The 70,461-nt window shown below is 36.8% G+C and overlaps 2 protein-coding genes across 2 annotated transcripts in view; both read left to right on the top strand.

The window, feature by feature from the left end:
* Window positions 1-10,184: 10,184 nt before the first annotated feature.
* On the top strand, window positions 10,185-65,171 carry LOC107581381 (unconventional myosin-X-like). Its single transcript, XM_016266940.1, has 40 exons — window positions 10,185-10,515; window positions 33,031-33,129; window positions 42,496-42,654; window positions 46,253-46,440; window positions 47,321-47,455; window positions 47,537-47,661; window positions 48,393-48,406; window positions 48,626-48,710; window positions 48,827-48,933; window positions 49,046-49,175; window positions 50,093-50,211; window positions 50,312-50,458; window positions 50,542-50,642; window positions 50,833-50,899; window positions 51,065-51,157; window positions 51,243-51,311; window positions 51,400-51,482; window positions 51,594-51,702; window positions 51,899-51,979; window positions 52,070-52,194; window positions 52,281-52,410; window positions 52,572-52,678; window positions 53,414-53,687; window positions 54,747-55,451; window positions 55,842-55,965; window positions 56,687-56,930; window positions 57,051-57,146; window positions 57,243-57,336; window positions 57,419-57,474; window positions 58,271-58,413; window positions 58,599-58,793; window positions 59,392-59,549; window positions 59,676-59,799; window positions 59,975-60,272; window positions 60,395-60,602; window positions 60,742-60,878; window positions 61,047-61,170; window positions 61,434-61,913; window positions 62,161-62,352; window positions 63,669-65,171. Exons 1-40 carry the CDS (start codon window positions 10,495-10,497, stop codon window positions 63,771-63,773), a joined length of 6,051 nt encoding a protein of 2,016 aa, XP_016122426.1. The 5' UTR covers window positions 10,185-10,494; the 3' UTR covers window positions 63,774-65,171.
* A 4,488-nt stretch (window positions 65,172-69,659) lies between these two features.
* Window positions 69,660-70,461, top strand: part of LOC107581447 (pituitary tumor-transforming gene 1 protein-interacting protein-like) — a 5,004-nt gene continuing 4,202 nt past the window's right edge. The window contains exon 1 of the mRNA XM_016267007.1: window positions 69,660-70,028. Coding sequence (XP_016122493.1) covers window positions 69,857-70,028 — 172 coding nt within the window. The 5' untranslated portion in view covers window positions 69,660-69,856. The remainder of the gene's footprint in view (window positions 70,029-70,461) is intronic.

The following is a 70,461-nucleotide window of genomic DNA, read 5'->3' as shown; positions in this document are numbered from 1 at the left end:
CCCCCCCCCCCCCCCCCCAGTGTGAATGGGACAGATAAGGCAGTCCTAATTCAACAACCGCTCAGTACACTCTGAATGAAAGAAACATTGAATGGTCACTGGGCAACAGTTCGCACTACCTGTCTATACAATGGCTCCCCCTTGTGACTTGTTGTTGCATCAACAATGAATTGACTGTTGCAACCAAGTCTGCTTAAGTTTCATAATATGATTTTGGAGAGAAACGGTAGACCTTAGATCATAGTACTGTCACGCTTGTTTGCAAATTAACTGCAGAATAAGCGCATGGTGAAATAATTGTTTAAATCTCAAATATGTTCAAATGAAGTGCAGCACAAAAGAAAACGTCTCGGGTTACTTATGTAACCATGGTTCCCTGAGGGGAACGAGACACTGCGTCCTCTAGGGGTCACTATGGGGAACGCCTCGTCGTGACCCGTGTCTGAAGCCTACATTGAAAAAACACCAACTTGTTTGGCAAGTGATGATGTGCGCTACCGGCGCCTATTTTGTACTAGTCGCGACGGTAGTGACGTCATGGCTGTCGCCGGCCAAACAAGTTGGTGTTTTTTCAATGTAGGCTTCAGACACGGGTCACGACGAGGCGTTCCCCATAGCGACCCCTAGAGGACGCAGTTCGAAGTTCCACGAAAGGGAACAGCGAGTGTGAATAAAGCCAAATTTACACTGCAAAGGTGGCACAGAAGCACTTCTGAAGTAGCATTTAGGTGTCTTTACACAGACTGTTTAATGCTGCTCAGAGGTTGCATAAATACATTTCCACAGCGATTACAACTGTACCTGTATGCTTTGATAGGAGCTCAGGTGGATCTGGACAGGCATATATTAATCTGGCTTTTATGTGGAATTGCACCTTTACACTGAAGTTTGAGTAGGCACAGAACAGCCTTAACTCGGCTGCAAGACACCTTAATTTAGTCAGGACAGGCTATGGTATTTTTTAAAGATGGAGTAACAAGAAGGAGTGTGTCGGCTGGCTATGTATATTTTATGATGTATTCAAAAGGACAATATTATTCCACTTCAGTACAGCATAAGTATACACCATGCACACCATAGCCCATATCTTTCTCTTTCAGGTTAATTTGTTTACATATTTAATGTAATTAAATGTCTGCCATATGACAATATAACTCGGAATGGAGAGGGATATACAGGCACACAACAAGCAGTGATGAAAAGGTGTCAATGAGGCTACCACTATTGCCACACAATCCAACACAGCCCAATCTTTTATACACATAGATGTGATTACTGTTTTCTCAAAATATTATGATGAGGACAACATCACTGCAACCCGTAGATCTGTTGATTGTTTTATAGGAAGGCTGGTTTTGATCAGTCGTTCAACTAAATCCAGCCTTCATAATCATTATTTGGAGCAGGCTAACTTAATCTGGAGGATGCAAGAAGGTTGATCTTTTCAAAGATACTACTTGAAAGATAAAGATACACCCTAAGGAAATATACTTAAAAAAAATAAAACTATGCAAAAATTTGTTTAGATTAAAAAAATCATGTAAATATCACTCAAAAATAATTTCCTTACTCTCAAATTGTTCCAAACATGTATGAGATATTTTGAGGAATATGTGACCTTTTTATTTTTGTTTTGTTTTGTTAGCCAATCAAAAGACGCTTTCTCCCTGCCAATAATTTTGCACGTTCATATACTGAAAGTCGTAATTTCAGAACGTGTCAACGTGACGGTGTGAAAATGTTCAGGATTTCTCATCTGTCATCAATGACTTACACAGCCAAACTTTCTAAAAAGGACAGGAAGACAGAGAAAAAAAGACCAAAAGACGACTGGAGCAAAAAAGAAGCAAGACGAAAGCTTTTTATCGCTGAAGGGAGCTTGAGAGCTTGTAAACTCTTAAAAACAGGTACACTCTCTGAGCTTGCTTTACTTCTGCTTGGCAGGTAAAAATGCCATATTATGCCAGCCAAAGACATCGTTGTCGTGAGAAAGTGGGCCTCCTTTAACCATAGTTAAATTAAGTACACACACAAACAAACAAACAAATAAATAAAATGAAATACTAATAATAAACTGTATGAATAGGGAGTGCGTCTAAGCCTGGTCCTTAACAGCTAACATAGTTTACAACAACTTTAATCAAATATAACCATCTTGTCCATGAGTGTACCATTTCCAATTTATTCAAATCACTTTTATAGCAACTCAGGGATTCTCATTGTAGCTACATGTGGTTTTATTAAATGACATATTAATTTACCTCAAATTCAACCTTAATTTGTTATTGCATGAAGAAAATTGGATCAAGAAAATTGCAGTACCTTTAGACAAGTGCTGTAGTTGTGTTTGCAGCAGCACCAGCATTTAACACACTGGATGAGAAACAGGATTTATGATTGTGGTTGCATTTCTGCATGATTGTCCCATGTTGACCTTTGGTCCATGCATTAGTGATATTGAGGACTGATTCAGATGAAATTCTGTCGTTCTGGGATTGACAGGAGGAAGGAAGGAAACGGGGGTAAGTGGAGACCCCTCTTGTTCAGAGATGAAGTCATTCCTCTGGGGACCCTTAATTAAATTGAACTCATGCTGGCTGCTGGGTGAGAACCATATGCATCTATACACACATACTCTTTCCTTCTGCATCTATCACAACCACTAGAAGTATTGTGCAGTTTTTCAGTGTTAAGAACAAACTAGAATGTAGATAGATATTTATTCATTTAAATATACCAATGCATTATTTAATAACTTTCAGCCATAATATATCTTTGTGTTTTATGTGGCATTATCATATTTCTATTACCAATGACATTGGATATTTTTATAAGTAACTTGTTAGCTTAGCTGGTTAATTAGCATCAAAGCAGAAAGAAAGAAAAATTTAATTATTTTATCATTGTTTCTTTAATTAGACATCTTATTTTCATGGGTAGAGTTAAATATTTTGTGAATTGATATTATATGATTTCTGATCAGGCAATAAATAGAATAACTAAACAGAGTTCAGAAGGTGCATAAACAATCAAAGCACACCAAAAATAAGTTAAAGTGTCATAGAAGTTCCATCACAACAAATATGATTTCAATATGCAAATGTATATTTATGAATATGGTGCCTATGCATGGCTAACAGAAATAATGTGTTAATAAGAAAAACAATGCCATTTCTTATTCTATATTCAGGAAAATCAATTTAAAAGCAAAAAATGTTTGCGAAGCAATATATTCAAGAATGTCCAACTAAAATGTAATGTATTTACAATACCAAAACAAGTTTTAGTAAAAAAAAATACAAAAAAAGCAATTCATGTTTTCATCTTCATCAGGATAAAATTAATAGATCAGCTAAAATGTTACTTTTTAACCTTATTAATTTAGATATTTATCCTCTTTCTTTCTCTCTCTTAGACTTCTGTGTTACTTCAATATTCACACATTATTTAAATACTATGTGCACTCAATATATATATATATATATGTTACTAAAAATGTACCTGTACCCACTGATTGTTTGGCTGTTGTTAGTCTTAACAGATATTAGAAGTTAAAAAGTAATTACAACACTTAAAAGAAGTAAACTCTACCTATGAATATGGACTAGTGAAACTGAAGAAAAAAAACACATTAATAGCAAATTAAAAATACATTTTAGTAACATGAAAATAGTTACAGTACAGTTAATCTGATGTAGACTCTGGCCCTTCTCTCTGGTGCAGGTCGTGAAGAGGCTGAAACACCACATGTACCATTTCCTGTTGTCTGTGGAGAACAGTGTGGATGTTTGTGAGGGAGAGATATGCTTTATATGTCACAGGGCTTTACTGTGTTATGCTTCAGGCATTTTCATATTAAGGATTGAAGAGGATTAAGGTGCATACATGAATTTATAGGACAAACATTCATTTCGGTATTGAGGGATAACAGAAGAGAGCGTATGCTGGCGGGCAGATTCCTCTTTTTGTAATAAATTTGAAAGATTGGATAATCTTGGATTTGGCATGGGAATGAAGTGAAGATGTACTGAAGTGTGTGTTTTTGTCTTTCAGGGTGGTTTATTACAGTTTGACTCTGCAAAGAAGCAACATCTTTAATGGCAGATCCTTGGTAATGCATTCTAACAGTCCAGTAAATACACAGATAGATTTTTTTTTTGCACCTGAATCACACACTCTCTGTCTTGGTCATAGTGCTTCATAACTTAATTAAATCATAAATCCACTCACTTTCTGTTCACAATCATCTTAAGTCCTGTGATGATCCAAGGACTCTCAACTTGATTCCTTCCTCATAGCTCTCTGTAAACACAATAAACATATTCATTTTCCCAAGGATGTTCTTCCTGTGGACCAGTTTTAGTTTTAGATCACACACATACTGTACACTTTAGCGCAAGCTAGAATTGAGAATAGAGTTTTTTTTCTTTTATGCATGTGCAAGAAATATTTTGTATTGATGTTTTAGTGTATTTATTAAGTATATGAAGTAAATGAAAGGCATGGAAATGCATAACCATTGCACTTTATTTATTTACAAAAAGGTAAGTTTTAAGGTAAAATGAAACAAATCTAAAAGCATTGCAGGTTTTTTTACAAACTCACTATGTGGCGATCAATAAAAATGATTTCTGACATCATAAAATACACCCTCTCTGTCTATTGCAGAACCAGACACAACACCCAGCACTTAACTGTAGCATTTACAGTCTCGTGGCTGTCTAGCTCAATAATGGCTATTGATTTATCCGAGATCAATGGTGAAGAAGTGCACTGGCTATTTCTCTAAAATGTCTACATTTCCATCAAAATATCAGAACTTTGCTTGTCAGTGGTGCTTGGCAAAGCAGTTGTCACTATTATTACTGCTTATACTTTGGGATATGGATCTGAACAAACCCCTGACCCCTTTTAAACATTTTTTTTTCAAGTGACCAGATCTGCCTTGCTGAAGATGAAATGTGTGTATAGACTTGCATTGGAAAGACCCAAACCAATATCTAGCCTATTAATCTTTTTTTTCTTTTTTTTTGATATTGTGTGAACATTCTCTATTGAATGTTTATTTTTAAAATATTTCTCAAATCACCTTTTTTAAACACAAATAATGTGCTTTTGCTTTCCTAGATATCTATTCCACTATGAGAAGTGGGAATTGTCAGACTTGACTTTTTGATGCTTAAATGATAACCGCCTACTCTCGTGTACTCTCATGTGGAATGAATGTACATGAGAGTGCTCTGTCTAAACCTATACCTGAATGTGTCTTTTTTGACCATTGTCACAGGGAGATAAACAGATCTGCAGGCAACTGATCTTAGGTAATTCAACAAAAACAAACCTGCAGAATTGTGTGCATTGCTATTTCAATTTTTGAACAGAACTAGGAGAGTGAGAGCGATATTATATTACATGGGGTGCAGTAAGATTATAATCTGTTCCTATTCTGCCGTAGACAAATCAAGGAAAATCCCATTACACGAAGGCCTCTCTTTATTCACTGAATCAGAGGGATTTATGGTGATGGCTATTGGCTAGTGTCTTTGATTGACACTAATCTGTTTGTTTCTCACCAAATGATAACAACAGTATCGACAAGTTTTTCTTTACTACTTTCTGATTCAGCACTAAAACGTCGGGCTGCCGAAAGGAGAGGGCATTTTCAAGTGAGAAGGTTCAAACCTGAATGGATTTTAAGAGAGCAGAAAAGATTGTGGCTGTTTAACTGATTCTCAACTCATTGCTTGCACCAATTGCTGAGTTGGGTTATTCAGATGCCACCATTCTTTGGAATGGTGTTGGTACCTAACCCATTGGTCTGAACTCAATGGGGCTGCAAAACTGAAACAAATTCTATAATCCATCCCTGCAGTGACTCGGATGGAACCTTGGACAGTCGAACGGTAGAACAGAAAATAAATCCTCCCTTCATCAACAACATTTCATACCTGAAAACTGCCACTTCAAGTCAACATCACAGCCCCATTACAAAAAAACAAAACAAAATACTTATTTTATTGGCATAGCAACGTGGTTGTTATGGTTACATAACTTGTCAGTGGTGCCCAAGATGCTATGACGATTGTCTTTGTCTCTTTGTCTTTTGCTTCACAAACATGTCAAGCCTCAAATCTGTTTTTCCACTATTTTTAGGCAAAATTCAGAATGACTCCTTTTCCAATTAACAAGTTGGAATTGGAATTTAATTGGCCACACCTACAAGATGTTGAATTGGAATTTGAATCAGAAAAGAGGAATGTACTGTAATTTAAATAATTTAAATTCAAATCAATTCAATCATTAAACAGGGATTTATGCAACATGTTTTCTATTAAATTATATATACATGTAAAGGGTCTTACTTATGTAATGTTTACATAAAGTAAAAACTCATTTCTACTGTATAGGTGTCATTTTGAAACACTGATTATTAAAATTATGTTATGTGTATATGTTTTATGTTTACTCCATTTTCATTTTAGAAATTTAAATTACATTTCATTTTTAAAAGTAAACGTAGGTTTTCTATTAAATAAAAAATGTAAATGTTCTTGCTTAATACAAATTTCTATAGGTGGAATTTAAAGCATTGATTATAAAAATCATCTAATGTAAATTGAAATTGTTTCATGCTGTTTGCGCTTTTAATTCTAGACATTTAAATTAGAATTCTGTATTCTATGTTTACTTTAATTTTAAATTATTTTCTCAATTAAAATAATTGTTAACAATTTAAATTCTAATTATTCAATCTAAATTCTGCTTTCAATTTTCTACATTCAATTTGAAAGTATGTGGAATTTAAAAGAATTGTTAATTAAATTCTAAATGATGCACAACCCTACAATCCCTGCAAATGTAATCTGGTCCTATTACACATCTGTGATGGTCCAACCGCAGGGCTTGTCATTTAGTGTATCAAATTTTTCTCATCTGTCTATCCACTTACAGTGACATCACCCTGAGAGTCCGATTGATGTCACATTAAAATGACATTTGATTCCAAAGTACACTTTTGGTATACGGCTCTCAGTTTTCTACTTTTCTCTGTCTCTTGCTCATCTGAGTTGAGCCTGGAGCACTATCAACTGGATCTTGCTCCCCAGTTTGTAGTTTTATTGTTTTACTGTTTTAGTGGACTTTATGAGCATCATGCAACACATGCTTGTTGAAAGCAAAGCATCAGGAGAATGATTAAGAAGTGAAGCCTTTTCATGTTGAATTGAGTTGTCACAGTGGGAGAGTGATGATAGTAGGGGGAACCATGTGGAACTGCCTCCAACACTTAAAAATAAAGCAGCCCCATTCAGCAGGATGGAACAAAAGAGACAAGCTTCCTCTGAACGTGAGGCTCTGTTACAGTGGTGTGACCCCAGCCCGTGTCCCACAACGGGAGGCGAGGAATAAAGGGCTGGAGGAGACAAAGAGGCGACTGCAAGAGTGTGCTGCAGTCTACACCGCTTACAAGGAGGTCCCTAAAACATCCAGGGCCTCCAGTGACAGGCATGAGGATACAATAGAGAGGCCTGGGAAGGGGAGGCTCAGACTTGGGTAGACTAAGCTGCATCTGGGCTCTATAGTCTGACCGTCTGGAGCACAGACATGCTTCTTGCCATCACATGAGTGGATAGTTTTGGCAAGCATAAATGGATGCTCATAAATGTATTTATTTTTGTCAGAAAACTCAGTGTCAATACTAATGCTATCAGTATGGAAGCCCCGTTTTCAGTATGGAATAAATATATTTTTTATTGCTTTTTATCTTACAATTCTGACTTTTTCTTGCAACTGTGAGTTTATATTTCCTAATTCTAATGATAAAATGATGATATAGAAATGCGAGATGTAAACTCACAATTCAGAGAAGAATGTAAATGACAAAACGTAAATACACAATTGCAGCTGATATCTTGCAATTCTTTTTTTTCTCAAATAAGAATTTCTTCTCAGAATTGCAAATTATAAACCTACAATTGAGAGTTAACATCTCATAATTCTAATGTCTGTCTCACAATTCTGTGTATAAAAATGTATAAAAAGTATGAACTGTGAGATATAAAATTTGAAATGTGAGATTAAAAAGTTGCAATTACCTTATTTATTTTTTATCTCATGACAGAAAGAAGGTTCCACATATCTGAGCACCTGAAATAAAGTCGCAAAAAATTATGTGAACCTCATCCTCTTTTCTCCCAAATGACCAAAAGCCATAAGTGGTGACCATAAGTGAGTGGTGCCACTCACTTTTTTTGGGGGGGGGGGGGCTTTAGGGTGTAAAATGAGCATGGCTTTCATTGATGGTGATGTATGTGACCACAGGGATTTCACATTGTTGTCTTCACAGCTTCTGTTTGTCAGATGATACAGACATCAATCTTTAGTGTACATCTGACTCGAGCACACATACTACTATGTATAAATCATACTTAATACTTTTTTGTACTGTTGATGAGGCATACTTGCGTGTCATGAATATCATCTGAGACTTTTCTCATCTGACACCTTCTGAATCTGAAACTGTTGATTTTTTTAGCCTGTCGAACAGTTACAAGTTACATTTAGCTGGAGGCACAGAATTTTAGTAGTCTACACTCTAAAAAATGCTGGGTTGTTTCAACCCAACTTTGGGTCAAATATGGACTAACCCAACTTTTGGGTTAAAAATGTAATGTAAAAATTTAGCCCAATGGTTGGGTTAGTCCATATTTGACCCAAAGTTGGGTTGAAACAACCCAGCATTTTTTAGAGTGCTAAAGACACATATTCAAATAGGGTACGGAAAAATAATTAAAGTATTCAAAGATGTTCATTTTGACCAAAAGAAAAAAGATTGTCTGTGTATATATGTAGAACCCCATAATTTAAGAAGAATAAGCTGTTGAAAACCCCTGGCAGAAACAGTACATGAACAGTTAAAGTCTGGCATAAATGTCATAAGTTCATTTCCTGGAAGTGGTAACCCAGTGCTCATCATAACACTCAATAAATGTAGTATTTTACATCTGGGAATGACATGCAGTGCCACATTGCTCCAGGGAAGCTGTTCCTGCAGTTAGTGTGCTATTAGGTGTTGAATGAAAAGTGTCAGTCAAATGGCTCGTAACTCAACAGGAAAACCTGCTCTTTGTGTCCCTTAACTGAACATTTTGTTGTGCTTGTACCTAAACATTCATTAAAAAAAACACACTAAACACATTATACCAAGATACTAGAACACATTTTGTCTATTATAAACATGTTTTAAAAAAGCACTGTGTTCACTATGTGTTCAAGTCTCTTAAAATCATATAGCCATTTAATGATAGAGTTAGTTATATGATGCTTTTTATATTGTAAAATATTTCAAAAGCTTTTTTTATTATTAAACTAATGATTACATGCACTTACATGTACATCTACAAAACTTTTTAATATGCATGTGCATTTTAAAATAGTTGAAATCTTGGACATCCTTATTTGTCACTGACACTAAACAATTTGACTGTTCTTCTTAGCTCACCAGTGTCTGTTCTGTGTTGGTTACAGAATCCGGATTACAATTTTTGTTTCTCAAGCTGTGAGAGATAAGAGTTTAATGATTTAATACATCCACCATCTGCTTTATTTAACTTTCATGCAGAGTAACCAAACTGCCACTTTATGCAGTTTCAAGATGCTGCAGATATGAACTTGTTTTTCGGAGTAATAAGCCTGCAGACACTGCGACACCTTCTATAAATGTGTATTGATGAGTGAATCTGCTCTACTCCACCCACTGCATGAGTCTCACTTCAGATGTGCATGGCGCATGCAGAAATATGTGTCCGTAGTGCTACCATGGAAACCCATCAGAGGGGCATCAGTACCACATCCAGCACATGGGATTTCTGATCAGATCATTCAGATAATGAATCTTGCTCAATAGTGCACTGTATTTAAGATCCATACCGCATTCGTGTTTCATCTTGTGTGTCACGCTTGACGCATCCCAACGCACTGATTATCAGATACCATTTGCTTTATTGTAGATTCAGAATGTAGCTGAAATATATGTCATGTTTATTTCCGCGATGCACATTTCTGTCATCTTACTACCGGTATGCATGGTAAAAAAAAAAAAAAAAGGTGAACTTGGGGGGGCTGTCTTTGCGCGCGGTGCGCCGCCCAACCGGAGATGCGCGAGCGCACACTGGCTCATTCGCTCTGGTGCAGACACCGGAGTCAGCGAGGCATGTGTTTGGACACCGGCGTTTCGATTAAATAAAAAAGACACTTACAGAAACCAAACACCTGAGCGTTTTCTTTTCCCACCGGCTGTTATTTGCCAACGGCCGCTTGTCGCGCCATCAGTTGTTTGAATTGCCACCTCACGCAGGATTGCGGCGCCCTGCTCCTCGTAAACATTCGTGAATGGAAAGCAGTTGCAGAGCAGACATACATCTTGTCAAACGTTTCTCGAATCCTTTACAGTTTTGTGATTGATTAGCTGGATCCTCTTGCAGCCTTTGAGGGAAGATGGAGACCTTCTTCGCAGAGGTGGGCTCATTTTCTAACGAGGGAACGTGGCATTTCATCTGTTGTGCTTTATGTGCAATGCAAAAATAATAGATTGTGCGCTGTATGTGTGAAATAATTCCCCAATAGTCTTATGGTGTAAAAACCGGTGGATAATTCTCATTGGCTGTTCCCCAGGATGTTGCTTGTAATGCTGTGTCTTCCTATAACGGTGTCATTCTGTTGACATACAGTCGGTTTACTGTTTATCATTTTCAAGTGTTTTATTAAAAGGAGCCAGTGCGTTATTTGACACGTTGACAGTAGTTTATGGTGATGTCGCGGGCATCGGTGTCTCGCGCTCGCCTGGGCTGTGGCGCGCGTGAGGGGGAAGGGGCTCGCCCGTTGAAGCAGAGGCAGGGTCTCTGATATGATGTTTCTGCAAGGGTGCTATGCAAGGTTTTACAAATGGTTTCATGCATCTACACTGTCTGTTATGAATGAGATTAAATGTCTCTGATTCCAAAAAGCAGTGCCTGGCTGTGTTGTCAAGGCTGTCCGGGCATAACTGAGATGATTTCCATATTCAGAGCATTCACCTTCAGTCTGATAGGAACATATATGCAGCGGCTCATAATAAACCTTTCACCCTGAATGCATTGGTGGTTTTGTTTACCTGATCTGTATTCTGCAGGACAGGCCTCACAGCAGATTTTTCATCCATTTGTTTCATTTTTATGTCTGCTTCTTTCGCTTATCTCTTTCATTTTATAGTACAATTAGGTGCCCAAATCCTACTTGATTGGATGATTAGGTCATTGCTCATCTCTCTGTGTTAAAAACACACACTCTTTGCACATAAAACACCTGCATTTGATCTAATACTGAATTATGGCATCCTCGTTAAGACATTTATCCTCTTGAGCACATGCTATGTCTCTCAAATGGTTTTACGCAGTCAGCATTTAATCTGTGTCAGAGTGGACAGCACCAACACAAGGCTTAGTGAGTAAATTACATTAATTGATGATGCAGACACTATGGATATTGTATTTATTAGATAGAAGAGCAAGAAATTGCGAAAGTAGGCTATGTGATGGCCCAACAGAACAGGAGAACCTGATCTTTGGATCCTTCACGGCCTGCTATCTGGAAGGGCCATTCATTTAATTTATGGGGCATTTACAGTGAAATCTGTCTCTGTATGTGGGTTCTAATTGCTGGTCTTTCCAAGTGGTTCAGATAATTTGTGATGCATCAGCTAGAATCAGTGTGACTAGATAGCTGGTTCTTGTCCATAAAAACTGGCTGCTGAGATGGGAGTTGTAGGTGGTAGGCAGGTGGTTCCAATGCAGTTTCTTAGGTGTTTTGAGTGGTTTTTAGTGAATTGCTTGCCTTAGTCAGTGTTAATGTAGGGGCCAGAGGTCAAACTATCCCCCAAAAGAGTTGTGTAATGCTTACCCTTTTAAATGGGGTAATAATATGTGTAAGATGCAGTGGAGCATATAAGTCCCCATAAAAAAAATCAAGACTTGACCCTTCTACTAATATCCTTATCTCTGCCCAGCATCCTAATGTGTCATTGCCCAGCAGTGTCTCAGGAGCCCAGGGGTGTTTCTTGAGATCCTGAAAGCTCAGTGACCCTTTAAAGCACAACACGCATGCACAAACTGCTCTTTTAGCACCCATTTCTCTGCTGTCTGCTCTGTGGTGACAGTTCAGGTTTTGGTGACTCAACAGTCCACACCTCCAGTCCCCACAGCAACATTGTAATAGAGGCACGTTACTGGGTCACCCCATGGTCCTAGTGCTGGGTATTACATTTTAGAATCTCAAGCATGTGGTTCGGAATGAACTAGATTTTAAAAAAAAAAGGACTGATATTTTATAGAAAAACCAAAATGTTTATTAAGACGTGTTATGAGATGTGTCATTGTTGTAAAAATATTACAAAATCTTAGGCTAATTATGTTGTGGACCCACTTACTTTCTAGACAATTTTCTAATGTAGGCCAGAGATTATATATAAGTATTAGTGCTGACCATATAATAGCTCTCTTCAGATGAGAATTGGACGTGAAGGCCTACATCTTTACAGAAGTTTCTATTTTTATGCACCACTTTTTAAAATCTCAGTTCAAAAAACATATCCTCAAACTCTATCTGAGGGCATACAGAAAATTGTAAGTACTAATAAAGCATATCTAATTGGAGCACTGTTTTATTCAAAAACACCTTTTTTTAAATGGTTTGGGATGTAACAGCTAAATTAACAGCCACAGATTTTCCCCCAATCTGGCATCCTGTGGTCACAATCAGCCAATTTTGCAAACCCAACCTTGACCTTGATGGCACTCCTTCTTGACCGTGATGAAATTTAAACTATGTGAGAATAGCTGCAAATCCTAAAATGATAAATGTTAGAGAGGATATGCACACAGCACTCAATACTGAAAAGTGTGTCTGATTGTGTGTGTGTGTTGGTTTATTTTATATAAAATGTAATGTTTGGATGGGTTTTTAATAGGGCTGTGCGATATTGAAGAAAAATGCAATATGCAATAACTCATTAAATAATGCGATATTCGATATGCGATACGATAATGCTTAAAGTGCCACATGCTCAAATGAAACAGTTTTACAGTTGCTGAGTCAGTTCTGTGAACTTCTATAACTATCTTGTGTCATATATATATATGGTTATTTGTGTGTATGTACCAAGAGTTCCTGTAAAACCACAACAAATTCCTTGTGTTTGCGCACACTTAAGTGGTGAATAAAGCTCATTCCGATTCTGATTCTAATAAGAACGCACCCCTACAACAACTTTTGAAAGTGAATGGTAGTTTTACTCGAGCATTACATAAAAATGTCATTTTAACATTAGTGCAATAATTTTAACATGAGTTTAGGAACTGAATAATAAAAAGGAAAAATAAAACACGGCTTAGTGTTTCCTCTCAGTGTTAATGTAGGGGCCAGAGGTCAAACTATCCCCCAAAAGAGTTGTGTAATGCTTACCCTTTTAAATGGGGTAATAATATGTGTAAGATGCAGTGGAGCATATAAGTCCCCATAAAAAAAATCAAGACTTGACCCTTCTACTAATATCCTTATCTCTGCCCAGCATCCTAATGTGTCATTGCCCAGCAGTGTCTCAGGAGCCCAGGGGTGTTTCTTGAGATCCTGAAAGCTCAGTGACCCTTTAAAGCACAACACGCATGCACAAACTGCTCTTTTAGCACCCATTTCTCTGCTGTCTGCTCTGTGGTGACAGTTCAGGTTTTGGTGACTCAACAGTCCACACCTCCAGTCCCCACAGCAACATTGTAATAGAGGCACGTTACTGGGTCACCCCATGGTCCTAGTGCTGGGTATTACATTTTAGAATCTCAAGCATGTGGTTCGGAATGAACTAGATTTAAAAAAAAAAAGGACTGATATTTTATAGAAAAACCAAAATGTTTATTAAGACGTGTTATGAGATGTGTCATTGTTGTAAAAATATTACAAAATCTTAGGCTAATTATGTTGTGGACCCACTTACTTTCTAGACAATTTTCTAATGTAGGCCAGAGATTATATATAAGTATTAGTGCTGACCATATAATAGCTCTCTTCAGATGAGAATTGGACGTGAAGGCCTACATCTTTACAGAAGTTTCTATTTTTATGCACCACTTTTTAAAATCTCAGTTCAAAAAACATATCCTCAAACTCTATCTGAGGGCATACAGAAAATTGTAAGTACTAATAAAGCATATCTAATTGGAGCACTGTTTTATTCAAAAACACCTTTTTTTAAATGGTTTGGGATGTAACAGCTAAATTAACAGCCACAGATTTTCCCCCAATCTGGCATCCTGTGGTCACAATCAGCCAATTTTGCAAACCCAACCTTGACCTTGATGGCACTCCTTCTTGACCGTGATGAAATTTAAACTATGTGAGAATAGCTGCAAATGATAAAATGATAAATGTTAGAGAGGATATGCACACAGCACTCAATACTGAAAAGTGTGTCTGATTGTGTGTGTGTGTTTTATATAATTATATAAAATGTAATGTTTGGATGGGTTTTTAATAGGGCTGTGCGATATTGAAGAAAAATGCAATATGCAATAACTCATTAAATAATGCGATATTCGATATGCGATACGATAATGCTTAAAGTGCCACATGCTCAAATGAAACAGTTTTTGTATGTATGTATGTACCAAGAGTTCCTGTAAAACCACAACAAATTCCTTGTGTTTGCGCACACTTAAGTGGTGAATAAAGCTCATTCCGATTCTGATTCTAATAAGAACGCACCCCTACAACAACTTTTGAAAGTGAATGGTAGTTTTACTCGAGCATTACATAAAAATGTCATTTTAACATTAGTGCAATAATTTTAACATGAGTTTAGGAACTGAATAATAAAAAGGAAAAATAAAACACGGCTTAGTGTTTCCTCTTTGAATTCAATATGCACTGATTCTTATTTAAGCTACAAAAGTTATTTAGGTAAGAGCAGTGAGTGATTTTCTCTTTGTCTTTTGTTCATGGCCCCAAATATTGCAAGCTGTAGCGATATGCATATTGCGATATGTACATTTGCGATATTTCGATATATTGCACAGCCCTAGTTTTTAATAACTGAAGCAAAAAACATATTATGAATAGTTTTAATGTAGTTTTACAATTGACATTTTCATTCAATTTTAATTTTGTTGTATTTTTAATATAACTCATTTTATGTTGATTTACACACACACACACACACACACACACACACACCATTTCTGAGCCAGAGCTGTGGAAACTGTAATCTAGACGTTTGAAGAGAAAACAAAAAGAGAGTGATTTGTCGATTTTTCAGGTCAGATTCTGGCTTTAATATAATTCCTTTATAGTATTTTTGTGTCTTTGTGCACTTAATATAATTGAACTAATAATACTACTTGCAAAAATGCTTGCAGATGTAATTGTGCCACTATGGCATGTCCACAATCTGAAGCAATGACAACTGGAGAGTGCCAACCCAAAATGTCTCTCACCAAACACATAGACCTGTTTATAAAGATATGCTGGGGGGGGGGAAGTAGAAAAAGGACAGGATGTCAGAGAAAAGAGTGCTGAAAGATTGAAGAAAATAACTAATAAAAGAAGAAATTAACATAACAAACATCGACTATCTGGAAATGACTATCGAATGGAAAGGATGTTGGCATACACAATTTAAATTTTTATGGCTATTGGCTTTTAGCTAACTGTAGAATTCTAGTATAGGAAATCTAATATATAGGAACTCAAGATATATTGGTACCATAATTACCAGAATTTTATTTTTATCTCTATTGGCCAGTAATGCATTTTTATTGCATGCTCATTTTTGAATTTAGATTATCTTTGACATCCACCAACACCTAATAATCTAGTTTTGTTTAACACTGTTGGTGGATTAATAATAATTTGTATTCTTGTGATGTTCTTGTGAAGTTTTTGATGAATAAAGATGTGAGAAATGTTGTGTCAGTTGGGAAATCTGTATCATCCTTTATTACATGCATCCCAGGTCAGAGCAGAATTCGTGTTAGCATCCTTTCCTCCTCATGGTGACATGAATTGTGTATCCTCTCACGCTCTCTGTGGTTCTGTGTCGCTGCATGGTTCTGAGAAAATTAGCCACTGGAGATGTGTGACCTATATTTGCTCAGCAGCTTCATTTGAAGCGAGTGCCTTGATTCGTTCCAGTGTGAATCTCTCTCTTTTCCCTTTCTCTGTATATCAGTCTCTCTTCAACATTGCTGTCTCACTGCTGTCTCTTCTCTCTTTTGATTCATCCGTTTCCGCAATGCACTAATTTCTCAGGTTGTTTGAAGTACTGGGCTTTAACATTGACTTTCTACTTTAAATTATCTTTTTTATCACATGCTGTAGGCCTTTGGAAAAGATTGGTACCATCAATTCCTATTCTTCTTTTCTTCATCATTCTTGCTTTAAGTTTATGTCATCTTTACCCTTTTTTGGTTTAATTGTGTTCCGTGTTTTCATAGTACTAAAGGAAGCTCTTAGAGATATTCTCTTTTTTAATTTTTTTCCCTTGCACTTTGGTTGCTGTTGAATAGCCTAAATGAGGTGTGATTGTTGTACTGTGTGTATCACAGTTACATTGCGTGTGTATATGTGTGTTTACTGCCTCTTAACCTGGAGAGTTTTTCTTTCCTTCAAGGGGATCAGTGTCGATCACTAAGTATCAGATTTTCATTATCAGGTTAGAAATTGCATGTCTTATGGATTCTTGTGAGGTTTTAATTGAACGTTGACCTCTTAGACTTTAATAGCATCTAACATTAAGGATAATGGTAGATTGTTGAAGTAGCATTGTTCTACAAAGTGAGTTTGAGTGCATTTTTATATTGGTCTAATCGAAATACATTGTTTCTGGTTGTGTTCAGTTTGGCTAAAAGCGAAACTCGCTATACACAAAATTAAAAGAAATTAGTATTTTAATGTGCAGAACACTGGTTAGCTTTACTGACTGCAGAAATTATTGTGAATTTTTTGGTGTTTGATGAATAATCCTTTTTATTCATAGTTTTATTCATAAATTAAATTAAACATTAACTAAATATTTTCAGTTTTATCTTAAGTCAACATTCTACTTAATAGATCATTTAACTTTTGCTTGATAAAATTAAGTTGTTAAAAGAAAAAAAATTATATTGACCTACATTATTGATTACTTTTTGATTACTTTTCTAAATTTCTAACGTTTTCAACTGTTTATCATTTTCAAACATGTAAACCAGGCAAGGTAAACCTTAAAGTAGTACTCACCACTGATTACTGTCACACTTACGAAATCTTTCATCACTTGTATTAAGATTATATTTCAGTTTTAAAGTAGACATTGGATGCAAAATTCACTTTTACATGGTGTTTGCATATAAATGTATCATAGCAGTGTGTGGACATAACCACCCTACAATGATAAAAATCCATTCACTCCTTTTTTTAATCCCCCAAAATCTTAAACAGTCTCAAATGTCAAGCCGTTTAGATTTTCTGAGCAGTATGATGTCATATTGTTCAGGCCCCACCCACAACCGCTGATATACTGACCAATATTAGCATATTTTCACCCTCAGTCAGTTGTACAAAGCCCATAATTTTCTCCACGCTCCAGCAGTTGTAGCGACAATGTCTTCAATGTAGGTGTTTTGTAGTTTTGTGATGTAGAAGAACATAAGAATCTTAATTTTCTCCCGACATCAGAACCACTGAGGACGCAGTGCATTAGTTTTGTTTTTAATGGTAATGCGCCACTGAATACACCTAAATTCGTTTATGTCTGCGCAAATAATTTTACTCCAAAAATGCTAACTTTAGCCTGATAGCACTGAAAGCGAACGTCCCACCCTCCCTGCAATCGCTGTCTAATGCCACGCCCCCTGAATGCACATACGCCCACAGACCAGAATACCAGAGACAACATTACTACAATAGGCTACAGCAGTTCCCAATTCCATTCCCCCCCCCCTGCACATTTCATATGTATCTCTTATCACGTGCAACGTTTATTCTATTCGACCGTAAGCGCCCTGTAAAGTGGACATCACCGGATATTCCGCCATGATTCCAGTTCAAAGCGAGCATATATGTTCCATACAAAGGGCATTAAAGTGTGTAAGACGTAAAATTAAATGCTTAGGAATTTTAACCAAAGTATGTTGCAGACCGTTCATGAAGACCCTAAAGAATCATACCAACTTGTGGACAGTAAATGACTGTAAACACTGGAATCTAACAATGCCTTGGAAAAAAAGAGACGCCCTGTAAAGTGGACATCACCGGATATTCCGCCATGATTCCAGTTCAAAGCGAGCATATATGTTCCATACAAAGGGCATTAAAGTGTGTAAGACGTAAAATTAAATGGTATTTATTTACAGAGGTATATTATGTCACACTTCTCTAGTAAGTTCCGTCTGTGTGTGCAGCGCAAATCCGTGAGGGAATGTTCCGAAGTGAAGTAAACAAATGGATTTCCCCTGCTCAGGGAGTAGGGAGCAAAGAACACTGTGTAGGGAGCATGTCAATCGGAACACAGTTCATGCACGTAGCTCACTTCTAACGAGCTGAATCGGGTGTGTTAACTAAGCCAGACATGCAAAATATGCAGAGCGGGGAGGCGCGTATGGCTATATCATGTGTCATTCACCGGTGAGAAAACTTTATAGTACAGTTAGTAAAAGTATTACAATACCAGGAAGGTTGTTGATGTTTGCCTGCCATTCTCGCTCTGTCTGCACAGCGTACGTGAATGCGCTGATGACGTATCCTGTCTACGCGAACAGGGTGCGCAGAGGTGTGCAAATACATACAGTACGTTGAACTTGACAGGCAGGTAGGAAAGCCAATTAAAACACTCGGTCCGAGTGTTTTGATTGGACGAACATTTCTTGGTCCTACGCCATCCACAGAATGTATAAATATAGATAAATACATTTAGACCACTTAACTTAATGATTGCTATCGGGATGTGAAGAGACTTTCAACCAGCATAACAAAAAATGTTTCTGAAGACAATCACCTATTGCACCTTTAAAGGGGTCATATAATGCTACATGCACTTTTACAAGTTGTTTGAACTGAAATGTGTGTTGGCAGTGTATGTACACAACCACCCTAAAATCCACCCTGAGTGAGCTGTCATCAGTCCGCCATTGTTTCACCGCTGGAGCAGTTGTAGACAAGAATGAATCTTAAGCGATTGAGGTCTTCTGTTGGATGTAATAATGAAAATTGGAGACTCAGTGGATTATGTTTGTTTTTGAAGGGAATGCGCCCCTGATCTACATAAATGCGTCTATGTTCACGCGAATCATTCGTGATCCAGCTTCACCTACAGAAGAAGTGAGTGTAAGGTTTTTTCAAATCGCCTTTCCTAATAATGTGCTAATTAATAAGTTTCGCGATGAATGCAGCTAAAGTAAACAGTCTCTCTGAGAGCGGTACGGAAGAGAGGGGCGGGGTCAGCAGAGCTCATTAACATTTAAAGGAAAATGCTACAAATCTGCATGCTCTGAAAAGAGCTGTTTTTGACAGGGTAAAAAAGGTGTTTTTTACACTACCATTGAGAAATTTTAACCAAACTATGTTACAGACTTTTCATTAAGACCCTAAAGAATCATATCAACTTGTGGAAAATGGGCATCCTATGACCCCTTTAAATAAAAATGTAACATTTGAACCAAACCATAAATATAATTTGGGGTTGGGGGATGAAATAAGTGAATTTGGCTGTAACAAATTAAAAGTTGATCCAAAGTATTTTTTCAGTGTATAGCCATGTAATAAGCAAGCTAATGTTTCCTGATCCACCCTGTCAGGATTTATTTTGCGATAATGATTGGCTGACTGTATGTTATCGCTCCTTTGGATCCAGTTCACCCACATAACCGTATTATAGGATCATGAGCAGGACATACAGTGACTATGAAGGCTTTCAAAATCAGGATGGAGCTGCATGTGTACACGCTTGTGTTTTCAGTTAGAGAGACCAGCAGAGAGAAGCACTGAGCAAAGTTGTCTCTCCTGACCCAGATCAGCCGCCTCCGCCTGCCTGTGAAGAGCAGATCTGACAGATCGCTCCAGGGAACAGTGCAAATCTCTTTCTACCACAGCTGATGCACGTGTGCCCCTTCCTGTGTCTCCATTCCTTCTTTTCCTCTCTCACTGTACATTCATGGCATCATTATATGGTCTAGTCATTGTTCTGGTCCCTTGTGTATAATTAGAATGGTTGCTCATGAAGTTTCACTCGTCTAGAGTGATAGCTTTTTCTTTTATTCAAGTCATCATCTTTGAGACTGTCAGAATATGAAGTAAACCCCATGCGGAGAGAAACCAGGGTGCCTCAATCCCAACATTAAATCTCAGCCTCTGATCATTGCAGGGTTTTTACTGAGGAGCATTTTAGCACTGGGGGCTACTGAAGATGCAGGGTTACTTCAGCCGTGGATAATAAGAGATACTCTCCGTTTCTTTTAGGAAAATATAGGTTTGAAGTGTCTGGCCACATGTCACTGAAATTAAAGGGATAATTCACCCAAAAATTAAAATTCTGTCATCATTTATTCATGTAAACACATACAGCACATATATAACGCACAAGTTTCTGTGTCTACTATAGGTGTATGTATGTGTGTTGATCATTATTTCAATGTAAATAAAAGACTTAATTAAACCTATTTATTATATAAGGAAATCATATCTCTTCCAGGAGTTATATAAAAAATTGTCTTTGATCTTTCAAGCTGTTTAATGGCACTCAGCGGGTGTTGCATGCATCAGTCCAAAAGAAGTTCAATAAAAAGCACCCATCCATAAAAAAAAAGTGTCTCACATGGCTCCGGGTGGTGAACAAAGGCCTCCTGTAGCAAATCGATGCATTTTTGTAAGAAAAATATCCATATTCAAAACGTAATAATCACTTCAATGTAGCTTGCGCCAACAGTTGTACACGGAAGCAGCTCTGGGGGAATGACGTATGAGGTCAGCTTTGCGCATGCGCCGCTCAGAAGTGACGAACGCGAAAGCGCAGGGGGGAGATCAAAACAAAACAACTGTCACTTATTAGAAGTACAAAACGAGGATTTGTAAAGAAGAATGTTGGAGTATTCTGCTTCCTTTGCTCCTGTTAACAAACGTTGGTTTTCACGAGACTCACCGGCGCATGCGCAACGCTGAAGTCATATGTCATCCGCCTGGAGCTGCTTCCGTGTAGGACTGTTAACGCAAGCTACATTAAAGTTATTATTACATTTTGAAAATGGATATTTTTCTTACATAAATGCATCGATTCGCTCCGGGGGGGCGTTGTTCACCCCCCGGAGCCATATGAGACACTTTTTTTATGGATGGGCACTTTTTATTTAACTTCTTTTGTACTGATGCATGCAACACCCGCTGAGTGGCATTAAACAGCTTGAAAGATCAAAGACATTTTTTATATTACTCCGACTGGATTCGTCTGAAATAAGAAAGTCATATACACCTAGAATGACTTGAGGGTGAGTAATTTATGGGCTAATTTTAATTTTTGGGTGAACTAACCCTTTAAGCTGCTCATTTTCCTGTTTATCTCTGTAAAGCTGCTTTAAAACAATTGTATAAAGCACTATATAAATAAAGGTGACTTGACTTGAATTTGCATTTTAAAATTAAAAAGTCATACAGGTTTGAAATGACTAGAGGTGAGTAAATAATGACAAAATTGTCATTTTTGGGTGAACTGTCCCTTTAAGCATAATGTCCATGTACCAAGCAATAGCCAATGGCTCTCACACAACATCATAAAGTAGTTTTTGCATTTTTACTTGGAAACTGGATGTATAGAAATACACACACAAAAAAAATATTTATTTAGGATGATATGTATATAAAATCACTGAAAAAGCAGACACCAGCTATGCAGAGAGATAGGAATGGGCTCAAAGTTTATTTTAGTGGACTAGTGAGGGTACAAGATCAGCCTATGTAGCTAAATGATACTGGGTCAGGTCATGAATATTTTAGATGCTTTTTACCCTCATTTTAACCTATTGTTAATGGGTATTGCCAAGGAAAATTGTATTTGTTTCAAATAGTTTTTAGTTGTTGAAATCCGACAGGTTCATGATTTATGCATTTATTCAACATCTGACGTATGAGTCTCCTTTGTAGTATTTGAACAGCATACTGTATGTGTGTGTATGACGTATGCAGTCCTTACCTGAGACTCATCGCCATCTGTTCATACCAAGACCAGACTGGAAATATGCAATAACAGGAAAAAATAGATAGGGAAGTTTAAAAATTTGATGACATTATCAGTGTAATATTCATTAAAGAAACTCATATTAAGGGCACCATTTTATGTCTTATATATAGTCTGCTACTTCGGAATTTATCTTTTGTGGTTTTATATCTAGTTTTGTGTATTCAATCCTTAGGCAAAAGGTTAAAAGGTTTGTGTGCATTTGCAATAAACCCCATAAGTTGAGAAAACCTCTAAAAGGTATTAACACTAAGGGTTTTCTTAGCTAACTGTAAGTAGTTTGTTGCAATCAGCTGAGACAGTCTGACATGATGTGGCCATGCTGTCTGAGGCTAGTTGGCATGTGCTATCAATACTGACAGAGTGGCTGTTTCCACATAATAAAATCACATGGCTGATACTGTAAGTAGCTATTTATAGTTAGTTTTATAATACAGTGTATAGATACACTACCAGATAGTTTGGGGTCAGTAAGAAAGTGGCAGTAAACACATTTATAATATTTATGCTTTAAATAAGTACTGTTCTTTTGACATTTCTATTCATCAAGGAATTCAGAAAAAAATGTGCCATATCACAGTTTGAACAAAAATGTTATGCAGCATATTATGTAACTTTTTCCGGCATTGATAATTATCAGAAATGTTTCTTAAGCACCAAATCAGCATATGATTTTTAAATGATCATGTGATCCTGAATACTGGAGTCATGGCTGTTGAAATTCAAAATTGAAATTGTGAAGCTTTCCCATCACAAGAATACATTCCATTTTAAAATATATTAAAATGTTAAATTGGAGTAATATTTAATTCACATTATTACTGTTTTTACTTTATTTGATTAAATAAATACATTCTTGGTGAGCATAAGGGTCTTCTTTAAAGGGCACCTATTATGCCCCTTTTTACTAAATGTAATATAAGTCTATATAAGCCTATTTTGAGTGGAAGCAGAAACATATGCCTACTGGTGCATGTATCTTTAAATGCAAATGAGCTCCTGCTCCCCACCTCCCTTTCCAGAATAGGACTGTGCCTTTACAGCTCGTAACTGTTTGGTTTTGATAATCATGTCTATCTCCCTAAAATCATGCGTTTTAAAACTGTCGGTTTAAACTTCTGATATACGGTTTTCACAACTTTCTGAAGCACACGCACAGAAAGCGGCTGTCACACGGCATGTGAGTATTAAACTAATATGTTCTCTTTCATGTCTTATTGCGCTTAAACTGTCAAAAACACACAAGCTTATGTTAAAAACACAAATGAGTTGCAAAAACACAGTCGCTATGTCTGTGAAGGTAAACAGCTGGGAAAGAAATCGCATTTTTATTTTAGATCTGTGTATTAAAGGGTTAGTTCACCCCAAAATGAAAGTTCTGTCATTAATTACTCACCCTCATGTCGTTCCAAACCCGTGAGACCTTCATTCATCTTCGGAACACAAATTAATATATTTTTGATGGAATCTGAGAGTTCTCTGGCCCTCCATAGACAGTAATGATATTACCACGATCAACGCACAGAAACGTAGCAATTTTATTCAGCAGTTCTTCTCCCGAGTTACCATCTTTCGCCATTTTGGAGAGTACCCCAGAACATAATCAACGTATTGAGCGTTTTTTACGTTCAGCATGCACGCGCTGTCTACTGAATGTAATCAGCGTTGTTTATGTTCAGTAGACAGCCGTGCATGCTGAATGTAAGCATGTGTGTGCGTGAGGGAGAGATGCCCTTATAAATGAGGTGAGGTGGCTTACGCCGACTGTACACACACACAGACATGCTAAAAATACTAACCCATGCTGCATTTGACCTTTCCATGCAACCTGCACAAGAGTATTTTTGATCCTCTGCAAAGGCATTCAAAAATCAGTCCACTTTTAGTCTTTATCCATCTGTGTATTAAATCAGTCCAATTCCCCAATGCAATATTTCAACTTTAATATATAACCTACAGCCCTGTCCACTCCACTATTGCCCTAGTTCACACCTGCTGCCACAACCCTGCCCCTCTGTTGCCATAGCAGCCGTGTGCTTGTGCTAAACCCTTTGATGGAGAGGTGGCAGCTCGGTGGGATTACTGTAACGCAGCAGGTTATTATAGTGATTATAGTGCCCTTATAATGCTCACAAAGGCCAGGGTCATCTGTCTGAATCTTCCAAGGGAAATCTAGTGGGAAATCGCTCTTGTGTTATGTCTATGAAACTGGACAAATTGCACAATACTGCATGTAGCCCTTTGGTAGATTAGCAGCTTGGGTTTTCTCTTTCTTGCTGGCTGTATAGACCTATAATTATCAGAACGCAAACAGCTAGGCCCGCGATGTAATTAACTCCCTTTGTCATTAAAACTGCAGCTTTGGCTTTCCTGATTTAGCATCGCTCGTTTGCCCTGTGATTTCACCCTGCTGTGATTAGAGCCAAAATGGATGACTTCACGAGTGTAGCATGTTAACCCGGCACTTTTTTAGGTCACTTATTATGAGACAATGCTACACTTGAATCTCATGTCCTTGTCACATTTTATACCAAAATTTTAAAAAGAAATTGTTTTCATGAAGACAATTCTTTGAATAGATGAAGATACTTTATAACATATATGAAGAAGTTCATAACATATATAAAATCCCCATAGTAAAATCTGTACATATTGTGCTTAATAAAATGTACATGTTATATATTGTCGCTATATACTGTGTCAACAATGTATTTTATTTATATATGCATATGCAACTTTATTAAAACAACAAAGAACAAACAATCTGTATGTTTATGTGTTTTTGTAATACACTTTAAATACATGTCTATCTTTTATATTTACATATAATATCAACATGTATTGATGGGTTTTAGGGTGAATATACATGTACGTGATATCCAAAAATGTATACATAAACACACATATTTGTATAGACTAGATATATAGGCTATGCTAAAATATGGAAATGTTCCAGTTTCTTATTGGTTTCATCTAAGTTTTTACTTCATATGCCATATTTCATATATGGAAATATATATATTTAAGATGTGTACGTATTTTACTTTGTGTATGGGCAACTAAATGTCTGTTTCTCACACAAAATGACAGACATTTATTGTCCCTTACTGGAGTTTGGAAGCTTCAGCCTTTTTTATAGAAAAGAGCTATTAGCAGGGACTTTTTCCTTTCGTTTCTCCAAAGAAATAAAGTCTTGTGGGTTTAGAACAACTTGAGGATGAATAAATGATGGAACTATTACTTCAAGCAAAATATCTTAAATCTTATTCTGTAAAATATTCTGTTTTAATTTGGGGTCACTCTACCATCGACATAATTATTCATCCAAAAGAAGAAGGATATGGTTTCTTAAAGGGGTCATATGACGTTGCTAAAAAGAACATTATTTTGTGTATTTGGTGTAATGCAATGTGTTTATGCGGTTTAAGGTTAAAAAAACACATTATTTCCATATAATGTACATTACTGTTTCTCCTCTATGCCCCGCCTTTCTGAAATGCATTGATTTTTACAAAGCTCATCGTTCTAAAAAAGCGAGGTGTGCTCTGATTGGCCAGCAATCCAGTGCGTTGTGATTGGCCGAATGCCTCAAGCATGTGACATACTGTGATGCTGTCTCCCAGCAGGACGAGACGAAACCAATAAAATCCATTACAAACGAGGCATTTGTTTCATCCAGTGGGGACATAATTACTGATTATAACTTATGCTGTCTTTTTACGCGTTGCGTTGTGTATCGCGCTGCGTAAACATGACACCATGTCTGCATTTGTGATCAGAGAAACAACAAACAACAAGCGCTACTCTACACTGCTCAAAATTCGCGTTTGAATCATCAGTGGCAAATTATTTAAATATAAAAAACGTACATACAGGCTGTGAATCAGAAATACCAGACTGTCAAAACTGAAACAGCCTTTGTTCCACAGATGCATTGTAAGCTACTGGTTCAGGAAACAGTCCTCATCCTCCATAAAATGCGCAGCACACATCTGAATATTTGGGTTGAACTGTTCTGGAACAGTGTTGTAAATACAACTTAACCACTGATTTTTAGTTGTGTTCTCTTTTGGAAGGCCAAACAAAGTAGTTTCGCTTTCACAACGAAACACACAGCGACTCCACAACATGGCAGCGGCGGCAACAGCAGGAATGAAAGTTACGCCTTCTTTTTTTGCGTGAACATTTGGGTGGCGTTATGCAAGTCTTCCCACATCGTGACGTAGACATGTGTTAGAACGAGCCGTTTTAGGTAGGAGTGGTTGACTCTTAACTTTTATAAAGAATATCTCTGGATTTGAGACTTTAGTCTTTGCAAATTTACAGATCTTCTTTATGCACCAAGAGCTTGTAACACTCCAAAAAGAAAGGAAAAATTGAAATGGCATCATATGACCCCTTTAAAAATACTTAAACCTACGAGGTCAAGAAGCAATCAAGTATGTAATCAATTATCCAGAGCTATCTAATAATGGCCTAGTGATGCATTTCCTTGTTTGCATACAGTAGATCGATTGTTCGGTATTGGAAGAGAGAACAATGCCGCACTGCCAGGACTTGCAGAAATGCTCCAAACACTAACATCTGCTCTCTTCTGTACCTGTAGTCCATAAACACACATTCCCACCATGTCAAGCACAGAAAACATATATCTTCCATTGATGGACAATTAACTCCTCTACTGCCATGGTGAACCGCTTGACCATTTAGATCTCCGTCTCGCTCCTTTTCCAGATGCATAAATCTGTCAGCAGGTCGTCAAAAAAGACATACAGGCATGACAGAGAGGGTCTCCAGACAGGTGTCTCATTTCATAGCCTTCCTTATTTCTGCTATTAAATCAAATTGAGCCAGAGAGGTGAGGGACCACATGAAGGACAGAGCAGGAGGGAGGAATGTAGAGGATGAAGAGAAAAGAGTGTGAAGATTGGGACTATAAAACAGATCAGGACCTATGCCAGCCTATCACAACCTATAGCGGATAATCCTGCATTATATATATGTATCACATATATGTCTTTAATATCTGTAATTTATTTACTTGTTTGAAAATAATAACATTTTGGCCAACTCTATAGTCAAATGTATTAGTTTTTCTCAAATTATATTTATGTTTGGTTCAAACCTTAAGTTTTGTTTTAACATAAATTTTCCCAAAGACAAAAACAAGCTGAGTTCTTGTTCAAGCTGAGAATAAAATGCCCCATAAAACCAGTGTGTTTTATTTTTAGGGAGTGTCTGTACGTAGGCCATAAAATATGTGTAGCAAATGTATAGCAAAGTCTAGCCTCCTCTTCGTCTCTATTGTCTTCAATATGGTGGGAAATCTCTCAGGCACAGCTTTTAGTCTAACAGCTTCATCTATCATTAATTTCTCTCACTCTTTCTCTCTGTCCTCTCTCTCCCACTCCCTCTCCTTCTGTCATGTATATTTGATAGCTGCACAGGAAGTGCAGTGTAATGGCATTTTCACACTGTAATGTGTGAACATACATGAAGTTAGGAGACGAGAGTAAAGAAGATAGAGGGGAGGAAAGAAGAAAGGAAAAGGAAGTGGAGAGTTGAGAAAGAGGAAGTTTTACTGATGTATAGCTAATTGTCAGTTTAGCAGTAAGCTTATTTATTCATGTTTCAGATGATGTATAAATCTCAATGTAAAAAAAAAGACCCTTATGACTGGTTTTGTGGTCCAGGGTCACATTTGTGTCTTCAGGACAGCATGCCAACAATAAGGACAGAAGCTTTTCAGATCACCTGAGCAGCTTGCAGAAAGATGGGCAGAGTGTTGGCATTATAACTGAGTGTGTCTGAAATGGAGCAGAAATATCTCAGAATGGTTGTGTTGCAGTAACTGAGACTCCAGTGATGAACACTGAAATGTCAGCATGTTTAGGACTGTAGAAGTGGGTGATGGGATGCAGCATTTTCCCTGGGCCAGTGGGTTTGTTTTCCATTTACAGTCAATACTCTCCTTCTTTCTTTTGCCATTTCTCTCTCCATGTCTTGTCCAGCAGTATCATGCTTGATTCATAATACCCACACATATGCTTCTATTCTGCATTTTAAACACGTTGCCAAGTGTGCCACTTCCCTAATGCTTTATTAATCCTCAAAGAATCATTCAGGCACTGTTCCACACACACTCCTTCTTCTCATTGTCAATGTTATTGTCTGCTGGAATTGGTAAATCCCTCACTGGTGGGTGATGAGAGGTTGAGAAGCTGTCTGGTGATGAATTACACTGGTCATTAGATGAAGGTTAATAATGACAAGTATCTGTGCAGGGAGATTTTGAAAGCCAGTGGTTTTCAAAGTTGTGCAGACGTTCCATAAAAGTTATTTGAAGGGTTCAGTGAGTCTATGTGCTGTGGTTTACATAGTGTGACTGCAGTATTTAATGCAATTGAACAAGCCCAGACTTGATGTGCTTGTTGGTAGGGCTAAACAATTTGGGCAAATTTTTAAATCATGTATCAGTATGGCTATAAAATAATAATAATAACAATAATAAATAACTAAATAATAATAGTAATTGTTATTTTTACATAAATGATAAAATATAAATATTAAAGTGTTAAAGAAACATTTTATAAAAAATAATCTTTTTTTTTTAATTATTTTGATTAATTGTGCAGCCCTATGGCCAGGTCATTATGTTGCTGGTTCCTCAGGGGCTGCATCTTTTATATAGACCCTCTTGCATACCATCCCCCACTAAGAGCATGCTCTCATTATTCCTCCACATATGTGTGTGGTTGGATGTTTCTTTCATATTTTTCAGTGGATGTAGCGGTTTTCTACTGACAGCTGTGCAAGAGCAACAGCAGTTATCTGTTGATGAAGATGTTGAATTCTTTCATCTCTGTTGCGTTCATGCATGATTACACACTCCTGCTCTCCATAGGGCCTGAGCTCTCATTAATGATTTGTTCGCTCAGATCAGGGGACAAACCAAGAGCCTCTGCATCTGTGCTAATTACTGTAGCAGCTCTTCATCCTTGTAGAGATGCTATCTGCGGCTGTGTAAAGCTAGGAGTTTCTAATAAGAGCATGAAGAACGCTTGAGAGAAAGACAAGTCAAACATCAAGTAATTTTTAATTTCTGAACTCCTTCCCATGCACACAATACACACAGTGGCAAAAAGCTGCACGATTTAGTGAAATAAAACCGAAATCACGATATGGCTGAGTGCAGTTTTAAATGGCAAAGACTGTGATTTATAAATACATGTGATCCGTGTTTCAGTGAGTGTGGCACTGTGTTCATTTACTCGCATGTAGCTCATCATCCAAGTTTCGAGCAGCAGTAAATGCTGTTGCGTAAGAAATCATCCATGCATCTGCTTTGAGTTTTGGTTCCTTGTGCATTTAGGATGCAACATGCACCAACCATCGTCCCAAACTTGTAATTAGAAGCGCTTATAAACAGGCTGTAATCAACAAACGAGAAGCTTTACAGGCTCCTTTTGCTGAGTTCACACTGCACGATTTTCAAAGTCATCAGATCACCATTGTTTTCACACTGCACGACTATCTGGGGTAGCATTCAGTTGCTGCTGCGTTCACATTGCACGATGGATCGGCGACAGGAGGTTACACATTGCATGACAATAGGAAGAATCGCCGACAACTCTGTCTGGTCCGCAAACTACTTTTCATATAACTCCTCCCTGAACTTCCCACTGTTCTGTATCTTGCCCTCTCATTGGCAGTATGCCATCACCAATGTATCTTTTAGTCAGAGCTCATTTCACACAGCAGGATTTTGAATCGCTGACAGGTCCAGATATTTAGCATGCTAAATATTTCACGGGCGTCTGCAATTTTCTCAGATCACGTCTTTGATAATTCACACTGCGTGATTGTCATTCGTGTGAACGAGCACCGATTTGCCTCTGCTTTTAGGCATTTGTTGGCATTTTCGCGAAACCTGTCGGCGAGTGAAAATCGGGGTTAAAATCATGCAGTGTGAACTCGGCAAACGTTTTTTTCCCAAAATAAAAGCTCAATGGGTTCATTTTTAAAAATTAGGACAATAAGCCATAATTAATATAATATTTTTCTTAAATACTAATTTTTAATAATAATAACAGTTAACAGATATAATCACAATCATAATTTATGCAGAAAAATAAAAATTTTCCACAAATTGTAAGCCCTGTATCTGTTTTTACTGGTGTTCCGCTTGTCATAGTTTCTTCCACGATTAAGACACAAGACCAATTGCTGTTTTTGATACTGTACATACAATATGTAAATGATCTTATATTAGCCTCTGTGAATACATTACTTTTTGTGCTGGCTGTGATAATTTCATTTCTGAATAACCCATTATTGTTTCAATTAAGTCTGGATAGGCTGTGGAGGGAGTTTTGTGTTGTGAATAGTACACCGAATGATTTTTCCCCAAAAGAGCAGGGAAATCTTTTTAATGTCTTCTAATGGAAATGAAATGTGTAAGTGTATGTAGCTCAGCTGTCTGTTGTAATTGTTTTTCTGCCTGGCTTGGTTTCTTTACCCAGGGGCAGAGCAGCCTGTCTTTTGTCTTCACCACTGTAGTTCCTCTGACTGGAGGTGGGACAGCTCGTCATAGTCAACCATCTGTTGACAAAGAACAGCTTCTGTCTGTTTGTCAGTCTGTCTCTCGGTCTGCCTGTCTGTTTGCCTGTTTATTGTCCAGAAATGCATGTGTCGAAGAGGAGGTCATCCGCTGCAAAATCAGTATGGCGAATGTCCATGTCTGGGAAACTTACACTCATTGTCTAGTTTGAGGTTTGGGGTGGATTCACACATTATTCTCTGTTTGTTTGTGGGCAGGCGTGAGTTTATGTATGTCCAATGAGTCAAAATTCCAATTACATGCTTGTGTTGTCTAGCAGTGGATTTCAATGTTGGTTTCAAATAGCCTACTTTTTCAAAATCCTCTTTAATTACAGTAGAATAATATTTGTGAATTCTGTCAGGTAACCATTGTGATAGTTCTCACAGTATATGAGGTATCATATACTGTGAGTATTTGGGAATTTTGTCACAAAATAATAATGTAAATGGATGTTTCTTCTGGGCCATTTAATGCTTTGAATGTAATGTGTGATTTTTTTGTTGAAGCTGGTGTTTGTGTATTGAGTTTCCTCTTTGAAGCTAAGGGCTTATCGATCCGTTTCCCAATTATTAGTAGTTAAGTTCATACAGCTGGCCATAATTCAGTCCGGTGCTCACACAATGAACAGCACTTTACTGTGGAGAAGAGCAGGAGGACACATCTAAAATGATATCATTGCTCACTGTGTGTTATTGCATTTACAAATTATAAAGTGGGGAAATTTAGTAAAGTAAAAAGTAAAAAATCTGCTTAGTCTGAAAACCTTTCATACTTCATTTGTATTTTCTTTGTAAGTGATTATTTAATTCTGTAATATTATGTGAGAAATGTTGTTGGGTCATTCTATTAAACATGTGCCTTGTCCAATCTGATGGCGAGATCATCTTTGAAGTATAATTTTTGTAAGGTTTTAACCATTTCCTTATAGTTATGTATGTGTTTTAAGTGTAAATAAATTGCCTTGTGTAATTTCAGATTAATTGAAAATAATGTCAGAATATAATATACACTTAAAGAAATTGGTGTAGAATTTAACAGTGCTATCTCACAACCAATTCTTACGTATTTTATGAGGTGGCTAATTTGTAAGAATTTGTACGACTTCACTCGTATACGATTTTGTTTGAGGTTTAGGGGTGGGGTTCGGGATGGTCATTTGCATGAATTCCTACGAATTTGGCACCTTGTAAAATACACTGAAAAAAATTATACTTTTTCAGTAAATACATTTTATTTTGCTACATTTAAAAAAAAACATGTTGAAAGTTAGTCAAATAAATGTATTTAAATGTAGCTAAAATAAATTGATTGCAACCACTTACCGTAAAAAAATTTAGTAAATTAAATTAATTTTTTCAGTGTACGTACGATTTTTCACAAAACTTACAAATTCATATGAGTGAGGTTGTACAAATTCATGCGATTCAGCCACCTAGTAAAATATGTACGAATTGCCACGAAATCGGGTTGGATTTACTTTCAACAATTAAACAATTTTCACCCAGAAATTGCAAGTACATTTCATAAATAATTACAAAGAAGTGGCAAGTGAAGTAACACATTGAATGAAACATGAAATTTTGAAGTAGAAAAGACCCTAATGACAAACATAACAAAACAACAGTTTGGTAATAGTAAAACAATATAGACTTTTTACAGTTTTTTAAGTCACATTATGACTTGATTGACTTGATAAAATGATTTATTTTAACAGGATTGATATTGTAATACTATGATCCTGTAAAAATCACCCAGTTGTTTTTTGGGGAAGACTGTGCTTGTGTCTTCTTATACTTTTTCCTTTATACATTCTACTTTTTAATGTGCTCTGAGGGTATCAGTTTGGCCTTTACTTCACTGCTTTGGAATAATAAAAGGCTAAAAAACACTTTTTAGGCTTGAATCAGACTTTAGTCCACAAAGACATGTCTAAGCTTTGTGTGTGGGCATCTGTGAGTGTTTAGAAATGAAAAGCCACCCACAGGTCATCCTGAAAGTCATACATTTCAACAGAGAATGACTACATGAAGATTTTGTGTTTTATTGATGTGTTTTATTGTTCTGTGGCTCTTACAAGCAACTGGGACATATAATAATCTGGGATTGTGCTGGTTTGTGTCTGACTGCTTTTGTGTGTGTTTTGCAGGGTTCTCGAGTGTGGGTGAATCATAAAGATCAGCTGGTCCCCTCTACAGTGAACTCCTGTGGAGATGGAACCCTGGTGCTCACCACCGACTACGGGGAGGTAAGACTCAGCAATCTATCATAAACACACACACATGCAAACACACACACAGATGTTGCCCTTTATGGCTGAATGGGTGCTGTGTGAGTCAGAGATTACGCTCGGTTGGTATTGTGCTCTGAATGTCATCATAACAGGGCTGAGGAGCTGTGTGTGTGTGTGCATATGCATGTTTGTGTGTGTATGTCTGCCATCTGCACATCTGAGGCTAAATCAATACATTCACCCTCCCATAAATGACCATGTGAAAGAGACTATATCAAATAACCGACCATAATGCACTCCTCCATTCTACATGTTATCTACATGCCATTATAAGGAAATAGTGTTGCTTTTGCATTAGCTTCACGCAATTAGAACATGCTAAGTTAAGTTTTTTAATTAGATAGATGTATATTTGATCTTTCTCTAAATATACTGGAAATTTCCAGCAAATTCTATTCTGTTAGATTAATCAAAAATGAGATTAATCACAATTCTTTACATGTTCAGCTTTATCTGCGTACACTGAAGTATACTCGCGCGATTTATAAAGATTGTAAAAAATCAATATGAATTGAGAAGTCTTCTGAAGAGACATCTCTTTATTTGATGAACATTTAATTTAGACTTTTGTTCACATATAAACATTCATCAACACGCATGCATAGAGCATCAAATATAGTAAACAAAAGCTCTTTTTGATTTTTAAAATAATTCATACTTTTAAAGGGGGGGAAATCTGATGGTAAAAGAGTGTATCAACTGAATTTACTATATATATATTTACTATATAGCATATCTCAACCACTTGATTGTTTGTTTCGTCAAAAAGCATAATCTATATTATCGCTCTGCTCTAATCTATTAAATGCTACTATGAGGCATGAAGACGTTAAGATATTATACACATTACGATTTATTGTGAATATGCTTTGAAAAACAATGTGTATTGTCAAAAGTGCTAAACAAATGAATTTAACTTGACAGTTTGATTTAAATCTACTTACTTCCTTGGCCTATAAATACCTCTACCGTACAAAGAATACAGTGTTACATTTCTGTTATATTGTCATATCACTTTCACACAGGATTGCAAGTTAGTCCAGTTAAAGCTTTCATTTGCACTGAACACTGAAGAAAGACCTCTTAGGTTATGTGCATAGTTTATAATAGTTTTAATATGTGCCTCATTCTGTCATCTCCATATAGAAATAAAATAAGCAGCTCCTCTTTGTGAAATTACAGTTAACCTGCCATGAATTGCATCAGGGACTGAAAGCAGTAGCCATCTTTTGAGATGGTCTCAATTCAGCATTCTTTAAAAGTTATCTTAATTTGTTGAATAAATACATCATAATTAATGCAAATCACTCTCAAACATCCAACAGTCACTTGACTATGACTATGAGCAGATGTATGATGTGGGAGCCTTAATATATTTCCTTTATAAATGTCTTTCGTTTTATTCTCTGCACGTGGCACTATTCCAGAATCTCAAAATGGAAAATAAAGGTTATATTATCTCATGTAAAATACACCTCAGAGAGATTTAATTCGTTTCTACAGTAAATACCTTTGTCAATGTTATGGAGTCTGTGCACCAAACTGTGTCTATCACATTTCTGTACAGTTCAGTGATCAGAACTGCCTCTGTTTTGAGGTTTAATTGTAATCAAATGGTTGTGTTAGCAGTTAAACTCCCACACAAGCACTCACAGTGCTGATAGAGGTAAGTAGTTTGTGATAGCTGTGGGTGTTGGAGCTGGCAGAGCTGTGATGTCAGGCTAATAATAACAGCTGTGCTGGCCTGGATTCTGCTCAGAAAGGGAGACTGCACAGCAGGGAAGGGTTATCTGTATGTACAGATGCATACAGGAAACCTGTTTGCATTTGTGTTTTTGTCTACAAACATTTGTGTTTGTAGTGCATACTGTATATGTTCATTCATGTGCATGCTTGGTAGGGGTGGGCAATATGGCAAGAATATCCTATCACAGCTTTTTTCAGGCAAGATCACGATCCACAATTTCCTCACCATTCTTTTTCATGTTGGTTTTTAGACTATTTTGCAATACTAAGCAGTACAGGAAACTTAATTTCCATATTTAAAAAACATGGCCATACAAGGAAACAAAACATGAAAGAAAAAACAATGAAAGACCACTGGGTTGATATGACCAGCGGTGGACTCTACTGAAGTCCTACATCTGTCATCTAGAATGACTCTTAAATGTGACGTTAAATGTTAAGGTTTCTCTGATGGAGATGCACATGCAAACAGACATTAAGGAGTGAGTCAGTTGACTAATAGTTATACTTACTGATTTACGATTATCATTTTTTAATGATTCCCAGTGTCTTTGTAAATCACTAAAGGGGAATTCGCACTTGATATTGCAGCTACAAATGTGATTTAATTTTAGTGAGGTTTGAATTGACATGTCACTGTTGGCAATGCAACAGATTTGATCAAAGTGTTTGATTAACTTCATGCAAATTGGCAGTGATGTCTACTAATGGAAGACCATGTGATCTGCTACAGTGGATGCTGCATTTGAGACTGCAGTGACTTAATGCTTAATACTTTCTCCAATCCCAGTTTAGTATACAAACACAATGCAGTGATTTGTTAATTGATTTCACAAATGAAAAAGTGTAAAAAGTGTGGAACTGTGGCACAATCAACACAAATTTCTGCTTGATGTATTAACATTAACTTTACCAAGTTTGGGGCAGAACTTCTGTTTGACCAACCAATGCCAAATGGAGGGATTGTGGTAAAAAACTATATTTTTGCCATTACAGTATGTTTGGTAATGCTAGTGGTGCAAAAGTTACAAATTTCAGCTTTAACGGAATAAAAAAACACCAAAATATTTTCTCACATGCTGTTTCAAAAATGTATGGATTTCTTTATTCTGTGGAACACAAAATATATTTTTTTGGGGGGAAAAACCCCATACAATGACTTTCATTATATGGGCATAAACAGTTGTAACATTCTTCAAAATATCTTCTTTTGTGTTTCACAGAAATGAATAAGTGATATTTTCCCCACCAATTATTTGAAATGGGCATCTGAATGAACAGAATCCCTAAAATGATTCAGACTTCCCAGTTCTACAGCTGAATCCAAGGTAATATGAAAATATGAAACATCTCCTTTAGGTTTTATCTAAGTCTGCATTTACCCTATATTTCCTGTATGCTGGTAACCTTGATGTTTCATGAACACCAGAGAGCTTGTGCTGACATGAGAATATTCAGTAGCATTCTCAAAAACTATATTTTTGCCATTACAGTATGTTTGGTAATGCTAGTGGTGCAAAAGTTACAAATTTCAGCTTTAACGGAATAAAAAAACACCAAAATATTTTCTCACATGCTGTTTCAAAAATGTATGGATTTCTTTATTCTGTGGAACACAAAATATATTTTTTTGGGGGGGAAAACCCCATACAATGACTTTCATTATATGGGCATAAACAGTTGTAACATTCTTCAAAATATCTTCTTTTGTGTTTCACAGAAATGAATAAGTGATATTTTCCCCACCAATTATTTGAAATGGGCATCTGAATGAACAGAATCCCTAAAATGATTCAGACTTCCCAGTTATACAGCTGAATCCAAGGTAATATGAAAATATGAAACATCTCTTTTAGGTTTTATCTAAGTCTGCATTTCCCCTATATTTCCTGTATGCTGGTAACCTTGATGTTTCATGAACACCAGAGAGCTTGTGCTGACATGAGAATATTCAGTAGCATTCTGTGCAGTAGTTCAAACCCTCCTCCATAAATCAATACACCTATCCAGCCTTCTGTTAGGTCTCAGGCAGCCTTTTCAGGAAACTCCAGCAGCCTCCATATTGTCTTTCTGGAGGTCTTCTCTCCCATTGTTTTGGCCCTAAGGTCTTGGTCCAAAAGGGTAGAAAAATTGTTTTGCATATGTGAGGGATGTGTTTTGAAATCGCAACCCTGTTGAAGAATGCTGAATTTTTTATGTGGATTTTAAGGCATGGTATAGTACAGGGCTGGATGCAAACTGACATCTCTCTCTTTTGCTCACTTTATTTCTCTCTCTCGCTCTCGTTTCTGATTTGGTTAATAATTTAGTTAAGCATGGGAGTGACCTCATTCCTGCAGTGGTTCTGACCGAGTTACTGGGATAGTATGTGTGCTATGCATGCTTGTTTGGATTGTACATGTGAATTGAAACATTTTAAATATGTTCAAGAAAACACAACTAAGATATGCAAATGTAACCAAGATCAAAATTGAATGATATGCAACCTGCTACGTTTTTGCAACATTATGAAAACATAAAAAATGTTGCATAAAAACGAACATAATAAAAACCCTTGCATAATGCAAAACATATTAAAGGAATATTTCCCTCCAAAATTAAAATTAGCTGAAAACCTTCAGGCCATCCATGATGCAAATGAGTTTATTCCTTCATTGGAACAGATTTGGAGAAATGTAGCATTACATTGCTCACATATATGCAAGTGAATGATGCTGTCAGAGTCCGGACTGATAAAAACATCATAGTAACCCACAAGTAATTCACATGACTCCAGTCCCTCAGTTAACATTTTGTAGGAAAAAAATTTAAAAATTTGGCCAAAATATCAGTCCATAATCCATAATAATGTTTCCTCCATGAAAAGTGAAAAAGTCCATCCCCTGTTGTCCTCTCACATCAAAATCCACCAACTATATGTTGGCTATTTTCACTTGTAAACAGTCAAGCATATCGCATATCGCTCTCCTGATTCAGACAAAGCGACTTTTTCATTGGCGAAACCAATATTATGGATAGAGGACTCACATTTTAGGCAGAAGAAACAGTTTAAAGTTAAAACCATCTTAATGATGAATTTGATTATTACAGACATGTAGCTTTTCACTTTACAAGACAGAGTAGATGTACAGAGTATGGATGGAGTTGAGGATGGAGTTTTTTTGGATTACGTGTGGATTTTTATCAGCTGTTTGGACTCTCATTCTGATGGCACCCATTCACTGCAGAGGATTCATTGATGAGCAAGTCATGTAATTCTAAATTTCTCCAAATCTGTTCTGATGAAGAAACCAACCCATTCACATTTTGAATGGCCTGAGGGTGAGTATATTTTCAGCAAACTGACATTTTTGGGTGAACTAGTCCTTTAAGGGAATAGTGTAAATGTGTTATCATAACCTTCTCATGACTTTAAAATGTTTTTGTAGTGTAGTTATGCTAGCAGGGTCCTTCTGACTTTGTCACAGGGCTTTATTGTGTTGGTAGAGTTTGATTCCGTCATAGAAGGTTGCATTGTCAGCCTTGTCCTTTCAGGTTGAATTTGAGGATGTGAAAAAGGGCACTTATAATGTTAGCCTTGTCCTTTTAGGTTGAATAAGAATTTAAGTTAACGTGTTTGCATATTTTGTCAGTAATTCTGGTGTGCTTGCTTTCCCATATTTCTCTGTACACTCTTAAAAATAAAGGTGCTTAAAAGGTTCTTCACAGCGATGCCATAGAAGAACCATTTTTGGTTCCACAAAGAACCATTCAGTCAAAGGTTCTTTAAAGAACCATCTCTTTCTTACCTTTTTATAATCTGAAGAACCTTCTTTTGCCACAAAGAACCTTTTGTGAAACAGAAAGGTTCTTCAGATGTTAAAGGTTCTTTATGGAACCATTTAGACAAAAAGGTTCTTCTATGGCAATGTGAAGCACCTTTTTTTTTTAAGGGATAGTTCACCCAAAAATGAAACTTCTGTCATTAATTATTACTGTTTTACTGTATTGTGTTCAAATAAATTTAATCTTAGTATATGCATGAGAGACTTTTGAACAGTCGTTTAATTATTTGCAATGAAAAGGCTGACGTTTAAATAATTCAGTCACAATGAAAGCATTGAAAATACCTTTTAAAAATCCATATATTTTTTTCTTTATTTCCATATCACTGAACACAAGCCTATCACTGGCTTACAGTCTCCAGCAATTCAAATGGTCATCACACAGGGCACTTTTATTATATAATTTTTGGTCTGTGTGCACAGGCAGACAGATGTCTTTAACCGTTAAGTTAAGTTAAGTTTTTAGTGTCTCGCTCCATGTGGGCCTTGTTTTTAAATTCAAATTTAAACATGCATCTCAGGATCCCACATTCTGTTGCGCTTCTGTTTCTCTATAGGTGTGAATGTAGGTCACTGGTGCTTATAGTCTCTCTCTCCCATGCTCTTTTGCAGCTTTCGTCTGAATCATGCAAAGCAGCTTCAAACATCAAACAGATTTGCAGGAATATCCATGCGCTGAGGGGAGAGAGAGGGAGCGGCTGTGTGCTTGTGTGCGTGTGTGAGTGTGTGGGTGGAGAAAATGGAGCATGAAGACCTCCTCATCTCCTCTTTTCAGCGTCTAAACTTACAATCATCACAGAATCACAACCAAACACACACACACACATTTACATAACTATCTAAATGGGGACATTACATATACTTAAATTGTTTTTACAGATAGTTATAAATACAGTAACCAAGCCCTACATTTTTACTTTTAGGAGGTTTTAGGAGATTTTGTCAGGTTTAGTTTGCTTCTGGGTACAATTTTGTCCCCAAAAGAAGTCAGGCCACACACATACAACAGATATGAGATGTGTCCAATCCACATCATATACTGCCCAGCTAACAAAAATTATGTTCTAAAAATGTTTTGTTAACTTTCCCGTTAAGTTATAAATATGTTATTTCTGAATGTTGTCTGAACACTCAAAATGTTCAGTTTTTTGTTTTAGAAAAGTTTTTCTTGGTTATGTAAACTTGAAACATTCCAATTTATCATTATTCACACTTTATATACAATCTAAAACAAGTAGTAACATTTATAAAAATGTACATGTCCATTTCAGGGGGGAAAAAGTTCCATAAACAATGTATAAATAATGTTTTTGTGTTAAAGTTTTGAGAACATCATTTAAATGATCAAAGAGAACATTATTAATAACTAGAACTTTGAACAAATATTCCATTATTGTTGCTAGAACCTTTGTTACTTTGCCAGAACATTAGCCAAAATTCTGAGTATGTTCCCTGTTAGCTGTGTATAGTCATGCATGATAATTACTGTAAAGCTCCAAAAAACATACCATAAAAGTATAATAAAAGTATTTTGTAGTAAACTTTTGCGCTATATTTCAGGTCTTCAGTAGCATTGACTGAATGTTAGAAGTGTCCATCAAATGTTATATAAAAAATCATGTTAGATAAGCATCATAAGCTATAATCAGACAGACACTTAGACAAACACAAAGGTATAAATACTAGCAAATTTTCTAAAGCATACACAAGTGATACAGAGATTTTACTGTATATTATGTCTGTACTCTCTCTTCAAAACGTACGCTCAAATACACTGAAATTCTGTGTTATTTCATTCGAAATCAGGTTTGTTTCTTTATATTTCTAAATACGTTTGATTCGGATCAGGATTCTGAAAGGTCAATGTCATTACCGTCAGTAATATTGATTAGCAGCAACTTGTCTCAGCTCATAAACTTTGACCTTTCCTTCTTCTCTTCAGACTGTCAACCCCAATTTAGCTGCATGTAACTGAGGCAAATATAATTCTCTCTTTGTCTTGCCCTCCAGTCCTGGGATATATGTACATGTGTGTGCACTTAAAAAGATTGTGGCTGATTTAATGGGTTTGAATAGAAACAGTTCATAAATCCATACCTGAAGTAAACGACACACACACACACACACACACACACACATTAGTGGCTGTATTGATTTTTAATTTATCAGGCTCTCAGCTCTCTCTTCATGTACTGGGCTGTGCTCTCTGGTTACCATGGCAACGGGTGACACGAGTGAGGTTTCAGCAGAAATGAAATAGACAGAAGGGGAGTGAGAATGTCTCTTCGATCAGGATTCTGAAAGGTCAATGTCATTACCGTCAGTAATATTGATTAGCAGCAACTTGTCTCAGCTCATAAACTTTGACCTTTCCTTCTTCTCTTCAGACTGTCAACCCCAATTTAGCTGCATGTAACTGAGGCAAATATAATTCTCTCTTTGTCTTGCCCTCCAGTCCTGGGATATATGTACATGTGTGTGCACTTAAAAAGATTGTGGCTGATTTAATGGGTTTGAATAGAAACAGTTCATAAATCCATACCTGAAGTAAACGACACACACACACACACATTAGTGGCTGTATTGATTTTTAATTTATCAGGCTCTCAGCTCTCTCTTCATGAACTGGGCTGTGCTCTCTGGTTACCATGGCAACGGGTGACACGAGTGAGGTTTCAGCAGAAATGAAATAGACAGAAGGGGAGTGAGAATGTCTCTTCCTTTAGTTCTGTCCAGTCAAATAAAGCAAAGAACCTTTTATCAAAGTTCATTTACATGGGAGTGTAATTTCTGCAGCAATATCATCACCAAATTGCAAAGAAATAATGACTCTTATCAAACAGGTTTCCAGAACACTTTTCCTGCCTGCAGACCCTCATTTTTGAGGAAATCAACATACAAATGACTTAGTTGTCTCTTGATACTTATTTCATAGTGTCGGCAGATAATAATAATAATAATCTTTATTTTCTGTAGCACGTAAATGTTACATCTCAAAGCGCTTTACATAAGCAAGTAAAACAACAAAATACACCATATGAAGATTATAAAATAAGCAAGAAGAGAAGAGATGCATTCAAAACACTTAAAATTAAAATAATATAGAATTAATACCAAAAATTCAAGTAAAAACTACCCTAAAGAATTGAGTTAAGGCAAGATTTAAAAATCTTTTATTCTACAATCTATTGTAAAAAAATTAAAAATAAAATAAAAAAAACTTCATATTTCATACACAGCGTTAGTTCACCAAAAAAATTTAAATTCTGTCATCATTTACTCGCCCTCAAATTGTTCCAAATATGTATGAATTTCTTTCAGCTGTTGAACACAAGAAGATATTTTGAAGAAAGTTGGTAACCAAACAGTTGACAGTAGCCATTGACTTCCATAGTATGGAAAAAAATACTATGGAATTCAGTGGCTATCAATGACATTTATAAGCTACATATTACACATGCAAAAACATGTTTAATGTTAATTCCTGAATTATTAAAAGTTTCCTTTTTGCTGAGTTTAAAAAGGCCAGACTGTAATCGACTTGCCAACACATCTGGTGTTTTTTTTTTTTCAAGCAGTGCCTGGTTGGGTATAAAGGGTAAAGAAAGGCCTCAGCACGCTGAAACTCTATGGAACAGAAAAGCGGGAATCCTGCTGTCTGACTAATGCATTATTCAACTGCAGGCATTCCCTTAAAACGTGGAAGCTGTGTTATTTTGTTAAGGCCACTCTGTCTGTTTCTGTCTTTCAGGCGGTGTACCTGCAGCAGGCGGAGGTGAACAGGGAGAAGGTGTCCCCCATGCACCAGAGCAGCATTGATGGAGTGGAGGACATGTCCACACTGGCAGAGCTCCATGAGGCCGCCATCATGCACAACCTTCATCAGCGATACCAGAAAGACAACATCTATGTAAGAATCTTAGAGACGCATGACTGCACGAAGGTCCATGGGACCTTATCAGGATTATTATTGTATCTAACTTTACTACAAATGTCTTCAGGTTTGTTCTGTCCCCTTATAAGCAGTTAATACACCTTAGATATTTTAATCTAAACCACAGAGAAATTCCCTATAATGTTATTGTTAAGCCATATGATATTTTTTCTGCTTTTGTCTGTAAAGTCTCCTCACTTGTTAGAGGCCAAAAGTGTATGATCGGCTAAAAAGTGAATGATCCTTCTGAATTTTAATAGTGTCATACATCAGAGGTCAAGTTTATCAAATCAATTTAAACTTAGTTTAAATAAAATAACACAGAATCACTTCCAACCGGTGAGTTACTAGGCCAGCTAAACTGTTGACTTCACCACAGATTGTTTTTATTTGTTTTATAAATAATCATGTCTAGCCTTGACAAGATTATTTTAGATGCAAATTTTTGATTCCTTAACTGATTCCTAAATTAAAATCACTAAAGTTAAACGAGAAATTTTTGATTCTAAGTACTTTAATACTTTTACTCGGCAAGGACAAAAAGTCAAAAGTGACAGAGTGTTGAAAGTTATAATGATTCAAAAGATTTCTGTTTCAAATAATTGCTGTTCTTTCGCAAATATTAAGCAGCACAACTGTTTTCAGTGTTGATAATGATAATAATAAGAAATGTTTCTTATTAAAACAAGAAATGTAAGCTCCGAGCTTATTAGCATATTGTGTGTAAATGTTTCAGCATCTGCTTTTATTTCCATTGTTTAAAGTGAGTTTATCAGTTTAAATACCAACAGAAGATTAAAACTGAGCTCTGCAAGTGCTCAGTGGACAGACTTTTCATAATTAGGGAGTTGAATTTATGCTAAAACAGCGCTGGGTTTTATTATATAAGTGAATTGCAAAATCCAGAATCTGACTATTAACCATCTGTTCTTAAATTAAACTTGCAATAATGCTCTTATGTTGGTAATTCAACTCACTGTTATCGTTCATACAGTATATACTGTATGTTTAACACACTGTAACAGCATCCGTGTGTGTGAGAGAGACAAAGCGTGAAATCAAAGAATAGGCCCTCAGGGCATGTTTAAATAAATGTGTGCCACTATAGGGTCTTACCGATGATGTTGACAAAGAGAAGGGTCATGTGATCAGGTGGTGGGTGCAGGCTGGAACCTTATTGGTCTAAACAGAGCCATACATCCCAGACTGCTGGTTTAGAGTTGTAGCCTGGAGGGAATGATATGACTCACTGTCTGCATTATGATCCAAACATTCCAGCTTGACCTTTGCAGAATCCATAGAAAGAGACCTTAAAGCCTTCTTTGTAAGGATTGACTGGGACAGAGACAAGCATACTGGAAGTTTTCAGCATGATTACACAGCTTTTATGTCAGATTCTTTTTAATCTTCCATCATACTGGTTTTAACTAACCCAGAGCTAGTGATAAAGTGATAAACTTAACTGAAGACAGAAGCTTAAAAATATATTATTAAAAAATATGTATTATGTGGTGTTATATTATATGATTATATTATTTTAAATGAGAGATTGTAAAGGGATAATCCACCCAAAATGAAAATTCTGTCATAATTTACTCACCCTCATGTTGTTCCAAATCTGTATTAAGTTTATTTATTCTGGAACATAAAATAGCATAATTTGAAGAATGCTGATAATCAAACTGTTTTGGTAATTGACTTCCACTATATGGACAAAATCTACAATGCAAGTCAAAGAGACCTGAAACTGTTTGTCTATCAACATTTTTATATACAGTATATGCAGAAAAAATGCATACAGGCTTGGAACGACACAAGGGTCAGTAAATGATAACAGAAATTTCCTTTTTGGGTGGAGTATACCTTTAAGAGACTTTATTTTTAGGTCTCTTAATGTGTTTTTGATGCCTATATTCTAAAGGTGTTCTAATCGTTCAGAAAAACTTTGGCAATTTCCAAAACATATTTGAATCAACTATTACATAAAACCCTAATGCCTGTGATTCAGTAGACACTATATCATACAAAATAAAATATTGTTTTTCACACATTATAAAATGTATAATTAAAATTATAATTTATAATGGCACTAAATTCTGATTAGATGAGCCATCCTCAAAAAAAGTCATAAAATAAACAACCTACCTGTAACCACAACTAACCACACATCGGTTTAAATCTTTACTAATAAAACTACATTACTTTGCATATTGCCCAGACTACTACAATTTATCAAATTGTTTGGTATTGTTTTAATATTTCACCACAAATAAGTGCCATTTTTACAGGCACTGGGACTATAAAGTCTCAGTCCCTGTGTCAGAGATAATTACTAGCAACAGTTGTGAACATGACCTGCTCTGTTTAGTTCACTGCATAGGGACAAAAACATCCGACAGTCATCTACACCCAAAACACATCATGCAATCTAAACCCATTTCAGAGTATAGTCCAATAACCTGCTCGAATAAGTGAGATAATAGCTGTATGGTTGTTTATCTTGGTATATTTGTGCTGGTAATGAAATGGGAGACACTGTATGATAAATCAGTCTAGTTCTCATATGCAATACAGGAAATTATGTATGGATGTTTCTACGATTAGCAAAGGTCAGTGTAATGCTTTTTATTAGTAGAGCCGGAATAAAATTTCACTATCAGTGTCTGAAAATTGCTTATATAAATTTCCCTGTCATTTGAATAAAAAATAAAACTGCATGCAAGGCTTCATTTGGCTGCTGTATTGTTGATCTTGCTGTAGACTGCAGATTTGTGTCATGTTGTGCTCAGTGGAGTGAATGTGAAGGGTCTCTCTTTTCTTGGTAAGTGGATACTGTAATTCACTTTTCCCAGGATGCATTGCATTGCTAGCATCTGAGGTTGATGACTGATAGCAGTGGTTATCTGATTTATCTGAGACACCAGGACATGGTCGACCTGAATGAGAATGACTCTTCTCTCTATCGCCCTCTTGGGGCAGTAGCAATAAAATATTTTTTTGGAAGGACAACATTGACACTATTTCAGATCCACAGATAATATACCGTGATTTTTTTCTCATTAGTGTAGTGTCCATAATGTTGGGTCTAGATGTGTTTGGCACCTCTCCAGGAATCTAGCAATGTCTCAATTTAATCTCATCACTGCTGTTGCTAAGATCAGTAAATCATATTACTGCCAGTCAGCTTGGGTGTTGTTAGCCACAGTATATGAAAATTACAATCACACACCCACACATAAACACATTAATAAAACCAGCATCTGTTAATGCAGTCGATATTAAATGAGATGGATTTATGTTGTCACAGTGCTCATAGATAAGGACAAACATCATCCACAATCCTCTCACGACCCACTGGCACAACCAGCTGTGAAATATGAACAGATCACATACTGATTATTGAACTTCCTTTGAGATTTCCCTTTATCTGTGGGTATAAATTAAATTATACACTGATCACAAATGTGTGTGCATTTGTTTCAATATGCTGGTTTTGTTGTTTTGCTGTTTGCTGGCTTTATTATACTCAATACCCCTTAACTTACTAACTTCACTATTTTCCTCTATCTCTCAGACTAACATAGGTTCTATCCTGGCGGCCGTGAATCCTTATAAGCAGATCAGAGGGCTGTATGATCTCTCTGCAGTGGAGCTGTACAGTCAGCATCATTTGGGCGAGCTGCCACCACACATCTTTGCTATTGTCAATGAGTGCTACCGCTGCTTATGGAAGAGACATGATAGCCAATGTGTGCTGATCAGGTAATATAAGTTTATTTGATCTTGATAAGCAGACAAACTTGCAGAACATGAAATACAGTGAATAGGAGATTTTCAGTAAAATGTGCTCATAAAATGCTAAAAGTTGTGACTGTGTATTATTCATTGGCTGGAATTAGTATGACCATACAAAGCATTTATCTTTCACTCCAAGAATGATAACTAATGATAATTATAACCATAACAATTTCAAACTTCCTATTAGCACGCACTGAACAAATCTTTGCCATTTTAAATGGATTTCTTCTGTGGAGTGATTCATTTAAACACCTCTGATTGGTTACTGAGTATAGTAACAACAATTAATCAACAATTTTCTATGGTTGTAATTGTAATTGTGCAGTCTTAGTCACTATTATTATTTTTTATTATTATCATTGTTATTTGATATATTATTATCAACCCCCGAACAGCACGTTTTACTTTACTTTATGTAAAACTCCTTTTAAAACTTCCATACATTTACATAGAAATGAAAAAAGAAACAGTTCTGTCTGACAATATGGCATGTATTATAAACGAATAGGCCCTTGTGTTTTCTAGAGATATCTCTATCTCTTCTTACTGGAAAAAGTTAGTGATTTTTTTGTGTCAATTTGTATCTTGTTTTAAAGCACGTAGGTAATGTGAGGAAGGTTTGGAATGCTTTTGGTTTTACTCACTGAAGGAAGGGGATCCATTATTAGATATTATCTTAGTTTACTAATCTCATTTGTGTTAAACTTAAAGGCTGAGTTTGAGCAGTTGTGGCTTTAGACCTTTGCCACAACTGCTATCAGATTTCACAGCATTGCTAATTCAATCATGGTAACACAAATGTCAGTGAAGGTCACAAATTAATGTGTGCATGCGTGTTTACCAGTGGTGAAAGTGGAGCTGGGAAAACAGAGAGCACCAAACTACTGCTACAGTTCCTGTCTGTCATGAGCCAAAACTCTGCCGGGACGCCGCCTACAGAGAAGACCACCCGCGTAGAGCAAGCTATCGTACAGAGCAGGTAAAATACATTTCTACACACACACACAAAGCCTAAGCATTTTCATGTGCACATACAAATCCACAACGGTTTTTTTTGCAGCCCCATCATGGAAGCATTTGGAAATGCCAAAACAGTCTACAACAACAACTCCAGTCGCTTTGGGAAATTCATTCAGCTTCATTTCTCTCAAAGCGGGAACATCCAGGGAGGATGCATCGTCGACTGTATCCTCCTCAGAGCACACATGCTTTAATACATAGTTTTTCTATACTGAGACATCTTGACATTTACAGATGGTACCATACCCATGTGAAAAAGAAGTGTGCTTAATTGTATTGAATGTGCACTTGCAGTGTGCTTTTAATCTTAATAGTATATTTTTTTAAGAACTTGCAGATAATATAATATAATATTATTTAAATAAAAGGCTACTTATTTATACTTGAAGAAAGTACAACTTCATGACTGTTTCTTAACACATTTATATGCTTTTAAAAGGTGTACTTTGTAAAAATGTCAAATTTAAAGTTTTACCTGTATTTAATATTACATTTAAAGTTAATTATTTAAAAGTGTTCATTTGTGATTTGATCATTACAAATGTGTAATTAGTCCTACATGGGTAGGTAAAAAAGCACTCCGAGTTCAACTAATTGCATTAATATAAATTTAAACTAGAAGACATTTCCATTTAATTTGCAAATAACATGCAATTAAGTGTCAGAAAATCCCAGTTACCATAATCACATCAACCATTTAAAATTTTGCCAGAGATTGAGTATTGTCCTCTAGTGTCATTTTATTAGCATAGGTTTTCTTTTTTTCCCCATAGAAATGAATGGTTAACTTGGTAACTGGGATTTGTTTTTCCCCATGCCTAAACACATTCACCGTACAGTGCACTACAAGCTGCTGTTTCAAGTGTCTGCATTTCCCTTAATTTTTAGCCCATCAGATTTACTTGAAAAGGTAAACCTTTCCATCTGCTGCTGACTCACCCCTAACTACCAGAAACTACTGTCTTCTATGATCAACTGTTCACAGCATAAAAGCCATTGTTCTGTTAATACAATTTGGCATTGGATATCTTGTCAAAGGCAGAATCACTCCACCATTTTGCAGAGAAAGAGTGTCTGCCAAAGTGAGATTCTCGCCCACTCAGCATCTGTGATCTGATCTGTGTTCCAGAATCGAGTGGTAAGGCAGAATCCAGGGGAGAGAAACTACCACATCTTTTATGCTTTGCTGGCGGGGGCCAGCAAAGGCCAAAAAGGTGAACGAATACACAATGCGCCTGAACACACATGCATTTACACACATTCACAAATGCAGATGTGCCATCATCAACCAAAATACACTGAATGATTAGTTATGTCCATCTCTTTTTAGAGACATATTTTCTGGAAGACTCCCCTGAGTTATTTCACTACCTGAGGCAGTCAGGATGTGTGAAGGACAGCAGTCTTGATGACAAGCAGCTTTTTGACGATGTCATGGTACAAAAAAGTTGAATAGACTTTTGTTGATCTGATCATTAACATTTTTGAGGTGAATAAAAATCTAAGTGCAGCATGATGATTCATGCTCTTTTTCTCTTTTCGTCTGCAGGAGGCTCTGAAGGTCATGGAGTTCACAGAAGAAGAGATCAGAGATATGTTTAAACTGCTGTCTGGAGTTCTGCAGCTTGGCAATGTGGAGTTCATGACAGCAGGGGGCGCTCAGATCACCACCCAACAGGGTGAGAGGTGTCATTCATCACTTAATAATAGAGAGACTTTGCTAATATGCAGTGCTGCTGGGTACTAACTGATTACATGTAGTCTGGATTACATAATCAGATTGCAAAAGTTAAGTATGTTTTAAAATGCTAATAATCAGATTACAGTTACTTTTTTATGGATTAAATATTATTCACACAATGGCATAAGTAAGTTATTCATACTTTATTGATTCACCCCAGTTCTTTTTTTCTTCTAAATGTTCATTTCTAAATGACCACTTATAAATATGAGACTAATAATTATGCAAGTTATTAAACACTGCCAATGGATAGCTGTGAAATACTATGTCTTCATCATATCCATAAGTATTTTATCGGTGTATTATTGGAACAAAATTATTTATATGGTCTGAACAAAATTATTTAAAACCTGGAAGACTTCGACCAATGAATGTCATGTTCATATGTTTATTACTGTTTGTTCATGTAATGTAGGGATTCCCAAGCTTTTTTATGAGCTGAACCCCTTTGATGTAAAATATTTACTTGATGTACCCCTGAGATTGAAATAATTTAGCAACATATTTGTATGTTCATTTTAATTTGACACATTTATGATTTCATTAATTTATTAGCATTTTATCAACATCCTACATTTTTTTCAGAAACCTAATGTAATGTTTAATGCATTTTATGAAATTGATAATATTGATCTTTTTTTATCAATATGGTACACAATAATTCCGTTCAAGTCTATGTGACGAATGAGTTAGGTCAAAAGTAAACTAAAAGTAGTCAGACTACATGACCTGATTTGTGTAATCCAGATTTTTGTCATGTAATTTATAATCAGTAATGGACAACAGTTCATAAGTAATCTACCCAGCACTGCTAATATGTGTTTGTTAGTAAGTCTCTTCTCTGTTTTCCTGCAGTTATCACTAATGTGAGTGAGCTCATGGGTCTGGACAGTTTTCAGTTGTCTGAGGTTCTGACCCAGCGTTCCATGATCCTCAGAGGAGAAGAGATCTGCTCTCCACTCACAGTGGAACAGGTACACATACATTCTCATATTGATATACTTAAAAAAAAAAACTTACATCGTTTGGCAGTTCTTCTCTTCTGTCTCCACTTTTATCATGCTTGATTGACAGGCAATAGATTCCAGGGATTCGGTTGCCATGGCGCTTTATTCTCAGTGCTTCTCGTGGATCATCATGCGAATCAATCAGAAGATAAAGGGCAAAGATAATTTCAAGTCTATTGGAATCTTGGACATCTTTGGTTTTGAGAACTTTGAGGTGTGAGGCCACATGGATCACATGTTCATGCACAGACACACATTTTTATTGAGATCTAACCCAAGTGTTTGTTTGTTCTGAAGGTGAACCGTTTTGAGCAGTTCAACATTAACTATGCTAATGAGAAACTGCAAGAATATTTTAACAAACACATCTTCTCTCTGGAGCAACTGGAGTACAACAGGTAAAGACCGACAACCGTGAGTGCATGAAAATTTGTTTTTTTTTCTTTTATTAAATGTCTATTTTTACATGTGTAATGCATCTCATAAGTGCCCGATCACCTGAACAGTTATTAAATATGAAATTTAAGCATCTAACAAGATTATTGTTAAGTTTGTACAAGTTTTGTGTACTACAATTGTGTGGTACAGGGAAGGGATTCACTGGGAAGCCATTGACTGGATGGACAATGCAGAATGTCTGGATCTGATTGAGAAGGTAAACCAGTTATGGTCAGCTATCAGGAACAGTTCGGTTTAATTAGTCCAGCTGCCACATATTTATACATATATTTTATATTCAAAGTTCAGTTTGATTATTTACAATAGTAGAAGTTTTCAGCTTTGTATTATGTAACACTTATTTACTGGTGTGTTTGTGCAGAAACTGGGCATGTTAGCTCTGATTAATGAGGAGAGCCGATTTCCCAAAGGCACTGACTTCACCCTGCTGGAGAAACTGCACGGCAGACACTCTGTGAGTTAAGTTCTTATCACACAAAGACATGATACTATTCAGCCAAGCATTTACAGTATAACATGAATAGCATCTTTTTCCACAGACTAATCCCTATTATGTGAAACCCAGACTGGCAGACCATCAGTTTGGGATAAAACACTATGCTGGAGAGGTATATGAAATATCCATCTGTCTGTCTGTATGTCTATTTATCTCTCTGTCTGTCTTATTTCTTGATTTTTTTGTTTTCCTTTTTATAGGTCTTATATGATGTGAGGGGGATTTTAGAGAAGAACAGAGACACATTTAGAGATGATATACTGAACATGCTGAAGGATAGTAGGTAAGACGCAAATGTTGTCACTGAGGCAGTTTTGTTGTGTACAACTTATTTCGCACTCTCATTTAACCTGTGAATTATTCTGTGTGTGTGTGTGTGTGTGTGTGTGTGCAGATTGGATTTCATCTATGACCTGTTTGAGCAAGTGAGCAGCAGAAATAATGAGGAGACCTTGAAGATGGGCACAGCAAGAAAAAAGCCCACTGTCAGCTCACAGTTCAGAGTGAGATAAAACTCCTATATCAAGACTTTTAAATAATAGACCTAAAATCGAACATGCTAAAGTGCTGCATGTTGAAACAATCAGGAACTAAGTCACTAGTCATTCAACCCTGTTTTTTGTTGACATTTTGCCTGCAGTCCTTTCTGACTTGTCAATGATTTAAAACATTTGATTGGTTGTCTCTTCTGTCTCTCAGGACTCTCTTCATGCCCTAATGGCCACTCTCTGTGTATCCAACCCCTTTTTTGTGCGTTGCATCAAACCCAATATGGACAAGGTGAGAGCAGTCACATCAGCCAATACAAATGCAATTTATATTCCACACATATTATTCATTTTAATAATGCATTTTTGTTTGGTTCTGTAGACCCCAAACAAGTTCAACCCAGATGTGGTTCTCAATCAGTTGCGGTACTCTGGCATGTTGGAGACGGTGAAGATTCGCAGAGCTGGATTCCCTGTCCGACGCACCTTTAAAGACTTCTCCAGCAGGTAAATGTTAAAACGCATACAGGTGCATGAATTTTTGTTGCCTCAGGTTTTCTTGCAGACTATGATTTAGTGGTTGTATGCATCAGGTATGAGATCATTCTGAAGGAGAAGGAAAAGGCAGCTGTGGATTCAAATGGAGATGAGAAAAAGAAGAGCACAGATTTGCTCACACTCCATGACAGGACCAAAAAGGAGTGGCAGATTGGGAAGACCAAGGTGAGTGACCTTTGACCTCTTGCTTTATCGCTTCTCAATTGATAGTTATCTTTTTCTGTCTGTGAGGTTATAAAGGTAGACTCACACATGGACATTTTCTGTCATGTATGTGCACTTGTTATGTTTGATTGCACTAACCTGATATAATTTTTGACCCCAAGGTGTTTCTGAAGGAACCTCTAGAACAGAAGCTGGAGAAGCAGAGAGATGAAGTGCGAAGCAAAGCTGGACTGATCATACGAGCCTATCTTCTGAGATATATTGCAAGGTGTGTGCATTTCTTGGTTTTTGCACAGATTTACTTAGATTAAATTAGGTATAGTTTCCAAAACATTTTCAATACACATTTCTTTAATGTTATCTGCCCCTTGTTATCTATATGGCCTAGCTTCCAACCTGTCCTGATGATTTTTTATGATCATCTTGTTTTCTTCAGAGTTAATACCAAGAATATTTAAATATACACTACCAATAATTTTTTTGTGTTTTTGACAGAAGTCTCTTATGCTCACCAAGGCTGCATTTATTTGATAAAAATATAGTAAAAACAGTAATATTGTAAAATGTTGTTAATATATTAACATTTTTTATTTATTCCTGTGAGTTTTCGGTTTTCAGCATTACTTGACCCTTCAGAAATGTCTTTATTGCCACTTTTTATCAATGAATTTATTCACAAAAATTTATTTAATATCATATTTGTTTTCAATGTGCCTGGCCCTTTTCTTATCACATGGTTGGCTTAAATAACCACACAGCCCTTGGCAGTGCTGCGAGGAGTAAACTCTTTTGCTTTCTACTGCAGCCAAATAGCAAAAGGAAATAATGAAAGCAAAACTTACAAGAGCAAGTTTTTCATACTATATAAGTGCAAGTGCCTATTCTTTACCTGTTAGTGCTCATCTAGACATGACAACAAGTAGTGTCTTAGTGACAGCTTTAATAAAATACTGATCTCACAGTTACTTATTCTAAGGGAACTTGAACTGTGTACTCACTACAGAAAGAACTTTAAGAAGGCTCTGGACAGCATTCTGACCATCCAGAAGAACTACCGCGCACATTTCTATCGACGTCAGTTTCAACGGAAATGCTCAGCTGCACTTGTTCTCCAGAAACACAGGCGAGGGCAAGTGGCAAGAGGAGTCTGCCACAAACTACGAGAAGAGAAGAGGAAGAAAGAGGAGGAAGAAAGGAAAAATAAAGAAGAGGAGGAGAAGAAAACAGGAGACCATGAAAAGAAAAATGAAGAGGAAAAGGAAGGAGAGAAAGCAGAGGTCAGTGACTTTAACATTCTTTTTAAAAGCTCATAGACCATGCATACTAGTTGTGTATATATTTTAGGGCAAAAATCCCACCTACCTCTTAAAGTCATTGGGGTGATTAGTGTCACTTGGTATATCAAGTGATCAACATTTTTAAGTTAGTCTTATCTTATTCCAAACTTTGAAAATTTCCATCATGAATATGTAATATGCATGTTGAGTTAAGCTTTTAAATGTGAGTTTGTCTGATTATGCTGATTGATTGTAATTATTGTTCTCACATAGCTTTGTCTTTATTCTGTATGAGCCCATTACTGTCACATAAGAAAAATGCTTTGGTAAATCATAATTATGACATAAAAAGTTACAATTATGACATTACAAGGTGAAATTATGACATAAAAGTTTAATATTATGATAAAAGTATGATATAAATGTAATTGTGACAAAAGTCATAAGTACATGATAAAAAGTTGAAATAAAAAATAATGAGATATTTTTGTCATAACTATGACTTTTTATCTAATTTTGACTTTTTCCAAATGTTGACTTTTAACTCATAATTATGACTTATGCCACATTTGAGAAATGCATTTGTAAACCTAAGTTAAAGTAAATTACGGCATAAAATCTTTATATCAAAAATGTTAAATTATGATACAAAAAGTCTAAATTATGACACTCTTTATGAGATAAAAAGTTGTAATTCTGAGATTAAAAAGGCATAACTATGACATAAAATATTTTATCATAATAATGACTTTATATCTAATAATTATGAATGTTTATGATTTTTTATGTGTAGAAACTAGGTTACCATGCTTTTCAACAACATTTTTAACAGACAAATTATAGCGCAACGTTTTATTCTTAATGAAACTTCAGACTCCTCCTCCAAAACAAACGGGTTTATGTATGGTCTACCTGTCAAATAGTTTTGTTTTTTTTAAAACCTTCTGGCATCAAGTCTAAAAACCTGTCAGAGTTGCAGACAGGTGGTGTCAACACTGTAATTTTTGTTTTTCTCTAACCAGTGTTTCTATATCATTCCCCTCTCCTTCTCTCCTTTAGTCTCCACACTCATCTGAGGAGGAGCATCGTCAGATGGAGGAAATTCTGCGTTTGGAGCAAGAGATTGAGCGTCTGCAGAAGAAAAAGGAAGACGGTGTGTCTATGCTATGCGAGAGCTCAAGACAGGAACTCCGCTTGCGGCGTGATGCTGAGGTCCTGCGTCAGAAAAAAGCTGCTTCTCGTGTCGCTACTGAATTCCTTGAACTGCTTGACACTGGAGGCCCAGAAGTCATTCCTGGTGATGCTAAACAACCTGCCCCCAGACCGGCAGGCACCACTGAGGAAGAGGTAGATGAAGGCTTCCATGCAGAGGAAGAGTGCATACCACTTCCCGAGTTCCCTCCTCCAGTGGAAGGTCCAGTGGATCAGGAGATCTTAGGCACTCTACCACCTCCTCCTCCTGCCTTTGCAGAGGGCACGGTGGCCCCATCTGCACCTAACGTTCCGCCTGAAGGGGCTAAAACAGTTGTGGATGGGAAAAAGGAGGGAGAGGATGTGGATCGCACCAGCAGGCTGACTGCAGCAGAGTCTCTGCCAGACACAGAGGAACCCATCTACAGTGTGCCTGGGGATGGCGAGTCGGACTATGACCAAGATGATCTAGAGGACGGACAGAGCAGCATTGTGGCGACAGACACAGAACACGCACGCAAGTCCACCTGCACCAACGCAAGCCAGGAGTCTTACAACCGCAGCTCAGATTCGGTGAGTTACACAGAGAACATGTCCACAAACATTAAAAATGTGTCCAAATGGACATGTACAATGTACTTCCCACAGTGTCAGACTGGATCTTCATAGTGGTAGACCCATTAAAGGGACAATTCACAGTACTATTCCTTCAAGTTAACTTGTGTTGGGTTCACATACAAGAAACACATAGTGTATAAACTGTAGTAATTATAGAAAGACTATTTCCTTACTTATTCTTCTTCTAGACCGAAATACTAGACCAAAATTCCTAGATGTCCCACAAATTAGGTTTTGTCAGGTGTAGCTCACTACTGAGTACATCAAATATTTGTCACCAAAATATGGTTAAGTAGGTATGCACACTCACACACAGACCATTCACTCTTTCTGTTTCTTTTTCAGTATGCTGACAGCGATGATGAGCATGATGGGTACGTGGACACAGATGAGGAGGTATCCAACGGTAAAGTCAACATCTTGAATGGGAACGGACCTCCGTATTTCCACAGTTACCTTTACATGAAGGGTAAGAAATCAAAGATAAAATCGGTTTACATTAAATAAAGTCCCTAATGCTGTGGTCCTCAATCTTTTTTAATTCAGTGCCCCCATTGTGAAAGATAATATTCAAAGGGCCAAAATGTGCTCATTTTCACACTTTTCAGACGGTATTTTAAAATAATAACATCATTAATAATAATTAAAACAAATTACATAATTGCAGATTTTAACAATTAACAATTAACCATTAACAATTCCAAAGTCATGGGTTTGATTTGCAAGGAATGCATAATTTGGTTAAAAACAATAGACATCAAATGCAATGTAAGTCAAATTGGATAAAAGCGGCTTCAAAATGTGTAAAATTCATATTCATTATTAAAATTTCCATGACTTTTCCAGAAAATCACACTTTTAAAAATCATTCATCTATCCAAGTTTACCAAGACTGAGAATCATGTTTCTTAAATACATAGTATTTAAAATAGTATTTAAATGTTTACATCTTGATTTTTAGCTTTTGGGGCTTATTTTAAAGCTTGTTTTGTCATATTTTAAACCATTTAAAGACATCTTGAGGCCCCATTGGAAGTTTGCTGTGATCCCCTAATGGGTCCCGGTCCCCTGTCTTAATGTTACTGAAATACCATCTCTTAAAAATGATAAAACAGCTGGGAAAATGTTGTTTTTGACCTGATGATGTATAAAAGTATAAATCTTCTTTGTCTCTTGCATCTCTTCCACAGCTGGCTTGATGATCCCGTGGCGCAGGCGTTGGTGTGTTCTGAAGGACGAAACATTCATGTGGTTCCGCTCTAAACAGGAGTCATTAAAGTCAGGCTGGCTGTACAAGAAGGGCGGCGGCCTATCTACTCTCTCTCGCAGGAACTGGAAGATGCGCTGGTTCGTTCTGCGTGACTCCAAGCTCATGTACTTTGAGAATGACAGTGAGGAAAAGCTGAAAGGGACAATTGACATCCACTCAGCCAAGTAAGTATGAGACACATAGGAAACAGTATTGTGGTATCATTAGGTGTCTATGTCAGGTAGGAAGACACTTTTTGTGATTAGTGATTGATCAGGTTTTATCAAGTTTTTTCCTGTTTTTAGGGAGATTGTAGACAATCATGAGAAAGAGAATGCTCTGAATATTGTGACAGACGAGAGAACATACCAGGTGTTTGCAGAGTCCCCGGAGGATGCCAGGTATGTTGACACCTTTATGTCTAGGCCTGTGTATTTTCTGTAATTGGACCAAACTGCTCTCACTCTGCACGCTTTCTTTTGCTCTCTTTCTCTTAGTGGCTGGTTTACCGTGTTGAGTCGGGTCCAAAATGCCACCCCAGAGCAGCTGCTGGAGATGTCCCATGAGCAGGCCAACCCAAAGAACGCTGTGGTTAGTGTCCTCACACTATGTGCATTTTCACCATTAAACCTCCATTCAGTTTTGACAACCGACTTTGCTCTCTTTCTCTCAGGGCACACTGGATGTTGGATTGATTGATTCAGTTTGTGCTTCAGACAATCCCGACAGGCGAGTATCATCTTTGTTACAGAATACTAAGAGGAAAACCAACTGCTGAAATTACTTACAGTAATTGAAGCTGAATTGTGTTATTTTTTTCTTCTTCTATAGTTTCAATATGATTTCATTTTGCATTCCCATTTGCTTCAATAGCAAAAGAAAAAATCCACAACAGCGTTTCTATGATCTTCCAAAAGAAGAAAAAAATACTGATATGTTAATTACAGTGATTAAAAGAGAGAAATTTGCCATCACTTCCTCAGCTGTTGTAGTTTCATGTAGCAGTGTTAATTTGTGATTTAATGAGAAGGTAATATAATGCAAAGTACAGTGTTCTAAATGTATGCAAAACGAAACAAACAAACAAAATTTTAATAAAAAAAATACTTTGCTACATTTACATCAATAACTGGGGAAATGTATCATCACAGTCTATGAAAAGGGTCCATTATGAGTAAGCCACTTGTTGACTATATCAAAATATTAATTAATGCAAAGTACAGTGTTCTAAATGTATGCAAAACGAAACAAACAAACAAAATTTTAATTAAAAAAAATACTTTGCTACATTTACATCAATAACTGGGGAAATGTATCATCACAGTCTATGAAAAGGGTCCATTATGAGTAAGCCACTTGTTGACTATATCAAAATATTAATATTTTAACGCTTATGTCATGCTAATGGCACAGAAGTTACACATTTCACCTTTAATGTTTGAACTAAATATCTGAAGATAAAAAAAGTGTTTAACGTTACCATATTTATCTGGTGCTAACACAACTTCTGTTTCCTTCCAAACAGACCTAATTCATTTGTGATCATCACAGCCAATCGTGTGATCCACTGTAACTCAGACCTGCCGGAGGAAATGCATCACTGGATCAGTCTGCTGCAGAAACCCAAAAGAGACTCCAAAAGTGATGGACAGGAGTTCCTGGTCAGAGGTGTGTTATTCATCTTTAACAGCGTTATAACCTGAATTTAGTTACCAAATGAATTTTATTTATTGTTAATTAGTTATTTAACATGTCCATGAGTATTTGGATTCAAATTGATAGGACAGTGTATATTTTAGGTTCTGTAACTGGTCACAATTTGCTTAAACTGTGTGTGTTCTTTTGTGACACAGGATGGCTGCACAAGGAGATGAAGGCAGGAGCCAAAAGTTCTGCTCTCAAACTGAAAAAGCGCTGGTTTGTCTTGACTAACAACTCTCTGGACTACTACAAGTCTTCTGAGCGCAATGCATCTAAGATGGGCACCCTGGTTCTGAACAGCCTGTGCTCTGTGGTCCAGCCTGAGGAGAAAAAGTTTAAAGAGACAGGTGAGTATGATATGATAGTGATATGATGTGACTGAGTATGATATTATTAAAAGTATAACTTATGCTGCTTGAGTAAGTAATAGAACAGAACAGGAATGTCCATACCATAGCTATAATGATATCAACACAGAGGAAAAATATATTTGGAATCACTTTTAGAATATTTTTTTTTTTACAGCTGATGTTAAAAAGCATTGATGCTCAATCAGAAACCACCAGACTTAAAGAGCTCAAGCATTTAAAGTGGCAGACAACATATATGTAGTGTATGCTTATAATAAACAACATTATCTTCCTAATATAGTTATCGTTATAGTTAATATTATTGGTTCACAATTAAGGAAGCAAAAAATTATTGTTTGGAACTGTTGGGAAGCATTTGCTGTATTGATTGCAGTCTGCTGTTGACAGCAAATACAGAGTGTATTTTTAAAGCTAAAAAAAACTTTTATTTATAATGCAAGTTTTTAATTTGTTGGTTATATGTCATTAATTTTGCATTTATTTTAATTATTTTATTTAATTTTGAAATTATGAAGATGTTTTTCTTTTTATGAACTAAGATACACGGTGACGCTAATGTCTGGTTACACTGCAGGTTACTGGAACATCATAATTCATGGGCGTAAACATTCATACCGTTTGTACACCAAGTTGCTGAATGAAGCCATGCGCTGGGTGTCTGCCGTTCAGGGCGTCATTGACAACAAGGCACCCATTGAAACGCCCACCCAGCAACTCATTAGGGACATTAAGGTAATTCGTTTTTAAAACATACGTCTGTTTTTTGCACTCAAGCTTAGAATGGATAAAACTGTTGTTTAATAAAAAATGGTACATACATTTTGGCCTTTCCTTTTACCTTTTCTGACATTTGTGTAGGAGAACAGTGTGAACTCTGAGGCTGTGGAACAAATGTATCGAAGAAACCCCATTCTGAGATATACCCAGCATCCCTTGCATTCACCTCTTCTGCCACTACCATACGGAGAGGTCAGCGAAAGCTGTGAGTATCGTCCATCAGCTAAATCACTCACACACAGAAAGTTGACAATTATACGCATCCAACACGGTTTCCTGAATTTGTTAACCTATTTCCTATTTGTGCAGAGATGCTTCTTGTATTTTCATCTTCTGTCATCTTTTTTTTGCAAATCATCTCTCTCTCCTTCTTTCTGCAGTGCAAAAGGAGAAGGGTTATGGAAGCCTGCAGGATGAGGCTGTGAAGATCTTTAACTCTCTTCAGGAAATGGAGATCATTTCAGACCCTGTCGCCATCATCCAGGGCATCCTGCAGACCTGCCACGATCTGCGGCCACTGAGAGACGAGGTGTACTGTCAGCTGATCAAACAGACCAATCACGTGCCCCAACCCAACAGCCCTGCAAACCGTGCACACTGGCACCTGCTCACCTGCATGAGTTGCACCTTCTTGCCCAGTCGCGCCATCCTGCGTTACCTCCGATTCCACTTGAAGAGGTAACAGAGAGAGAAGCTCATTAAATCGCCTCTTGGAGTTGAATAATGGTTATATTTCCATTTCAAGGGTCATTTGACAAACACTATGTTTTTTGGGTCTCTGTCTGTGACTAATCTCTCAGAGTTAGAGAGCGCTACCCTGGCACTGAGATTGAGAAGTATGCCCACTTCATTGGTGAGTCCCTGAAGAAGACAAAGACCAGGGAGTATGTGCCCTCTCAGGAGGAGATCGCCGCCCTGCTGAACAGACAAGAAATGACAACTACTGTGTACTGCCATGGAGGAGGGTCTTGCAAGATATCCATCAACTCACACACCACAGCTGGAGAGGTGAGAAGAAGAGAAAGAGATGTTATCGAATTTATTAACATCATTTTAACATTTCTGCTATGAACTGTATAATGAAATTACAGCATGTTCTGCAAATTAGGATGAAAGTGACATATTTTTTGTGCTTGTCTTTGTCAAGGTGGTTGAGAAGCTGATTCGTGGTCTGGCAATGGAAAATAGCAGGAATATGTTCTCTTTGTTTGAGCACAATAAGGTGGCGAGTCGGGCCATAGAAAGTCGTGTAATTGTGGCAGATGTGCTCGCAAAGTTTGAGAGGTAATGAACTGTTCATATGGTCTATGTTGATTAGATGATTTTGAATGAATGGTTGCTCCATTTCTGTATTTAAAACTGTCTATAGCATCTATAAAACCTATATTTCTGTACATGTTATTTCTGTTGGCTTTATGACTGAGGGTCATCTGCACTGCTTTGCTCTTCCAGGTTGGCAGGTAGTGAAGATGAGGAGGAGGAAGGGCCCTGGAGGCTATATTTCAAGCTCTATTGCTTTCTTGATGTGGAAAGCATGCCCAAAGAGGGAGTGGAATTTGCCTTCATGTTTGAGCAGGTAAAGTAATTATTTCTATTTTGTAGAACCTTTATAGTGAATTTTTACTATTGATTCACCCATTTAAAGCACATAGACAAATCACTTGTCAAATCATTTGTATTTTCTACAATTAAAACCAAAACAACAAAAAAATTGAACAGAAGTGAAGATTTTCCCCTATCTTTGTGATATAGCATGATTGGGCAACTTAGACCAGTGGGCCCTGATTTGAGCACCTCTGTTAGAAAGTGATTTTTCTCTTTTTTCACCATCTCTCTTAGGCTCATGAGAGTCTCATCAGTGGTCATTTCCCAGCCCTTGAGGAAACCCTTCAGCACTTAGCAGCCCTGCGACTGCAGTACATCCACGGTGACGTGGCCCGTACGCCCTGGAGCCTAAGCAGCGTCTACCCTGTTGGACGACTTCGCACCCGCATACTCCAATCCACTAAAGCAGGGGGTGCTGGAGTACCCGGCGCTGGTATAGTAGGGCCAGGAGGTCACACTTTAGAACGCCGGAAGACCAACTTCCTAGACGGGACGCTGAGACGCAGCTTCAAGACGGGATCGCTGAAGAAACAGCGTGTGGAGGAGGAACAGATGTTGGAGATGTTTGTAAAGGAGGAGATGTCAGCCACACTGACCAGCGTGCTGGAGAAATGGAGCCGTCTACAGGGCATGCCTCAACACCAAGCCATGCTCAGCTACATGACCATCATCAAAGAGTGGCCGGGATACGGGTCCACACTGTTTGATGTGGAGGTATAAATCTTTTCTTTAAGGCTGAGAGCATCCCTATTATTTTTTTTTTTAAATCCCACCTCAGGTCCAGAGTATCAGGGCTACTACCTCCTATCATAAATATATGGTTACAGCCTTGTAAAATAGCAATATAATTATCATTACTAACCCTAAGCCAAGCCCTAAAGTGCCATGTTATTTCAAACCTGTCACAATACGTTTGAAACTCTTATACTAATTATATGTGTTTTTATTTCTCTGTCTGCAGTGTAAGGAGGGCGGCTTCCCTCATGATCTGTGGCTGGGAGTCAGTGCTGAAAACGTCTCTGTGTACAAACGGGGTGAACCCAAACCACTCGAAACTTTCCAGTATGAGCACATCGTTTTCTTCGGTGCACCTCAGCCCAGCACATACAAAATAATTGTTGATGAAAGAGAGATGTTCTTTGAGACGTCTCAGGTAATGCACTTATGTACCTCTGTTATCAGTACTGTGTTGGACAAAATGGTGTTTAAATGGTTGTCTTTTGAGGATGTACACCACTGTCCAAAAGTTTGGGGGTCAGCAAGATTTTTAAATGTTTTTGAAAGAATAGTCTTAGGCTGGATTAATGTGATCAAACATACAGTAAAAAACAGTAATACTGTGAAATATTATTACAATTTAATATAGTTATTTTATATTTTTATATATATTAAGAATTAAACTTTATTCCTGTGATGCAAAGCTGATGCAAAGCTGAGCAAGTCTTCAGTGTCACATGATCCTTCAGCAGTTATTCTAATATGCTGATTTACTGCTCAAAAAAACAATTCTCATTATTATTAATGCTGAAAAAGTTGTGCTGATAATTTTTTTAGGATTCTTAGATTAATATAAAGTACATCAGAAAGAGCATTTATTTGAAATAGAAATCTTTTTTAGAAAGATTTTAAATGCTTTTACTGTCACTTTGATCAGTATAATGCATCCTTGCTAAATAAAAGTATTAATTTAAAAAAGACTTACTGTCCCCAGACTTCTGAACTGCAGTGTATATAGTGTGCAGTAGGCCTGTCGCAATAATCAATATATCGACTTATCGCGCAATATATGTACATGACCGCAATACTTTTTGGTGACGCAATATATCGCCCATTATACTTACTTAAAAATTGAAGTCACCATGTTTTGTACATTCCACTTGCGCCTGTGTCTTTTGCAGCTTCTCGTACATAACGTGGTGTAGTCATGAGGTGCTAGTTCAAATTTAAAAAATAAAAAAAAGTTTCATCTGCAGATATGGTCTTGTTTAGGGATCTGTGCCTTTGTGCATTTGCACTTTTTGTTAGAAAATGTTTATTTACTATTTATTCAGGGTTTTTAAGGTATCGAATATTTTGATACTTAATTTCCATGATCTAAATATTCTTAAATATTAAAAGTTTGTTGTCATTTGGAAGTGTGTAGGCCTTCCTGCATTATTATGCCGTTACATTACAATTATATATTCAGTGGCTTAAAATGGTCTTTAAAATGACAATAATATCGCTTATCGCAATTATTTCTGGGGCAATATATCGCACAACAAAGGTGTTATTGTGACAGGCCTATGCAGGCATTGACATTACACTCATTGTGAAAGCCCAACCTGTCAAGTCTTATGTAGCTGTATTTTTGTTCCCTCAAATCACAAGTTAAGTGACCACCTTGTTCTCACCAAAACTGCTTCACAAATTAAATAAACATATCATAACATATATAACATATCATATTGTTTTGTTTTGTGCTTCAAGGTGGGTGAAATCACTAAGATCATGAAGGCATACATCAACATGATCGTCAAAAAGCGCTGCAGTATCATGTCCATCACCAGCAACAGCAGCGCCTGGATGAGGTGATCGACACCAACCAGCGCCCAAAGTGTCCAGGAACACAATGTGATGAAAGTGAAGTATACTACTGACTGTTCTTGATTGGAGATTGAGAGCAGAGAAGAAACAGAGACTTCACCCTTCCAATGATTGAACTTAACCTACTGGAATCCTCTGTATACCTGTCCTAAATACAACAGCACATGTTTATTTAGTATTTATTGGACCAGTTTCACCTTTACGAAGCACAACAAAGCCTGGTAACATGCTCACTGTTCCCTCCCCTCACTGCCAGCACCCTGTCTGATGACCAAACTTCCTTGTCTCTTCTTCTCCATTTCATTCCCTTCTCTCTACCCTCAGTGATGTTGTACCTAACCAACAACCACCTACGACTCCATTTACCGGTAGTTTTACAGAGGTGTGTATATTGTGCTTGTGTGTGAGATCAGAGTTTGTGCACACACACATACAGAGCTATTTTGTAAAGCCACAAGAGAGCAGGAGGAGAAAGCTGTGCGTTAACATTACCATTCATCTCAATGGCAGCTGCTCGGCTGGCGCAGGACACCCCAGAAGTATGCGGTTTGAATTCTGCAACCTTTGCTCATGGCCGCTCAATTTCACATACAGGTTTTTTTGAGCCAATCACTTGAGCCATAAATGCCATGTGACTTGAGCCTCAGGAAAATTACATCATGGCAGCTCTGATTGGCTGATGGCACCAAAAGGAACATGCAGCATGATAAAAAATCTGCTATGATATAATGAAATGTGTGCAATGTATATGTTGCTTCTAAAAAATTTGCCTTGTGCCCTCAAAAGTGTAGTTACAAAATCTACCAGCAGAGGCCACCTGGAGTCAGTCAGCCAATCAGATAGCAGTATATCTGGGGCCGGCAGTATGTGGATATCAGCAGCGACTGTCTACTCGTTTGTATGCAACATCCTATTTTGTACTAAATGCCAGAGTCTATAAATACATATGCTGAAGTGTTACATTTGATACTGTCTAAATTATTTGTATTTACAGTCATTACAACGGTTTCCTTTTTTCTTTTTTTTTCTTTTTGCCTGCGATACAAAGCTTGTGTAATTTTAACTGTACCAAGGCACAAAAGCATACCCATTTTGACCAGTTTGGGTTCCTAAGCACCTCTATTCACTATTACATAGTTCGGATAACGGTTATGAAGTGTTATGCAAGTAGAGCCAGGTCTGCCTGCCCAAAGCAAGCAATGAAAAGTACTGTATTAGGCAACAGCAGTCAAGATTCAATAAGCATGTATTTGTACTGTTTCAATACATATAAGTAACATTAATTGTGAAACACTTATTCTATGATTAAAGCACTTAAACTGTTTAGAGCCTGACATTTGATGCAAAATTATGGGCCCACAGTATGTACAGTAAGGCTACAGATCTTATTTACATAAACTATCATTCAAAAGTGGGCTCAGTAAGATTTTTTTTTAATACTTTTAAGCAATGATGCATTAAATTGATCAAAGGTGACAGTAAAAAACATTTGTAATAAAATATTTCTATTTAATATAAATGCTGTTCTTCTGAACTTTACATTCATCAAATAATCCTTATAATAATAATTCTTTGAGCAGCAAATCAGCATATTAGAATGATTTCTGACAGATCATGTGACACTGAAAAAAGAAGAAGAAAGAAAACAGTTCATTTAAATTGTAATAATATTAAACAATATTACTGTTTTGTATTGTATCTGACAGCAAACCTTTGAATGGTATATATAGTCCTTGCATACATTTGAAATCTCATTAAACTGTATAATGTCATCATATCTGACTGCACAGAAAAACCAGCACAAGCTAAGACAAGTGGGTCTTTGAATTAAAAAATAAGGCTTTGCATATAAATCTTATGAGGATGTATGTAGTTTGCTGGCATGGTCATTATACAAATTTACTTGACTGGGAAAGCCTCGGATTCTTTAAAGAGCATTTTGACCAACTGGTGGCTAATCTGACGTAGCTACATATCTTTCCCCTCAAACCACAGGTGAAGTGACCATCTTGTCTTTAAAAGAACTGCCTGACAAATGACTGACAAACAGCTCATATTAAACCGACATTAAGGCACATTCTTAAAGTTTACGATTTTGCTCTTCTAAGAATTTTTATTTCGGTTTCTGGCATTTTATCATTGCCAAAGCAGCCTTTTTGTGTTTCATGTCATGATGGAGCTCTGCTAAGACTGTTACCAGAGTGGCCATGCTGCCAGAGAGATGACAGACAGCAGACATAACCGAGATTTAAATGGACCGTAACACCAAAAAAACATCATCCACTGACTCTCGATCAACACAGAATGAGTCCAAGTATGCCTGTTGTTTTTCTTTATGTGAGTATAATCCTGCCACAGTACCTGTGTAATTTTGCTGTTTGATATGCAACTATATTTGTCTGTTTTTTTGTGAATGTGTATGTCTGAATTTAATGATGAATTGAAATAAGGATGATGATGGAATATGATGAAGATGTTTATGTGCTATGTGTATGGGAAGTTCTATTATTATTGTTATGATTATATTTATGAAACAGAATGGGAAGGGGTGGGTGAGGGTTTGGTGCATTTATCTGTTATGATGGTGTTATTGTTGATAATTGGAGAAATGAAGGTGTAGGTTTATCCTTTCATGCTGATCTCAGATTTCTTGGAGGCTTAGATCAGCATTAAAGGGCTGCCAACGCTGTGAAGAAATGGATAGATTTGACTTGTCATGAATAAGTAGAGAAGATTTGATGTAACGGTGTGTTGAAGTAACAAACAAGTGTGTGTAAGTGTGTGCGTTAAGAGAAGGTGGTGTCAGAGCAGCCGAGAGGTCTCAGGTGCTAGCTTACACTCTGCCTCATACACACATATTAACACACACATGCTCACACACAAAGATCAACATAAAACATGCACACATATATAGCACGGTAGATTCTGTCTCTCACATTCACACTGGGGTCCTTGCTCAGCTGCAGGCAGCCAGTACAAGGCCTGAATGTAATTTCTTCATTGCCATTGTTATAAAAGTGTAAATTATTGCTTACTCAAAAAAAAAGAATAATTGTGCTTGTTAACATATTGAGAGAGAGAGAGAAAAATGTTTTCTTTTGTAACTGGCTTTACAAAATGCTTTAATAAATTATTGTAATTTATCTCAAGCACTGGTTTCGTTTGAATAATGAATATCCTAAATGAAGGTGAATATCATTTGTTCAGAAACTGTCTGACAACTTATTGTTTTATTTATTATCCACTAGAGGGTGCCAAAACATCTGGGGTCCGTTCTTCGTACCTCGATTAATCGGAGATGATTTGAAAGATTCCAGATCTAGTAATGGTGATAACTGATCTCTGGCTAATTTGGTTCTTCAAACGAATTTGCGGATTTGATTAAAATATCTGGACTAAGTTGTCTAAGATTATTGCGCGTTCTCGTGTTCCTCGAAAAGAGCAGGGGCAAGTTCAAGCTCAAACCGGTGTGCACCGTTTTGCTACGGTTTCCGGTTTGAACGACATGTTTCCTGGAAACGGTGTGCAACGGGGTTTGAGATGTGTTTTCTCTTGTTTGGTGGGTGTGTCAAACATGTCAGCCCAATCAGCAGCAGCATGTATATAAACCATGCGGTATTAAAGAGACAGCTTGCACAATGTAATTAACATCCAAATAAATTCACAATAGCAAGTATATTGTTTGCATATGTTAATTTACATTAAAGGCAAAATAACTGAAATAAGGGCACAAGTATAGATCTGTAGAACTTCTTTAAGTCTGTCTAAATATAATTTAGTAATTTCAATGTCTTCTGGTCCATATCCTTTCTTTAGGAAGGTGTGCTAAATACTGATTAATGTAACATAAAAATACTATACATATTTATATATTTTGCTATTGTATTATGGAGTGACACTTTCATAAACTTTTCTATACCCCTCTGATTATATAATGGTAAATATTACAATATCATAGCACAACAACAGTGATTAGCAATAATGATAAGCCTAATACTCACAATAAAAATAATAAGTCATATAGATCATAACACAGTCTCGGAGGTAAGAAGTGGATTATCCTTCACCTGAAATGTTTGTCTTTTCATCCTGAAATGCGGGGCAAATGTTGGATCACAATAATTAGGAACCACAGTTTCCACAAATCCCTTCATTTGATTGGGATGTTCTCTTTTATTCTGGAGGGCAAGTGCAGTGACTGTACCATCGAGTGTAATTTGCAGTATTAAAATTCTTCAAAAAGAACACAAAGATTGGCCTTCTCAGCTGCCATAGTTGCAACTCTTGCGTCATCAGAACAAGGGTGTGTTCAACGCATCACCGTTTCCGTTTAAAAAACGTTTTGCACCGTTTTTGTCGGGGCTGAACGCAGCCCTGATGTATCGATACTCGAGACCATATGGCGTTATTTTACTGACAAATGTCGTGAGCGCATTATTGTAGCGTGAAAGCACATTAATACAATGCGCGAGCACTAATCTCTCTGCTTGCGTGTGGATTTTCCTTGCTTTTGCAAAAAAACTGACGCTTGCGCTCAGATACACGATGCTCTCGCCTGGAGTGAGAGCGCGCACTTACAACGTGTCTCTCCTCTCACTCAAACTGTCCTGTGCACTCACAAATCTCTCTGTGCTCATGCACTATAGATATTAATTATTTTCGCACCTGAATTAAACATTGTCAAAGGTTATCATTATGCACTTTTAAAAAGTAGTCTCAAAACAGATTTGTGCAGGGTCTTTCCTTGATTTTTTTTATTGTTGTATTTGTGTTTTAACAAACTGGTTATTGTAGCTACTTTGTTTTACTATATCTCTTTTATCTTTGTATTTTGATATTTTCTGCAAATGCACGTATGCATCTCTTTGTAAAGTAGGCTACTTTGTAACAACTCCTCAAATCAACATCAAATGTAAAAATAGATGTAAATGATGCAAGATATAACAATAAATGTTCTAATAGCATTGCTGTTTGGCCATTTATTGGGAGTTTTTTTTCAGTGCGTCTGCAGCAGTGCAGAGATCGTTTTTTTTGCTGTGCTGCAAGCGCTGAATTAAAGTAATAGTGCATTGTTTGCAGTAAATATGAACATGGATTGACACGAAAATGTAGTAATTACACCATAAATGCATATTATTAAAGTCTACTGTGTTTCACAGTCAACACATTTGGCTTTTTGGCTAGGTTTAAAGGGAAAGAGCACTTTTAGATAAACAAGGCAATAATAGATTGCACTCCTGGAGGTAGGAAAACAAAGTTCTTTATGAACTGCACGATTGCTTGTAATAAAGATTTAAATGCAAAAGAAAAGGCAGTAGAGCTGACTATTTCTGTCAATGGTAAGTCTGTGATAACGTAAGAAAAGTAGTTTAAATGTTTTGCCACTTGCTTGAGCAATTAAGATATAAATCTAGAAGTAAATGTAAAAGTAAAAAGCATTGAATAATGTGTTGCTTATATTTATTGTGTTTAAACATGTCTGTGAAAGATTGTATTACTGTACTGTGTAAAAAAAGAATTGCAATGCTGAAAAAGCATTTTCAGGGACGATGTTTGGATTTGAAATCAAAATAATGGATAAATGTTGTGTTTGTGGTAAACAGCCACGGATCAGCAGCAAACTCTCAAGAGACACCTAAGAGGGGAATTCCCCCCATTTTCAAAAATGAAATTCAGGCCCTGAATAAATGTCTAAAAATTCTGATTGGAGTATCACTATAAATAGTTATAAATGATAAAAATAAGGCTTTAAAAAGATCGGTATCGGTGATCGGTATCGGCATATATTGCTTTCTGTGATCGGTGATCGGCCTCAAAAACCCTGATCGGAGCACCCCTACTACTTAATAATAATAAACCACACCTTCACCGACGCATGTTTGTAATTTAAGCTCCTGAAGGATGTTCAGCACCATAAAAGAGAAACAAAACTACAAAACCAGTTCCCAGCTTCTGGTCGGAGGAAGTGTCTGCGCTGAGGTTTCAAAGGGAGATATTTGCTGACAACATTTATTACAAACTAACAGAGGAATAAGTTTTATTTAGGTATTAGTTCATTTAAAGAAGATAACATGCATTTTATTCCTCTCGTCCTCCTTCTCCTTGGTTTGAGCTCAACGCTGGCACAGAATTCAACAGCTCCAAATACAACAACAACACAGACTACACAAACTTCAACTACGACAACACAGACTACTTCACAAACTACTACAAGTAAAGCACCGACTACAACTCCACGTCCAAGTAAGGCAAATAGATACTTTTGGCTGAATACATTCTAGAGGGAAATAAGGTTCAATGTTTTGTTACCGTTATAGAACCTCTAGTTTCACTGGTGTTGAATTTACATACAAACAAATTTCAAACTTGGTCTTTGTCATTTGACAATAGTTTATTACAATAACCAGACTTGTTTTTATAGCTATCAGTTTTACTACTTAATCTAAATGGGCAAAACCCATTGTAGAGCCTAAGCATACTAAGACCTGCTGTTTAATGTTAAAACATTGAATTCCCCTGGAATCCCAATACCTGCCTTGCTCTGATTTCCCATGCTGCTTTTGTCTGGTTCATAACTAGAATGTCTAAGGCAACCACTGTCTCATAGGGTGTAATTGTTGCCTAAATATAGAGTCAGGCACTAAAGATCGCAGCTGTGTTTAACACAGAATTAGAT

The sequence above is a fragment of the Sinocyclocheilus grahami genome, unplaced genomic scaffold (assembly GCF_001515645.1).
Source record: "Sinocyclocheilus grahami isolate Dianchi unplaced genomic scaffold, SAMN03320097.WGS_v1.1 scaffold34.1, whole genome shotgun sequence".
Classification (NCBI taxonomy): domain Eukaryota; kingdom Metazoa; phylum Chordata; class Actinopteri; order Cypriniformes; family Cyprinidae; genus Sinocyclocheilus; species Sinocyclocheilus grahami.
This window is presented reverse-complemented; position numbering and strand designations above follow the sequence as displayed.

Bases quoted from the DNA above. Each gene is read 5' to 3' on its own strand.
- LOC107581381 (XM_016266940.1), top strand. From the start codon at position 10,495: ATGGAGACCTTCTTCGCAGAG. The intron at 48,711-48,826 runs GTGAACGAATAC...ATCTCTTTTTAG, and splicing joins GGCCAGCAAAGGCCAAAAAG to AGACATATTTTCTGGAAGAC. The intron at 62,353-63,668 runs GTAATGCACTTA...TTGTGCTTCAAG, and splicing joins TGTTCTTTGAGACGTCTCAG to GTGGGTGAAATCACTAAGAT.